At 39.1% G+C, this 72089-nt stretch overlaps 1 pseudogene; it reads left to right on the top strand.

Annotated features, from left to right (window-relative positions):
- The first annotated feature begins 28533 nt into the window (after positions 1-28533).
- Positions 28534-60699, top strand: LOC149143508 (putative alkaline/neutral invertase B; annotated as a pseudogene).
- Positions 60700-72089: the final 11390 nt, after the last annotated feature.

The raw sequence follows: 72089 nt of genomic DNA, 5'->3' as shown, positions 1-72089 counted from the left end.
AGGGTCCTTTAGTTAATGGATTGCTTACCATTCTTGATGTCAAGCACAACTTTCCATTGGGATTTTGAGAGACGGGATTTCCTCATAACCTGGGGAGCTGGGAGAGAGTCCAAAATTAGACCCCCTTCCAAAGACACATCAACCTTTAATTTTGAGTTTTCTCTATGATAAAAACCAAAAAGGGCAGGGACTGCCACACAGGACAAAGGTTCCTGAGAGGGGATAATGCAAGGGGTTGGAAGGGGATCACTTAAAACCACATATTTGTCTTTATCATTTGGAAACTTTACATTACAACACAATAACCTTAGAACCATTTGAATATTTTAAATGAGACAAAAAATAAGTCTTAAAAGGATTACGAACAAAAATGGTATTGACCATGTAATACCCCCTCCCAAGACTACCCAAAGTAACCATGCCAACCATGGTAAAGATGAGAAAGAGGTTACAATGATGAGATTTGACCTCCTATGTCACCTTAAGGAAGTGGAATCGACATAAAAAGACCTTATAGACCTCCCTTAGGTGCTTCAGGACCCCCAGGAGCTAATCCACAACTCCAGTTTCCCATCCCTTGAGTTAACCTAGTACTTCAATGAATTAGACCCAGAGTTGCTCCCATGACAAGGCATGCATGCGAATGTAAATCTATAGTTGCTCCCACAATGCCTGAAAAGGAGAGACTACAGTCTTTCTCAGCTAGTTCTATGCCAGAGACTGTGAGGTTTAAGCCACTTTTTCAGGGTTAATCTCGAAACCATTTCCTAGAACTTGATGAGACTTTCCAAGACAATAAATTACACCAAGACAAAGCCTCTAACACAGAAATTGATCAAGGGCTTGACCTAACCAAGCCTAACCATGACATACATTTTGTCAAACACTTATTAGATAAGCAAGCTACAGGTCTAGGATATAAGACAGAGCATAAATGACTGAAACCACTTATGAAACATAACCAAAAGGATCACCTCCTTATCCATTGAGCTAAAGTATCATCAGTTAGGTCTTGCATCCATTAATTTAACAGTTACAAGTAAATACATGAATTAACCATGACGTAAAACAATTATTTAACCATGCTTATAACCAACATTAAACCATGTAAATATCATAGATATGATAGCAATTAAATCCACATATAAATTAGTTCAAAAGTAAGAGAACTTAGATTTTATTAATCATAGGAAAATCCAACCATATTCGGGACTTCCACATACCACTCGACCATAGACATGGCTGAACCAACTCTCTCTTTCAATCAGTCACCCCCATGCCATATTCCGAGCATGGATGTGGGATCTCATAGAAAAACCAATCTAAGAACAGCCAAAGGAATCCAAAGATTAAACCACCTCTACCCTCATCAAACCATGATCACACCAAAACCGGTGCTTCGATCACAACCAAATATAATTTGCAATGCCATCTGGAATCCATCACCACCCTTGAGAAATTTTTCGTCTCCTTGTCTCTTAGGCTTTACCGAAATCCAAACCCAGATCACTTGGCCCTAAAATGAGAATGCTCCCTTAGGCTTTTCTATGTATCCCGCAAAAACTGGTCAAGGGATTCCTAGGCCTTTGGGAATGAACCTTGATACGACCACTGCCCCGGATTCCAAAATCCATCTAGAAAATCCAAAGCTCAAAACCGAGATCCACATCCAAACACACCATGAAATGTAGAAAAAGGAAAGGCTATGCTGAAAACCACTGTCATAACCCGGCAAAACCATGCCACCAAAAACAAGAGAACCATACACCAACATGCAAAGCCATGCATGTCCAAACAAGATAGGAAGTCACACATGCAAAAAGGTTACCTGCAAGTATTCCTACTGAAGCTACTTGATCCTGCTCTTCCTTGATCATTACCTTCCTTCCTTTCCCTTTTCTTACTTTTCCTTCCTTGATGCAAAGCTAGAGTGCTCCAAGAAAACTCTATGTGACCAACAGTAAGAGAGAGAGAGAGAGAGAGAGAATAATGAGAGAGCTCCAAACTTTCCCTGACCAAGAGCTTGCCAATTGATCCTCATAAGCCTTTTTATGAATGAGGTCTCTAATTTCTTCATTTTCAATTATTTTCCTTCAATTTCCTCCTCACATGGAACATGTGACCTTTCACCTTAATTTTCTCCTAATTTAATGTGCCAAAAATGCCTTTTTGCGTTTTAATGCCTTTTCCTTTTCCTCTTCTGATTTACTTAGCCAAAAAACACATCTAGTGATTCCCACTAGGATATCTTTACCCAACATTCTATTTGGAATAAGTGTCCATCAACCATGGACTTACTTCACCTTTATTAACTTTTATTACATGAACTTTTCACCAGGGCTATTACAGAACCCTCCCCCTTGGCGACCACCATCCTCAGTGTTAAACGACACCATGACCTCAGCAAAAGCATTGAAAAGAAAACGTACTGCCTATGGAGCTTTATAACTTAGCTCATTGTAGTATTTACAACGAATAACCTGCTAAAAAGAAAAACATTATGACAACATGATAAGATAACAACCATATCGAATACTAGACCTTTATAACATAGCTCATTACGATATTTACAATAACCACAAGTGCACATTTTCTAAGGCAGCAAATAAAAGGATATGATGCCCATATCAATCAACAAGGGAATGCGAGGATCACACTTGCACCCTCAAAGTAATACCAAGATTCACCTCCTTCCTAGGAATTCTAGAATCCATTGTCACAGTCAAAGTTGCCTCCAATGTCCAACACTAAAATCCTACACCACTTGTCCTCTCAGTGAATAGTTACCATCTCATTGTTCTAGAGCGCACTCCAAATGTGCATCTAATTCCATCTGGCAATGCTAATGACCAAAACCAATATATTTGCAACCTTCCCTTCTCTACTACACAGTCCCTTGGAAATCTGATCACCCACTTCTGTGCAGTCACTCAGCTTCCAAGTTCCCCACAATCCCCTATCCTGGGTGATCCATACCTTGGCAAGGTTTCCTCGCGTCGGAAGATACAAAACCAAGGCATATACCTGCCTCAAAACCATCATCCCAGTCATAGCATGGTCTTGGAAATTGAGGGACACTCTTAGGTACTAGAGTCCCACAATGACCCTACTCTTGAAGTGTTTTACTAGCATACTACTAAATGTTCCAATCCTTTTGTTTTTGCTACCAATTCTTGCAGTCAATTTTGGCCACTCAATTGGGCATGTTCATGCATTCTTGTTCCAAGCACACAACTTCCATTAGATTCAAATATATTGAAATAAACTCAAATCATACCTCATTGGTAGTCAATAAGGTACACTTGCACTTATGTTCACTTCCTATCACAACAAGTCAAACTAACTGTTTGATCAAAACATCATGTATAAACATATCACATCTGGTTAGCTCAAAACACAACCATCATAGACCAACATGATAAATCACATGTAACCATCATAAACAAGAATCATAGTGATCCGAATTTAAACAGAAATGCAATAAATTACAGATATAACCATAAATATAGAGATGCAGCATAAATAACACTTCCTTTGATTAATATCAAATAATGAAATATTCTTACAAACAGTATGGAAATGAGACTAGCTCGACGATGGTAGCATATCTCTGAGAAGAGATGTGGTGGTTTCATGCCACTGAACTGCATTATAATGAGGCTCAAGGGCATTTTTATTATTGAACAATAAGAGCAAGCCCTAAACAACCAACACCCTAAGCTGAGGAGATGTAACACCAAGAGTTTATGGGCCCTGTTGGGGTCAGTTGGGCAGCCAACTTCCTGGGGTTGTGACTTGGTCATATTATCTTTGTTTGATGCACATGATACCCTGCTGGAAATATCTCTCCGAGGACTATGACAAAAAAAATGACTTATTACTAGTCGTTGGCAGTAGATTTCCAAAAAAATGTCGTTTAGGGCCTTAAAACGGCTCCAAAAGTTTAGGACCCGAAAAACTACTAAAAAGAGTAAATTGTGCTACAATTAAGGAAACTGAAAAACTAAAAGAAACAATGGTAGTGGTCCAAGTGGAATTGGCGGGTGGCCACCAATATCTGCCTGGATCATTCCTACCCCCTTAGGAAGCAATGGTCCCCATTGCATTGAGTGCCTCCATGAGATGGGGAAACTTCTGCTAAACTTGGTCCCTGGTGAGCCATTTTCCCTAGAGAAGGAGTTGGCCCACTTTGACAACTCGATATATTTGGATATTCTACTCGTGAGTGTTCTTGATCTGTGTTTCCATGATTCGATCAGTTGCAGCTTGTTCCATGCAATCCAGATTTAACTCTATTGGTGTGAGTTGTTCTGCAATGTCGAATGTGTCTAGTAATGGTGGAAAGTATGCCCAAAGGTGATCCACATTAAACACTGGGTGCAGGCCAAGGAATGGGGGAATGCTCTGCTCAAAAGAATTATCTCCCACATCCTTGGTGATGGTGTATGGCCCATATCGAAGTGGGTGAATCTTGCGGTGGGGCGCAACGGGGCGCTCCTTCTGCAAATGTAGCCAAACTTTGTCACCCACCTAGAACTTGTGTGGCACTCGATTTTGAACATGCCGCTACTTGTACTTAGCATTGGTTTTTTCCAATATGTCATGGACCTATTGGAGGATGTGTTAAGTATGCTCAATAAAGCTATTTTCCTTGTTGGCTTCAGACTGGACATGAGCTGAATCTCCTTGAGTCACTGGAACTGGTATGGCCACATCAATGGGACATAGTGGCTGGAATCCCAAGCCCACCTGAAAATGGTTGTGGCCATTTGAGCTATGGAGAGCCCGGTTGTAGCTATGTTGGACATACGAGAAGCTCTCATCCCATGTGTGTGGATTCTTTGAGTTGTACATGCACAAAATGTGTACGATCATCTTGTTGACGACCTCTGTCTAGACATCAGTTTGGGGATGGAAAGTTGTGGACTTAGTGAGCTTGGTGTCCAGCATCGACTAGAGACTGGACCAAAATGTACTGAAGAACATGATATCCTAATCTGAGATGATAGACTGTGGGATCCCAAAGGGTACCCACACTCGTTCACAGAAGAGTTTAGTAGTGGCTTCTACTATAATACTCTTCTTGCAGGCCACCATAATGGCCATATTCAAGAATCAGTCGACAACAACAAAAACACAGTCATTTCCATGCTTAGTAGAAGGAAGGCCTGACATGTAATCCATGGAGATGGATTCCCAAGGTCGACTAGGAGTAGGTAGCAGAGTATAGAGACCTTGCTTCTTGATGGTCGGTTTGGCAATGGCGCATGCAGTGTAGGATCTAATGTACTTCCCTACATCTTGTCGAAGATTCAGCCAATAGAAATACTTTTGCAGTACTGCCACTATTTTTTCAACCCCGAAATGCCCAACGCCTTGACTATAGTATTCTTCCCAAATCATCTTCACATGCTCGCTTGAAGGAACACAAAGTTGTCCCATATTGCATAATATAGCATCCTGGAGGTCAAAACCTGGAAATAGCTAACCCTCCAAGATCATATGGTATGTGTGGCTGAATTTTGGGTCGCTTTTGTAGAGAAGTGGCTAATCAGAAGTCTTGTGCCTAAAAGAGTTGAGCACAGTTGTTAACACCATGATCAATGGTCTGTTGAGGCAGTCTACAACATTATTTGTGCTGCCCTTCTTGTAATTGATATTCAAATGGAATTGTTGGAGGTATGTGGACCACTTCTGATGGAAATAATTCTGCAACTTCCCTTGCATCTATATGAATTGCATGGGTTGGTGGTCTATGTTGATGACTGTTTCCTTCCCCAAAATGTAATTCTTCTGTTGTCAGAAGACCTGCACAATGGAATACATCTCTTTATCATAAGTGGGATACTTCTAGACTGTTTCTGAAAGTGTCTCATTGTGATATGCCACTAGATTCCCCTACTGAGTAAGGACTCCCCCAAGAGCATAGTTAGAGGCATATGTCTCAATCTCAAATGGTTGTTGCAAGTCTAGTAATGTGAGCACCGGTGCAAAGCAGAGATGATTTTTCAACTCTGTGAATGCCTTCTGTAGAGATTCAGACCAAAAGAATTTTTCTTTCGCTCCTCCTTTGGTGACTTGACTCAAGGGCCAAGATATGAGAGAACCCCAACACAAACTTGTGGTAGAAATTGGAAATACCCAGAAAGCTGCAGAGCTCTGTTAGAGTGGTTGGGGCTAGCCAATCCTGAATTACTTGTATCTTGGTCGGATCCACATGAACCTCCCATTCATTAATAATGTATCCCAGATACTGAACCTGGGTCATGCCAAAAGTACATTTCTCCAAATTGGCACATAGCTTGTGTTGCCGCAGTGTTTAGAGAACCTGTCGGATGTGGTGGAGGTGCTTTTCCCAACTCTGGCTAAAGATCAAGATGTCATCCAAATATACCACTACAAATGAGTTGGTGAATGGCCATAAGATGTCATCCATGAGCCTCATGAAGGTTGTAGGAGAATTCGTCAACCCAAAAGGCATGACCAACCATTCAAAAAGGCCCTCCTTGGCTTTGAACGCAGTCTTCCACACATCAGAGGGTTCGATTGGTACCTGGTGATATCCGGAATTCAAGTCGATCTTGCTGAAATATTTTTATCCCTTGAGTTGGTCTAGAAGGTCATCAGTCCGTCAGATCGGGTACCTATTCCGAATAGTGATCTTGTTCAACACCTGATAGTCAATACATAGTCTCCACGTCTGATCCTTCTTCTATACCAACATGATTAAGCTCCCATAGGGTGATGAACTCGGCTGAATGTGACCTTTCTACAGCAACTCCTAAATTTTCCTCTTGATTTCATCATTCTCCAGAATGGAGCATTGATAGATTGGTCCATTGGGTAATATCGCACATGGGGTTAGATCGATGGAGTGCTTGACTTGAGAGTACAGAGGCACCTCTGCGGGGCAGGTGAAGATGTCCTCGTACTCCTCCACAAGCTTGTCCATCTGTTACTGTCGTGTGGAGGGGCCTTGTGTGGATGTCGTGGCAACTTTCTTCTTCTTTCCTTGAGGGCGTATCATCAGGAAAACAAATTTCCTAGTTTTTCAAATTATCTTACTGCATTATTTTGTAGTAACTAGAGAGATGGCAGTAAGCGGAGCTACCTCCAGTATCCTGTACAAATTATTTCCTAATGTAACAATAACAACGCAAGGTCTTGACTCATACACAACATGTCACTTCCACAGGTATGGTTGGCCTAATAATACATCACAAACATCAAGGGGACCAACGTCACATAATACCTCATCCATGAAGTGCTTGATGTTGTATGGAAGCTGACATTGTTGACTCACGTGCAGATCCCGTCCTTGGTGAAGCCATCCGATGGTGTACGATTGTGGGTGTGTTGTGGTCTATAAGCCTAGATGCTTCATGACCTCTATTGCAATGAGGTTCTTTTGGCTCCCACTATTGACAATGAACTGTACCAGGGAACCCTTCACCTACATTTGGGAGTGGAAGAGACGCTCCTCCTCTAGATCTTTGGTTTCCTCCTTCTGGATCTTTGTGGTGGTGACAATGGAATTGGGCTCCACATTAATAATCTGCTTCCCTTTGTCATTTCCCTTGTCGGGTTCTGACTCAGAGTCGAAACATGCATCTAGTTCTAAAGCCTTCATCTCAGTCACCAGTGATTTCTTGGCATGAAACTTGCTTGTGTTGTGGGTGGAGCTCTTATGGAACTCACACTACTTTCCCATGTCCTTCTTCAGATTTGTAGTGTTTTCCTTTGCTTATGGCTTTGACAGGTTTTCTGGGGTCGTCCCTCCTTGGCCTTATCCTTTGTTCTATGGTTTAGGGGAACCTTTCCCTTGCTTCGGATTCACAAATCCAAAGTCTCGCTTCTTCTGTTTAAACTTCTTCTTGATATTAACGGTGTATCAGTACGCTGTGCTAAGTGAGAAGATGTCCAAGAACTCCATCTCATCCTGGATGTATCTATGTAGGCAACCACAGTTCTTGAGTACCAAATGTTTCTCAAAATCCTTGATGCCCATATTCGTGTGCAAGGTATGAAAAACATTGGTAAACTTCAACACATCTTGGTCCCTTCCCTGCCATAGCGTGGTCCACTTTATGTATTTGTCCTCATAGCTCCCAACAAGGTAGTAATGGTCCTTGATGGCGTCTCGGAATGAATTCCACGTGGGAGTGGCTAAAAACAATGAGTTTGTACTTTCATCCTTCTGCTCACAATAAGTTTCCCACCAGTCCTTAATGTGGGGGGCGGCTTTGAGAAGAGAAAAAATAATATTTTCTCGGCTGGAAAAATCATGAATAGAAAATTATCCTTCTAATATATTCAACCATTTATCTATGGCATCTGCATCTATTTTTCCCTCAAATATGGGAATGTTAAAGTTTACTTGTACCTTAAAAGGTGTGGAGCCTCTAGAGTGGTTGTTGGATGTGTATGCGTTGCCGGTGGGAAACCATTGAAGGATCTGGGCAAAGTTGTCCATCATCATGTTCCTTTGTTTCTCGAGGGCCTCCTCAAGCAACATTTTGATAGGATCTCCTACTCCCTCGTCTTTATTTTCTTCCTCCATGGGAGGCCGTTAGGATTTACAGGGCTGGTCTTGCAAAGGTTCAACTAGTTCGAGCCCTAACTCCTTATATTCTGACCTCGTTGGGGACATGCAAAGAAAAGAGAAAGAGCAGACTGCTTTGATACCACTAATCCGAATTTAAACAAAAACACAAAAAATTACATATATAACCATAAATACAGAGATGCAACAGAAATAACACTTCCTTCGATTAATATCATATAATGAAATATGCTTACAAACAGTATGGAAATGAGACTAGCTCAGCGATGATAGCTTATCTCTAAGAAGAGATGTGGTGGCTACATGCCTCTGACCTGCGTTACAATGAGGCTCAAGAGCCTTTTTTTATTGAACAATAAGAGCAAAACGTAAACAACCAAAACCCTAACTCAAGGAGATGTAACACCAAGAGTTTATGGACCTCGTTGGGGTTAGTTGGGCAACCAACTTCCCTAGGTTGTGACTTGGTCATATTATCTCTGTTTGACACGCATGATACTCTGTTGGAAAGATCTCTATGAGGACTACAACAAAAAAAATGTAAAAGAATTCGTTGGCAGTGGATTGCCAAAAAAAATAGTTTAGGGCCTCAAAACGTCTCCGAAAGTTTAGGACCCGAAAAAACTGCTAAAATAGTAAACTGTGCTACAATTAAGGAAACTAAAAAACTGAAAGAAACAATGGTGGTGGTCCAAGTGGAATTGGTGGGTGGCCACCAACATCCACCTGGATCACATAGATCACATATAACCATCATATACCATAGTCATAAATCACATGCATAATAAAACTGAAATAGAATATTGATTCCTTAGCTTCTACCTTTGTCTTTATTCCGTACGCGCTTTGGATTGGTGCCACACCAGAAAAACACTTATTGCCTTCTCCTAAATCATGTGCACCTACACATAGTGTGCATCACACACATACAACTACGCACATCATACAACACCATGCAATACATGCATCTACACCATTACCATATGTACCACATGTACATGGTACCACTGTACACTGCAACCACCTACACAACGTGTAGACAACATCACATGTACACGACACCACTTGCACAACATGTGCACAATGCCACATGTACACTGCAGCAATGTACAATCTGTACACAATACCAAAGGTGCACAACATGACATGCACTACATGTGCACGACACCACATGTACATAGCATCACATGCACATAGCACCACCTGTACAACATGTACATGGCACCGCATGCTCACAACACCACTTGTACAATCATGCACACAACACCATATGTACAACATGCATAAAACACCATATGTACATAGCACTGCATATCCAACATGTACATAACATCATCTACACACAACACAACATATCCAACATATGCACAACACCATATGCACACAACACTGCATATCCATCATGTAAAAAGCACCATCTATACATAGCACTTCATATGCAATATTCGCACAACACTATTTGTACCATCATTTACATAACATTGCATAAACAACATGTACACACACTATGTATAAACAACACCACATGCACACAAAATCATAGATGCAACATGTATGACATATACAACATATGCACAACAATAGTACTCACATCCAAAAGCACACTATCTCTACCAAGAAACCTTTCTCCTAGTGTCATATCTATGCTTATCCCAGCATGTCGCAGACCACACTTCTTTCATTTTGTTGATGTATCCTTCCAGATTACTTGTCATAAACATAGGCATAATACAAGTATACAATATCAATTCATATCCATATGATACTGACCTCATATATTTGTTGCGGCTACTCTTCCCACTTGATTCCTCATGAACCAAGAATCTCTTCATGCCATTCACCTACAGAAGAAATCATTCCTCCACAAGAATGATCCATAACAACCCTGTCAAACAGTGACAACATACATACATACATATAAAATCATTAGCATAAAACAATCATCATCTTACCAGACAACAACATACATACATACATGCATACATATATAAACATCAGCATAATCACAATCATGACATAATTACCAGATAACATAAGGTCTAGGTTAAAAGAACTTCCTCTATTCGTGTGGAAGATGTACAACATTGAGAACAATCATTCCCAACATAGCCAAGGCATCCAACACCTCAGATCCATTTAGTTTACCTTTTCTAGTTACCCTTCACATGTTTGTATTGCCACCATCCATTTACCACAATGGACCAACTAGTCCAACCGACTATCATAGTCTTACCTTCCACTGCGCTTACTCATGCATAGATCTTCATCCAAGTCTTACCTTACCTATTGGGTACCACATGACTCTCCGCAAGCTCCTCTAAATTTCCTCTTTCCCAACCAATTCCCAAGACTCAAAACATAAAAGGGAAACCCAAGAAACAAACAAGAAGAAGATCAGGAAAACCCATAACAACAATATGACACTACAACAAAGTGGCATAACTATGCACTAGACACACGCAATATCGCAAATCAGGTGCAACAATCGCAAAATACCAAAAGAACAAGACTAACAAAAGACACCATCACCTAATCCCCATGGTTCCTAGTGCTTCCAAAGGAAAGCTCAACCTGAGCCTTCTACAAGATTCATGCCAATCTCTCTTTCCATGAAACTACCTGCATTATACTACCATAAACACATAATGTCTGTGCCTAAATAGACATAACAATACATTAATTTCCTTATCTTGTCGTTCCAAGCTTGTTGCCTTGCAACTGAACACATCCAAGCCATCTCTCAAGGGACTCCAATTATCTTGACAGATCCACCTATAACTAGAGACTAGCTAATATACCTGCAAGTACATGTTCATGAATCTAGCACATATCCACATAATGCAAAGAACTCGTTTGTTTGGAATTAGGGTTTCCAAACCTAGCCAAAGAAATTCTTTCCCAATTCCTTTCTTTTACCTTTTTACTTGTTGCAATTGTGCCTTATTAGGTGTTGTCGCATCAACCAACTGTTATTTATATAAACACATCAACTATTACCTTTTCATGCTAATACCAAGCATGTTTCCTGAAACTGCTTACACATGTTAACCACATGTTCCACATATCATGACAATCATTTCTATCCATTCGAAATCAACCTTTACCAGGACTAACAACCATGTCATAATCCATAGTCAACTCATATTCATCAGTCATAATACATAATGCTACATCTATCACCTATCATACTCAAGTACATGTGAGCTATCTAAACTCATATGTATTATCACAATCATCTTAAAACAAGATCATTTGAACACATAATAATATTATGAAATTCGTCAAACATTGAACCAACTTGCAGCATACCATGTTAAATAAATCAACTAGACAACATAATCAAACAGTCAAGCACCAAATATACAACATAAGCAAGATCATACCTTACTGTGTCTCGGGGGAGGTTATCTTGTCTACACAATCAATCTAGTTAGCACAATATAACTTCACAACATATCAACTCAAACATAAATAAGATCATGATATCTAGACTAGTGACTAGCTAACATGTTTACATCATAACTCATACATAATTATCATTCGCACATATGCTAAGTCAATCTAGATTAGTACAGCACCATATCACAAATATGTCAGCTCATACCTGAATATCGTAACCATAACCATCTTCATAGGCCAATCCAACCTAGCATGGTACATATAACATCAAGGTATAAATGTTGTAACCCTAATCATCAAGTTAACTATCATTCTCATCAACAACATATAACCTAATCGTCAAGCTAACTGTCATATAACAACAACAAGTTAACCTATAATATACTCATTAGCAACATATAACATAATCATCACGTTATCTAATATAAAAAAATAATAACAATGCATACACCTACAGGTTACTATTGTTATTGACTATCTGAAACATGTGCATATAACTACACTAATCAACTAACATCTATCATGAATGTAACCATAACATCAAAAGACATGTACATAATCCTAATGTATATCAACCTAATGCATCTAACACTCACTGACTTACATACTTGCATGCCAAACATACAATACCTTCATGACGATCTACTCTTACCCCAAAGTCCAATTCTACAACCTCATTATGATGCTATGCATCTCCTCCTCTATCTCAGCCCACACATTAGCATCATAACATACCAATATCACCCTCATGACCTAAATTGCATACCATGACTTCACAAGGCATTTTTGACTTGCTATTTATGCATAGCTATAACCAAGACCATACATGCATGACCATAACCATTACTCCATTGTACACATTGCCTCATGCAACTATCAACTTGCATAAGCAATGCTTAATCAACTACACATACGCATAACCACATGTAGTCGAGCATAAGCGATCAATTCTTGTAATCAACCTATAAGACTGATGCATGTAATCAAATAACCAAGAATGCAACCCAACATACAAGGATGTAATCAAGCTGCATATAATCATGTAACCAATCATATACTCCTCACGATGCATTCCATAAAATCAACATCAATTTCCTCATGATAACCTTACTACCATCATGACCAATCATTATGTAATGCAACAAACACATGGAATGCAAGTGTAAGAGACACGCATGCAACTTACATGCATGCATGACCAACACTTCCACCCAAGGAGAGTGCAACCAGGCTTTAATACCAATCCATAATAGCCCCCTCCTAGGACTACCCAAAGTAACCATGCCAACCATGGTGAACATGATAAGAGAGGCTACTATGTTGAGATTCGACCTCCTATGTGACCTTAAGGAAGTGGAATCAACAAAACAAGACCTTACAGACCTCCCTCCAGTGCTTCAGGACCCCTAAGAGCTAGTCCACCACACCAGGTTCCCATCCCCAGAGTTAACCTAACATTTCAATGAATTAGACCCAGAGTCTCTCCCATGACAATCCATGCATGCCACTGTAAAGATATAATCGCTCCCACAGTGCCTGCAAGGGAGAGACTGCAATCTCTCTGAGATAGTTCTGTGCCAAAGCCTGTGATATTTAAGTAACTTTTTCAAGGCTAGTCTCCAAACTAATTCCTATAACTTAATGAGACTTTACAAGATAATAAATTAGACCAAGACAAAGCCTCTAACACAAAACTTGACCAAGGGCTTGACCTAACCATGACAAACATTTTGTCAAACACTTAGTAAATATGCAACCTACAGGTCTTGGATACAAGATGGAGCATAAATGACTGAAACCCCTTGTCAAACATAACCAGAAGGATCACCTCCTTCTCCAATGAGCTACAACATCATCAATTAGGCATTGCATCCATCCATATAACAGTTACAAGTAAATACATGAAATATCCATGACATAAACCAATCATGTAACCATGCTTATAACGAGCAATAAACCATGTAAATATTAGAGATATGGCAACCATTAAATACACATATAAATCATTGCAAAAATAAGAGAGCTTGCCTTTTATTAATCATAGGAAAATATGATCAAGTTTGGGACTTCCACGTACCACCCAACCATAGACATGGCTGAACCAAATCTCTCTTTTAGCCAGTCACCTCCGTGCCATAGTCCAAGCATGAATGTGGGATCTCATCAAATCGTGATCACACCAAAACAGTGCTCCGATCACAATCGAACGGAACTTGGAATGCCATCCGGAATCCATCACTATCCTTGAGGAATTTTCCATCTCCTTGTCTCTCAGGCTTTATCGCAATCCAAAATTGGATCACTAGGCCCTAAACCAAGACTACTCCCTCAGTATTTACCATTTATCTCACCAAAACCAGTCAAGGGATCCCTAGGCCTTTGGGAATGAAATTTGAGACCACCTCCGCCCCATAAGTCGAAATTCATTCAGCAATTCCAAAGCTCAAAACTGTTATCAACATCCCAACACACCATGGCATCTGGAAAAAGGTAAGGCTAGGATGAAAACTACTGTCATAACCCAGCAAAATCATGCAACTGATAACATGAGAACCATAGACCAACATGAAAATCCATGCATGTCCAAACCAGCTAGGAAACCACACATGCAAAAAGGTTAACTGCAAGTATTCTTGCTGAAGCTGCTTGATCATGCTCTTCCTTCCTTGATCCTTTCTTTCTTTCCTTTCACTTTTCTTTCTTTTCCTTCCTTGATCCAAATCTAGAGTGCTCCAAGAAAACTCTAAGTGACCAAGAGAGAGAGAGAAGGAATAATGAGAGAGCTCCTAACCTTCCCCGACCAAGAGCTTGCCAACTGATCCTCTGAACCCTTTTTATGAATGAGGCCTCTAATTTCTTTATTTTCCATTATTTTCCTTCAATTTCCTCCTCACATGCAATATGTAGCCTTTAACCTTACTTTTCTCCTAACTTCCTTTATTTTCATAAATAAATGTGCCAAAAATTCCCTTTTTCCTTTTAATGCCTTTACCTTTACCTTTGCCAATTTCCTTAGCCAAAAAAAACATCCAATGATGCCCACTAGGATATATTTTCCCAACATTCAGCTTGGAATAAGTGTCCCTCAACCGTGGTCTTGTTTTTCCTTTATTAACTTTTATTACATGAACTTTTCACTAGGGCTATTACATACCCCTTAACTTCAATAATAATGTTTTTTCAAGGTAAGAAAACTATAACTTCACACTGGCACTTCAATATCACCATTTTATAGCATTGTTGTAGGCGTTGGAAAATCATTTTCTAGCACCTACAACAATCATTTTCCAGATTTTTTGGATGCAATCTAGTTTAACTATATCATGTCAAAGAGTTCTACAGTGGGTTATAGTTCATTTGTGTTGCAAAATATATAGTAATTTTTGTACCTCCTCATAGTTTTTCAACCACAATATGACATGAAACAATCAACCTTAAGGTTCATGGAGGGATGGAAGGAAAAATTGGAGATGACTCACATTTAGTTGAAAAATGTTGTAGAAAGGATGAAATATTGGGTAGATCATGATAAAATGGAGGTACAGCTTTTAGTTGGGGACTTGGTCTTCTTTAAGTTGGGTAGTGAGCACCTCAAGACACTAAGTGACATGTCAAGTGACTTAGTGACTGTTGATTAATGTTTCAGTTCCCTCAATGCATGCTAGTGAGTGATTTGTTCACAATACTCTGAAATCTGTGTTTATAGGGTAGACAGTTGAGATATTTTTCATCATTCAAGCACATTCTAGAGTTGTTCCAAGGCCCATCATTCAAATATACATGAGATTTATTTATGAATACATTCCCAAACAAATTTAGAGCTTAGAGAAATTTCTATGTCCATTATGCAGAGTTCTCTTATTCCATACATTCTAGCAAATAGAGAAGAGTCATCTCCCCTTTGTGCTATTTCTTTGCAAGCCAAAGTGCGATATTTTGAACATGATGTGAGGGAGTTGGGTTCATTGAATTTTTTACTTGTAAATGTTCATTGGGACAATAGGTTTCCTAATATGTTTCCTTATTTTTTGTAGATTGTGAGACAAAATGGCAAAGAAATGGAAGGCTATAATGGGCCTTGAGGTGCAAGACCCTAAAGAGAAAATCATATTTTCTGGTAAAGATTTAGTTTGGTCTAAAATATCTAAGGCCAACATGACTATTGATCAAGTTGCAAAAATTCCTCTACATAGATTCGATGAATTCATTAAAGGAGAGGAAATGAATCCAGAGGCTCCATGTACCTTTTCCTGACGAAATACCAAAGCTTCAAGATCCAAGCTTAAGGGATAGTGTTTCCTTGCAATGTGAACTGTAATTATTTTAGAAATGCTTTCTTTAGATGTTGGTATTAATAGTGATTTAGTAATTTTCATATGTTTTTATGTCTTAAAATTTGTTATGTAGTTATTCTTGCTCATATGGTATAGAGGACAATAGAGAAAAAGGTACAACCAAATCAAAGAAGTCATTTTTCAAGAGGAGGGGATTCTAGTGCCATTTTATTGTAAAGGTTACGGTCAAATCCCCTGAGATAGAAATAATAACATACAACATGTATGATCATGAAGATGGGAAAGGATGGCCCTATCATGGAAAAAATGGCATTTCTGGTAATGCTAGGTCTCTACATCAGCCAAGGCTTTTAAGGGAAATGGTTTCTTATGTCGAAAGTTGTTTTCTTCTACAAGTGTCAATTGACTCAATTTGTAAAACTCATATTAAAAAATATGTTGACGTAGATGCCACAGATCGGGATAGGGATTTTTTCCTATGAAAAAGATATGTCGCAAACATATATAATCGTCTGATGAAAGGAAATTACCAACTTCATAAAAAATATGAAATGAGTGTGAATCTTTGGTATGAGAAACACTAAAATGATTTCTTATTTTACCAAAAGTTGAATGGTGAAAATTTCCCTTTTATAGCTGGAATACAAACAAAATGGATGTTGGACACTATGGTTAAACTATCCCATAATAGTTTAATAGGCATGGATTCAACATTCAACACAAATAAAGATGGGGTTCGTATTTTTGCAATGATTCGTTTTGTGAAATCATTTTTATTGTAATGATTGAATATGGCTAATGGCATAAAATTAACTTCGAATTTTTTTAGTATCAATTGTACACACGCGTGGTGTTTGATGAGGAAAAAAAGCGGGGTTCCTGTTGCATGGGTGCTGATGTCACGTAGTACATCATGGGATATGTCGTTGTGGTTGGAGCACCTAATGCATAGGTGTTATTAGCTTTCTCATAATTGGAAGGTCAATGCTTTTATGGTTGATGATGCATTGGCTGAAATTATTTCTTTGAGATAGCCTCAATATTCTTTTTTTTACATTGCAACTTGTATTCAATCTAAATGTTTCTCACTTAAAATGAATTAAATATGGCAGGAGCATCACCATGTATGAAGTACTTTTATGTGTTTGGCATGTAAGGAGGACATGGCTCAAAAATGTTAATAGGTTAGCCAGTAGACCAAAAAAAGGAAAAGATATGTTCAATGAACTAGTCCATATCATGAAAAATTGTTCGAATGATGAAGTGACTACTACAATAAATGGTTTTTCACCAAATTTGCAATTGAGGTGAAGTTTTTGGACTATTTAGAAAATAATTGGATTGTCGGTGATAAGTTTAGTAAGTGCACATACTATTTCTTCTATTTATACCTTTTTTGTTTCAGAAAGATAATATATATTTACTAATTGATTTTGTACATTTAGGGATGTGGGTAAAAGGCTATCAAGATTTTCCTCATGTAAATTAGGAGACAAATAACATTGTGGAATCATACCATTGTTATCTCAGGACTGCCTTTCTATTTGATCGTAGAAATAAATGTTCTCACAGTATGGATTGGCTATTTTATACTCTCCTCACAAATGTTAAACCATGTTAGCGATTCAAGGAAATTTTGAAAAAAATAAGGATATTTGAACAACCACAAGAAAGAGAAGCAACTTGAATCATCAATTGAAAAAGCTAGAAGAATTCTAGATAATGATTGCATCCCTAATGAGAGCATATTTCATGCTTATTGGGTGAGGATTCAAAGTACAACTGATATTCGATATCTTATCACTTGGAATTGCACAAAGGTTTTCACCTGTGATTGTCGATAGTCTATTTGTGGAAACATTTGCAAGCATGCCATAAAGGTAGGTTTGTTGTATTCCTGTAAAATGAATTCAAATTATTTATTGGATCATGATACCACACCCAATAAATTTTATGCCCCTCCTAATATATCTTTGGAGGATCCAAACCTCAATACAGATGTCGAGAAAGTTATCATGGTTGATAAAACTGTAGATCCAGATGTTGAAGAACTTTAATTGAATAAAGAGGAGTTGTTTGTCTACATAGACCTATTGAGGAATAGCCCTCCTGCTACTCCAATCAAGACAAAATAGTTGATAGATTTGTTTACAAAAATGTTGGATGATGCCAATGATCTTCATATTATGGACTATGACTTCACCCTTGGGTTGCATCTTATGAATCATGTTTTAAGAGAAATACTAGTTTCCTTATCCCTAAAAAGAAAAGGAGAAGAGGAAAAAAAAGTGGCGGCTTGGAAATTGATTTGAAGGTCCCTACAACCAATTATGAACCGTTTCAGTTTCAACATCTCAATAAGAGAGGTCATCCTTGTTCCAAAAATTCATCCTCTATTGACCTGGGTAAGTTCCATAAAATGACGATATCGACACGATTAGACTATTTTATATAAACATTACCATTTCTTAATGAAGTAGTGTGACAATGTTAGCAATGGTGCAACATCCCACTTGTGTGTTTGCTCCTATGGATCATCCTCCACTAAAGCATGCTTCATTGGTGGAAAACTATCCAATTGGTGATTTGTTAGGTTTGTTTTCATATCTTCCCTCTTTTTTCTCTTAAATGTGTGTATTAGATGTTATTGATGTTGTTAATGTAGTGTCTGAATGTTTGTAGAGGTGTTTGTCTGTATTAATTTACATGCCTACAATAGATTTAAGTTTCATGTGATTCCAAATTCTCACATTGGGAGCATTGTTCCTAGTATAATATCGAAATGCATATATTGAAAAATTGTGACATGTGTTGGGCGCGGGATCCCCTAAGGGAAGTTTTGGGGCTTATAGCCCAGATTTTGGTCAAAGATTGTAATTCTAATGTAAAGACTCCGCATTTTGTGGGAGCGGAGCACGTAGTTTGTAAAAGATTCATAGGGTTGTCTGCCATTAATTTTTTTATTGTAATGTCGGCTATACAGATCTACCCATGGTCTGCGGACCATGGGATTGTATGAATAGAGCAAGGCTCTAAGTAGTTAAGACATCAAGGAATCGAAGAATCAATGATGTATGCGAGATAGATCTGAGGAGAAAAGTCTAGTTTTGGGTCATAAAGTAGGAGAAGATCTACAGCTGAGTGCATAGAGGCCTAGTAGTTCGCAGCTAAGTGCGTGGACCCCTGCAACTGAGTGCGCAGGGTGAGTTGAGTCTGTAACAGTTGGAAGTATTAATAAAGAGAAATTTTCCTATCATTTATGTTATTTATTTCCTATTTTATGCATCTGTTATCTTGGGTATGAAATTCACTTCTAATACTTATATGCTGCGCAAATGTGTATAATTGTATTGATTAAGTGAATGCAAGATAGAATATCTTTTTACTCGAAGTTAACTAAGATCTGTCAAGACGATAAGTAAGATACGCAGTGTAGTTTGGGGAAATAGCACAAGTCACTGCCATAAGAAACACGAAAGCATCTCAGCCCCTAGTCAGGGCTATGCGAAAGACGATTATAACAGATCGTGAAGATATTGAAGGTTAGAACAGTGCACGAAACGACCTGCATGAAGGCAGACATGGTTGGACTAAACCAACATCACAAACATCTCAAGGGTGCAGAAACTTGGTTCCAGCATCCCCCCATACTGCTTCGGGTGAGACTTCAATCCACGCTACACGGGATGATGCCAAAAGGGCCAGTAGTGTAGGGATTTGTTTGGCTAAATAACTTTGAACCTGGGTCAAGCCCCATAAGCCAACAAATGGTTCTGTTGTCGGGACCGGAATCTGCATAGAGATGTATGATGTCGTATTATTGGAATCAAATAAAGAAAGATATTAAAGGCTAGTTGGACAGAAGAATTCATGAGTTCGCGGCACAAGAGAACAAGAACCTGCGACTGTCAAAAGAAGAGTGGTTAGACTGCTACCTGTACATGAAGATCCACAAAATATTCTTCACGTCCTTCCCTATTGAGCTATAAGAGAGGCTTGCGAAGCTACAAGATAGCCAAGGAAGGTGGAAGCTTGACGGTCCTATTGTGTGGACCCTAGAGTTAGTGCGAAGGTTGGAAGCATCGAAGGATAAGATCGTGCGAGCCATTGATAATTGGCTCGATCGTATTATAGGAGGATTTGTTACTGAGTTGGCGATTGACACCTCAGTCAGCTACAACGAGGCAGAGCGACGCTTTCTTAAAGGATCGCGAGGTAAGTACGTAAAGTCTTTGAATACTTGGATTAAAATGCTATTGTGTGAAAAGAAGGTTATGCAGTTACCTTGATGTTCGGGGCTACGCAGAGTGGAAAATCTTACAGGAACAAAGGAAATAAGGTACCAGAAACTAGCCCCCTAATTTCACCCCCGCAAGGGGATGAGGAAGAGGTCGTGAAGGTCTCACCGTGAAGTGTGATCCACATGATAAGACAAATAATTCCACGAATATCACCTCCACCAACGGTGCCACCAACTTCACCACCATCACCTCCATCTTCACCTATACCAGCTCCACCACCACCGCGATTCAATATGGCAACCACAGTGAAGTTTCCTGCATTCAAAGGTTTGGGAAATGAGGATCCGGATCAATTTTTGTTTGTGATAAGGGCTGTATGGGAAGCCAAGGAGTTAAAGATGACAATATAAAGAAAGCTACATTGGTTAGTGCCCTGCAGGACCGCGTGCTAACTTGGTATATTAAGAACTCCAATGATAATCCAAATGCGGGAATTGCAGATATCCAAGTAGCGCTAAATAGAGAATTTAGCAAGCCGAAGTCTAAATCATAGTCGATCATTAGATTCAAAGAGATCACGATGCTACTAGGCGAGACTCCTTGGGAGCTGGATTAGAGGCTAAAATGTACGATTCGCGAAGCTAATATGAATCTGATGGATGGAAAGCATCACGAGTGGTTTGTAGCTTCGCTAATGCCACATTTAAGGAGTGCGCTATCGGAGCAGAAGATAACAACTTAGGGAGAAGCCTTGGATATTGCTATGAGGCTACATGAGAACCCGATGCAGGATCCTAACCTAGGAATTCAGAAGATCCATGTTCAGTTGAAGAATTTATGCCGTGAGATGCAGAGGATGAAACAGGACAGGATAGCTTAACAAAAAGTGCGCGAAGAGGTATGTGCGTAAAATGCAAGGGTCAAGGTCATGACAAGGACCACTGCCCAGTTTTCACAAAATACCTCACAGAAGGGGGACCGATGCCCTTAAGGCTGGAAGCGCAAGTAGGACCTAGCGCGGCACCTGCTTTGTGGTGAGTGATTTTTAAAATAGCAGGAAAACATGCCAAGGACAGTTGTCACTTGTTACAAAAGTATATTCAAAATTCGCAACAGTTGTTCTACAATTTTTGTAGGTTAATGGGACATGACGAGCGCACTTGCAGAAGCTATGAGTTGATGATGGATAGAACTCCCACCTATCGAGTTCAGGGTGAAACACAGCCCCTTGACCAAAATGCTGGAATGGTGCGAATAGGATTTCAAGGGCACGGACAAGGCCAAGGTGGAGTAGGACTTGAAAGAGGTCACGGAGATTTGATATGCTACAATTGTGGAGGGCCAGGACATTATGCCTGCAATTGCATGAATCCAAGGTGTCGTCATGTTTGTATTGCACCTTGTTTGATCATGAGATAGAAGATTGTCCTATGATGATAGCTAGGATACACGACAAAGGAGCACTACCGCCTCCCTTGACTCAGAACTGGCAGATGATAGAGCCACGCGAGGAAGATCCGAATGTGAAAATTGTGCTCTGAAGTTGAATCATGAAGGGAGATGACAAAGGCAAACATCCAGAAGATAGTACTTGGGTTCGCAAAGCTCTAACACAAGAAGAGGAGTTTGATTTGGAGCGCACTCGAGAAAATTTCATGGAAGCTAAGAAGAGCTTCGTTGGTGCCTCCACTTCAGGAAGCAAAGATAAAGAGAGTCGGAGATGGACCCATTTATGCTCATAATGTTCTTGGAAACATGTATGAAGTTACTACGCAATAGTAAGGCTGTAAAAGGGTTACAGCAACTCATCAACAAATGTGCTGGGACCGCACCAGGAGAACTACACGTAGTTCGGAAGATCAGAAAGCATAAGACAAGACATGAAGAGAGATGAGACTGACCACGCAGATCGGAGAACATGAGATGGACCAGGTAATTATAGATTTGGGATCAGATGCAACTGTTCTGCCGAAGCAGACATGGGAGCGAATGGGGTGACCTACGCTGCAGTGGTCTCTAATTCAGCTAAGGATGGCAAATCAGCAAAAAATAATACCCATGGGGCGATTGCAGGGAATAATTGTGGATATTGAGGGAGCGAGCACGCTAGTGGATTTTGAAGTGATAGAGACTGTTGATGATAGCAATCCCTACCCTGCGCTCTTAGGAATTGACTGGGCCACTGACATGAACGGGGTAATCAATTTGAAGAAGTAAAAGAATATTTTTGAAAAGAATTCAGTGCGCATAATTGTACCCCTGGACCCTACTAAAGGATCGGGCTATACGGAGCCAGTGTGTGACTATGAAAGTGATGATGATTTGGATTGCATCTATAAGATAACAGCGTGAGAACAAGACTAGGTAAATCCCACCACGAATGGGTAGATTTCATGGGAGCGCGAGAGATCCTATACTTAGGACTCAGATGAGGAAACAGAGTGATGGAAGAATTGGTTACATGAGGTAACTACACTAAATTGTAATATGGTGACAAGGTCACTGCACTACGTATCGACAGAAGTAAGATACCTACCTAGTTATGATGGTTTAAGTAAGGTAGGTACCTTCTTGGATAAATTTCAAAGAGAAGTGCCCAAAAAGAAACGATTCCAGGCCTTGGACTGGGAACTGTGCACTATGCCCGCGGGATGGTGGGGTACGCACAAAGGGAGCTTTGATGACTAGCGCGAATTTAGGAGAATGATGCACAAATGATTTGGGAAGCCTAGGGTGTGACTGACAAATAAGCACAATGGGCAGGATGATCCACACGCGCATCTGGCCAAGTGGATGTAGGCCTATGGAGAAAAGCCACAACCTGAGTGGGTGCACCTATTATGTCATACCCTAGATGTTATACCAATGAACTGGTATATAGAAACAGAGCTACGACATGGGACAGGTGAATGGGATATCCTGCGCGAAGGGTTTGTGATGACCTTCAGTTTTGAGGATGGGTGGGACAGTATTGATGAAGCACTACAATAGGTAAAAGTAGCCATATTTAGGATACCAGAGGAGCTGGTAGAATTGATTCAGCCTAAATGGGCTACTCAGCTGAGTTGCACGCTGGAATGTTATAATGTAACTGCTAAAGAGGAGGATGAGGATCCACGGAATATGAACATTCCAGAAACAGAAGGCCACCGTGAGGTTCACGGACCACAAATTTGGAACCCTGATATAACTGCACCGATGGAAACTCAGCAAGTAAAGATTGGTATGGAGGCAAAACCTAAATTCGCGAAGATTGGAGACTACTGGGATGACGTGACGGTGGATAAGGTCACTGAATTACTTCGCAAATATCAGGACTTATTCCCGACCAAGTTTACGAATTTGAAGGGAATAATCAGAGATTTAAGGGTAATGAAGATCATGTTAAAACCTGATGTGAAGGCAGTTAAGTAGAGGCCGTATCACTTAAACCAAAAATACAAGAAGAAGGTTCACATAGAACTAGACAAGATGCTCACAACAGGCGTCATTGATTCTATGGAGGAATCCGATTGGGTAAGCCCGATGGTGGTACAAGAGGAGAATTAGAAGGACAAAATAAGAATATGTGTGGATCTCAGAAAATTGAATGACGCGTGTGTACATGATCCATTCCCAACTCCGTTCACGGATGAGGTGTTGGACAATGTAGGCAATCAGGAAGCATATTCTTTCACTGATGGGTTCTCAGGGTACCACCAAATCAAAATCGCGCTAGAGGATAGGAGCAAGATAACCTTCGCGACTGAGTGGGGTTGCTTTCAATATACTGTCATGCTGTTTGGATTGAAGAATGCCCCTGCTATCTTTTCATGCATGGTTGTTGTGGCATTCAGGGAATATATTCATAAGTTCTTGGAGGTTTATTTTGATGACTGGACTATATTTGGGCTGGTTAGGTGCCATGTAGTGAACTTACACTTGACGCTGGATACCTGCTGAAGATACCAAATCACACTCAACCTCAAGAAGTGTTTGTTCCTCGTTCCTTTTGGGAAACTATTGGGGCATGTGGTTTGTAAACAAGGGTTGATGGTAGACCCCTCGAAGATCATCGTGATTCTGAATTTGGAAGCGCTGCGAAGTGCAAAACAGCTGCGCACTACTTTGGGACATACGGGGTACTACAAAAAGTTTATCAAAGGCTATGCCCAAATCACTATGCCGATGGAAAAGATGTTGAAAAATGATTTTGCCTTTTGCTGGAATGATGACTGTAAGAAAAGCCTGGATGTATTGAAAGAAAAGATGGTTACTACGTTGATTCTTGTCTTTCCGAACAGGAAGAAAGAGTTTCATGTTAATGTTGACGCATCATGTATAGCGCTGGGGGCAAAACTAACACAGGACGATGGAGAAGGCTTGGATCACCCTATCAAGTTCATGAGTTTCAGATTATCTAAATAAGAGAAGAACTATTCCACCACTAAGCGCGAGGGACTAGCTATGGTGTATGCGCTCTAGAAGTATTGACACTACTTGCTAGGAGGACACTTTAAGATGTATACAGATCATTCCACACTGAAGTACTTGGTCAATAAGCCTATGTTGGGTAAGCGCATATGCAGATGGCTTTTATTGTTCCAAGAATATGATTTTGAAGTTGTTGTGAAGCTTGGATGATTGAATGCAGGACCAGATCACTTGTCGCGCATTGAGACAGGGGAGGAACCTACTAGTCTGGAGGAAGGATTACCCAACGCACAACGTTTTGTTGTGCGCATAGCGGATGGAAATTTTGAAGATATAATTCACTTATTAACAACTAGAACTGCACCAGAAGGATACTCTATCCAACAGAAGAAGGAATTAGAGGTACATGTGGAAGATTTCTCTGTCATTGCAAGGCATCTATACAAGATGGGGAATGATGAGATATTGCAAAGGTATGTACCTAAGTTTGAACAAAGCAGCATCCTTGCGGATGCTCATGGGGGCACTGTGGGAGGACATTATGCAGGGAGAGCAACCGCACAGAAGATTCTCTGCGTAGGGTTATGGTGGCCAACCCTTCATTAGGATTCAAAAGCATGCGATGTATGTCAAAGAACAGGTAAGCCATTGCAGAGGGATGAAATGCCTTTGAACCCACAAATGACGTTATAGCCTTTCAAAAAATGGGCAATAGAATTTGTAGGACCTATCAAACCTCAAGGAAAAATAAGCGCGAGATATACTATCAATGCAACAGAGTACCTGACTCGTTGGGTAGAAGCTTAGCTGGTGAAGGATTTCACGACCGCAACTGCCGCAAAGTTTTTGTTTGAACATGTACTAACATGATTTGGATGTCCGAAGATCTTAATGAGCAATCATGGTTCACACTTCCTAAACGAAACGATCAGTACGCTAATCGAAGAGTTTCAGGTGTATCATTAGAAGACCACACAATATCACCCACAGGCTAATGGAATAGTAGAAGCATTCAACAAAGTACTAGAGACCATGCTAACCAAGTTATGCAATATGCAGCGAAGTGATTGGGACCTGCGCGTAACTGTAGTATTATGGGCTTATAGGATGACATGCAAAAAACTGACAGGACAAACACCTTTTAGGCTTTTCTATGGAGTGGAAGCCATAATTCCCATGGAATACATCATGCCTATTCTATGCATAGCAGCACTCACAAGTATCATGGATCGCGGAGCCCTGGAGGAGAAACTCGAGTAGTTGGAGGAGCTCGAGGAAGAACGATTTTTGGCTAGATTTCACTAGCAGGTCCAAAAGCAGCGGGAAAAGGCTTGACACGATCAACATATTAAGTTGCACACATTCAAGGTGAATGATTTGGTGTTGTTGTATGATAATAAGTTTGATAAATTCCCAGGGAAGCTTAGAATGCATTGGCTGGGACCGTATGTTATTAAGGAGATCACAGATGGTGGCGCAATGAAGTTGGTAAATTTAAATGGAGAACTCTTCCTAGGAAAAGTAAATGGCAGTCATTTGAAGCCATACACAGGGGCCTTGGCCATCTGACTAGCTGACAGAAGTACAATATTAGTGCTCTAGGTAGGTGAAAGGAGGCGCGAGACTATAAACTACTTTGCCAGGGAGTTATGCGATGTCAAGACTGCGCGCAGTAGCAAAGTGTCACAGGGTCCGCGACAATGCGAGGATAGCTGTGCTACCACGTGGGTCGGCTGGAAAGTGACCATTACAATCACTATTCATGACGTGATGCTTGGTTTGAGACAAATGGAATGGATGGCAAGCATTTCAGGCGAACTTTATGGGCTAGATTCTTGAAAATCTGCCACCAATCGGGCATTAATGGACCAAATGTGGGGGGAACAGTCGAATTCAAATTCAAAAGGTGCTGTAAATTACAAAGGGTTGTCCAACAAACAACACTTGGAAATTTGAGAACTCAATTGTTACACACTCAGGCATTCATGAATCCAAAATTGTTTGATCTTCTGAAGGTGAATTCGTTGCTTGAGAAATTACCCGAGACATTGAGAGAATTGGGAATCGCACTATGGTAGCACCTGAAGAAGCCATGGTTACCAAAGTAATGACCTTCGAGGAAGCCGCGCAGGCCATTATAGAAGTGGAAGCCCCAGAAAGTGTTTGGATAGTCGCAGAAATCCCTAAATCGCCGCACATGCCGAGACCCAAGAAAGACAAGCAGGCCATGGTATCGGTGCGCGTATCACCTACAAATCCACTGAGGACTGGGCTCACCCTGGAAGAAAAGGGGGAGGCTATCAATTTGGAGGTCAATGAGGAGGAAGAATTTGAAGAAATCTTGGTAGAGGAGGAGGATGTAGAAATGGAGGTTGAAACCCAAGGTGCATACCCTCTTACCAGGCTGTCTGCATATGTTCCTCCACGGAAGGGTAAAGCAAAGGTGCCCAAAGATATAGATGAGTGCAAGATCTCTTTGCAGACTTCATTACTCCCTGATGACATTATTTTTGAAGGAGCACACTTGGGACAAGTGCCCATGCTAATGTTTGAGGATTGGGATCTCGCGAACCATGAGAAGTTCCCACATCTAGCAATTGCGCAGCTAATGCCCCAGAAGATAGACGCATAGGCTGGAATGATAGAGTTGGAGCTGCTTAAATGGCTGAGAGGAGTTGAGAAAGCAGGGTTTCTAAGCCTGCTCTGGGTTCCGCATTACCATCGTGCCCCAGTGACCATTTTTGTCATCAGGTAACTGCTCTACTTGGTGCATGATGGGTGCTTGTGGCTAGAGGAGCCCATCACCATCATAAACCATTTGATTCACAGAATTACCTGGCTCCCTTGCAAAGGGGAGGACCCAGCAAACATCTCGGAGGGAAAGAGTGATGATTTGGCCATTGCAAAGGCCATGAAGAAGAAGTTTAAGCTAGAGAAGAAGAAGAGAGGGTACGCCATTTCCAGCATCAACAACCCTGCAGTTAAAGTCATGACACAAATATTGGCAGGGAAGGTTATGCGGAAGTTCTACGTGAATGAGGTGCCCGCATTGGTGGTTGCACTAGCAGCACAATGCATAGAAGGGGTCCAGTTCATCTAGGCAAACTATTTATGTGAAGAGTTCCTTAAGAACTGCCGTGAGGCACAAGAGCAAGGAAAAACTTTTAACTATGCGTGGCTTTTTTTGTCAATAGTACTGGTGGCCTAGGAATTGCTCGAACATACCCAGTTCCCAACAATCGCGTAGGACCTTCCAAAGGCAGCAAAGTACACTTTGTTGTGGTGAATTAGAGATGCACAAAGGATAAGGGACAAAAAAATATTTTGGGTATTCATGGAGATGAACATCATAATGGGGATTAATTGCAAGCCGCAATTATTGCCCACGATCTACAACAGTCTGAAGAGCTTCGTGGAGTTCAAGGCATATTTCCACCATGTCTACATCAGGGTGCGGAAGGACTCCGCAAAGCCATGGCGTGAGCTACCCTATCTGGTGACAGATGATGTCATCTTTGCGGTCCTTAAGTCCTGGCCGCCAAAGTGGTGCACTCCAGTTGGCTCCACGGTGGAAGCAGAGAAGTCTGCCATGCAGCGGAAGAAGGAAGAGGCGAAACTGTAGATGGTGCAGTTGGCAAAAAAACATGGGAAGGAAGAAGCAACGGCTAAGGCCCAGGTGGTGCACGACGCTGTGAATTTGGCAGAAGAGCAGCAAAAGATAGTAGAAGAAGAGCGCAAAGGACAGAAGTCGCCTTCACCTGAGCAGGAGACTGATATAGAGCAAGGTGGAGCGGAACCACAAACAGCATCCACCCAGCTAAAATGTCTGTGCCCAAGAGAGCAGGTAGGGCTGCGAAAGAAGTCAAAGGCTTCAAAGACTTCATTTGACCTGATCACCCTCACTGAGGGGGATCTGCATGATATTGGTGAGACGGTGAGGGATGTCACCGCGGAGGCCCTCCAGCAGTTTGAGGAGCAACACCAGATGGTGTTGGGGGCTCTCCAGATGTAGATACAGGAGTTGCAGGTGCGCACTCCACATGCTTGCACTGTGTCAACTAGCCTCGCAGTAGGTATATCCGCGGCCAAGGAAATGTTGCACGCCCAGATGACTAACACAATAGTGCTGCCAAATGGTGCACTCATTACAAAAAATGAGGCCGACAGGCCTATGGTCAGCAGGTTGAAGGGAATCATATTAAACGTGGTTGCGCTCCCTTGGGAGACACTCTATATTTTGCAGGATGGAGTCACTGCAGAACTATGAGCCAGGGAGGGTCACGCGCTCCAAGTAATGAGAAAGTAGCACATCAACATTAAATAGTTGAGCATGTAGCACGATGAGGTAGTGGCACAAAACAAACAAATAGTGCAGGTGGTAGAGGAATCCTGACATATGGTCCCAGAGTTGGCCATCAAAAGAACCAGTGGAGGCGCACATTCAAATATTAGCAGTAGGGGTGCATGAGGAAAAGGAAGAAATGGCTAGGATTCAGCTGGAGCCGAACCTTCAGATAGCAGAGCTGCATTTTAAGGCACATCCTTCAATTTCACCAGAGGTTAGGGAACTGCGCACCACCGTGATCACCACATCAATGGCAGTAGTCAACAGCGCAGTGATAGAGTGCACAAAGTTGTTCTAGCAGTCGTTCAGGGTCCTCACCACCCTGCAGGAGGACCCGAACATATAACGCCTAGAGATAGAGGCGTGCAAGCTACAGTAGAGATACAATGAAGTAAAAGGGACTCTGCAGATGATTTACCTCACATAGAGGCTCATTAGGATGCAATAGGATAAAGCGCTCAAGGAGCAGGTGGATGCTTCTTAGCATAAGGATGCAATTTTGAAGGCGCGCCTACAGCCGCAGATTGATGAGGCGTATACCATTACAACCTCCATTGAAGCTAAGATCACACAGCTGCAAGCAACACAGGAATGGATTCAGGGCAGAAATTCAGGCACATCAGTCACTAAACACCGCATCAAGGAAGTACAATAGGCAGCCGCTCAGTGCGCTGCCAAACTTGCAGCAATCCAGTCAGAGTTGGGAGGTCTTCACACAAAGATCTCCACACCGATAAAGTGACATGAGGGAAAGTCACGATGTTTTTGTTGGGGGTCTATTGGGCATAGGATCCCACAAGGGCATTTTTGGGGCTTAGAGCCCAAATTTTGGTCAAATATTGTAATTCTGATGTAAATACTCCGCATTTTGTGGGCATGGAGCATGTAGTTTGTAAAAGAATCATAGGGTTGTCCACCCTTAATTTTGTTATTGTAATGTCGATTGTAGAGATCTACCCATGGTCTGCTAACCATGGGATTGTATAAATAGAGCGAGGCTCTAAGTAGTTAAGACATCAAGGAATGGAAGAATCAATGATGTATGCGACATAGATTTGAGGAGAAAAGTCTAGTTTTGGATCATAGAGTAGGAGAAGGCTCTGTAGCTGAGTGCGCAGAGGCTTAGTCATTTGTAGCTGAGTGCACAGACCCCTGCAGCTAAGCGTTCAGGGCGAGTCGAGTCTGTAACAGTTGGAAGCAAGGAAAATTTTAAGGATAGAAAATTTTCTTGAAGTTTAAAAACATTGGCGAATCTCACTAATCCCTAATATGCAAACTATAAAATTTTTAATGATATATTTGCAAAATTATTCAAATTTATAATGATTTTATATATAGTCTCTATATAATGTTGGTGATTTTTAAGATAAAATAATTTTATATTCTAAAATTTAGGCGAATCATCTTTTATAAAAATTGGAAATTGGCGAATCATTTTTTGGAAAATTCATGGAAAATTAGCTCACTGGGCGAACATTAGCCCCTAAAATTTTCCATGGTTGGAAGTATTAATAAAGAGAAGTTTCCTATTATTTCTATGTATTTATTTACTATTTTATGCATCTATTATCTTGGGTATGAAAATTACTTCTAATAATTATATGTTGCGCGAATGTGTATAATTGAATTGATTAAGTGAATGCAAGATAGAATATATGTTTATGTGAAGTTAACTAAGATTTGTTAAGAAGATAAGTAATATATGCAGTGTAGTTTGGGGAAATAGCATAGGTCACTGCCATAAGCAGGGCCAAATCATCTCATCCCCTAGTTAGGGCTGCACGAAAGATGATTATAACAGATCGCGAAGGTATTGAAAGTTAGAACAATGCATGAAATGACCTATGCGAAGGTAGACATAGTTGGACAAAACCGATATCACAGAAATCCCAAGGGTGTGGAAACTTGGTTCCAGGGTCCCCCCATACCGCTTTGGGTGAGACTTCAGTTTGCGCTCCGCGGGCTGATGCTGAAAGGGCTAGTAGTCTAGGGATTTATTTGGCTAAATAACTCCGAACTTGGGTCAGGCCCCCATAAGCCAACAACGTATCTCAACTGTTGGTTATGTTGTGCGGGTCATTTGCCTGACAGACAAACAACATGCCAAAGAGAAAGGTTTGGAAATCAAAACAAATGATTTAGAGCCAACTTGTATAAAAGCATTCATGCACTCTGATTCCCAGTTCGAGAACTTGGCATGGAATACACCTAATTTTGTCAATAGGGATAGACTTTGTTTAGAAAATTGTATCATAAAAAGGTTGTATATTTTATTTTTTCTTTCCTCGATATTATGCATCTTAAAGTTTTGTACATATTGATATATAATGTATGAAAAAAAAAGGACAAAGATTTCAAAACTCTTCGGGAAAAAACCTATGTGTAATGTGGGCTTTTCAAGATCAATATAGTTTCCACTCTACACCAGTTTGAAAGGTTTCAAAGATTCATGTGTTACTGGTTTTTTGTCTATCCTTCTTCTACAATTTTTCCAACCTTGAAATTCCCAAAACTATCAATTTTGTTGAATTCTAATTGTGTGGGATATGAAATTCTACTTTTTCCATATAAATTCTAACCAGGTTAGAACCTCCCAAACTTCCCAAAGTAATAAATGGTAATGCTAAAAAATTAAGTAAAAGTTGACAAACTTCTCATAGCTCAATCCCCTATGTATAGTGTGCCTTAAAGGGTCATTGGCATGGATTGGACATTATTTTCCCATGGGTCCAAGACTGCTCATGGGAAATTCTGTTGGCTCAGAAAATTTCCAAATAAGTGCTAGAAATGTGACTGGAAATGGTTGAAATGCCTTGGAATCACCTCTTTGTCTCAAAGAACATTTTCTGATTTGGAACTATTGTATGGTATTATGGATGGGTTTTTGTAACTGTTTCAACATTTTAGAGGTTTTGGGTATAGGACATGGCAAAACTAGGTGTTTCTTGCAACTTAGGGTTTCACACTTTGGTTTACCTTTGAAAGATGGATTTAAAAATTGATATCACATTAGTCGTATTTCAATATTAACCAATTCAAAGTTAGTAGAACTAAATCCATATGGGAATTAGAATCCCAAATTATGAACTTAATTGAAATTGGCCAAAAAATGATATAAAAATTGGTGGAACGAAAAAGTACATTAAATTTTCAGTGAATGCTTAAAATGTAAATCCAAAGCCTTAGACAACAAACAAGGATAATTTTAGGGGCGAATGTTCGCCCTTTGGCGAAATTAAGGGGTTTTAAATTTTTAGTGGGCGAATATTTTGTATCATAGTACATTTTTACAAATCACCTCAAATAGCCCACCTTATTTTAAGGAAGAGGGTAAAAAAGGTAAATTTAGCCCTTGAAATTAGGACTTACAACCTTCCATTCGCCCATTTTCAAGAATAGGTTTTATTTAAGTGAATCCATTCGCCCATTTTCAAGAATAGGTTTTACTTAAGTGAATCCTATGGGCCAAATACCATATTTATAAAAGAGGTATGGTAAATTAATAAAAATATAAATAAATGAGAGGTATGGTAAATAAATAAAACATTTTTTATATTTACTCCATAAGTCACCTTATATACATGTAAGGGTGTAAACAAATAAAAATATAAGTAAAGTGGAGGTATGGTAAATAAATAAAACGTCTTTTTATACTTACTCAAAAGGTATGGTAAATAAATAAAAATATAAATAAACTAGATGTATCGTAAATAAATAAAACCTCTTTTTATATTTAGTCCATAACCCTCGTTCTATTTATGAAGGCTCAAGAAAGAGGTTTTATTTAAGTGAATCCTATGGGCCAAATACCATATTTGTAAAAGAGGTATGGTAAATTAATAAAAATATAAATAAACTAGAGGTATGGTAAACAAATAAAACATTTTTTTATATTTACTCCATAAGTCACCTTATATTTACGAACACTCAACAAATGGGTTATGTTTAGGTGAAACCTATGGCCAAAATACTATGGGACAAATACCATGGACTAGATTGTTATTAATACCATGCAAAAAACCATTATTAACCCTAATATTAGAATTAATAAAAATAAAAATGGCACATGGTATTGACCCATGGTATTCACCAAAATGGCACATGGTATTGACCCATGGTATTCACGTGGAATGTATCCTATTTAAATGGGGGAATTAAACCAACATGTATCCTATGCTAACATTCACTAGGACTTTACAAAGTTTTATTATTTAGTGAAAGACTCGCCAAGATCTTACAAGATTTTATAATTGAGTAAAATATTCGCCATGCCTGGTGAGAGATTCGCCAAAAAATTATATATACATATTATATTATTGATAAAATCGCCTTCCATTTTTCCTATATACCATGGAGATTCGCCCATTTATTATATTTATAAATTTAGGGGGGGTTCTTAAAATTTTCCCTGACAACAAATATACAAAGTCTGCTCCCGTAAGGCTAAAAATAGCAAGATGACACTGAAACATAATTTTTTAAAACACATATAATTAAAGTTTTGAAACATTGAGGTTCTGAGTGACCTCTAGAATCCACAATAAGTATACTATAATAAAACATAATAATTCGAGTCTCTCATATTGCGGCCATGCATTCGATGTAGTTGCATAGTCCATCTTTCACCTCTCCATTTTCTTTAAAGTCTTTTGTGTAATGTTACCTTTAGGCGTAGTTATTACTTAGCTCCATGTATAGTTTGATGGACTTCCTTGTTCCATATTTCATCTGTGATTCACTAAGCAAGGATATAAATTTTTTTTTGTATACTTTTATATCTCTATATGTTACCTTTATTTTTCCTTTGCTCATAAACAATTGGCCAAGTGATTTTGAAAATATAATTTTCTATAATCCAAAAAGGGATCTCATGAACTTTTCCATAGATATCTTTCCCTTCAAGGCTTGAAGGTTGAGGATTTGAATTACAAATCTTTAAAGCTTGGGGCAATGGGAACCATATTTTTTCCATCAATAAGTCGCCATGTAGTATACCTAGTGGGGATATTATGGGGTACTTAACGAGGTACCCAAGCGAATAATGTAATAATGTGATGGGCCATAGTTAATAAATAAAGTGGTTAACCCGCATCATGTAAGGGACCACAAGTAATTAGCAATAATGTGATAAGCCCATTGTATTAGAAGCATGGTATTGAGAGACCCATGGTATTGTATATATTAAGCCTATATAAAGAGGCTAGAGACTCCCCATTGAGATGTGAAAGATTATTGTATTGGCAAGCATATGGCTTGTGGAGTGTTCTCCTTCCCTAAGGAGTGATTGTATGGTGTTACCCTACCTCAAGGGTTTGATATTAATAAAGACGAATTTCATATTATATTATTAGATTGATCTTTTTATTTCTGGTCATATTTATATTCTCATATATTTGCAGGTGAGATATATTACAAGTGGTATTAAAGCACTTTCTTGGGCAAAGCGGGAAGATTTGTTTTTTTTTTTTTTTTTTTACGAATTTTTTGGGGCAACGAGTTTGGAGATAAGATCTAAAACTTCTAGGGAAAAATTTTCAGATCTGGATTCTTTGTGAAAAAATAACCAAATTCAAAAAAAAAAAATCAACCGAGTCAGAGTCTCAATGTGGGAGATATTGCTGATTTAAAATCAATTTGTCTGACGAAAATTCGTGGATGGCGAATCTCCAATCATTTTTTTGCGGTTTTTATGGGGAATTTTGAAAAACTAATTGCATATCTAAGATCCACTTGAAAAATTACCCAGTTTAAAGAAATAAAACGGTCAAATCGGAGTCCAGGTGAGGGAGATATCACTGATTTAAAATCAACACTTTTTTTCAGAACTTTTTGTGATGACAGGACAGTTGGAACACAAATCTGAAATTCTAGAGTGCCTAGATCGGGATTTCTATCACATGGGGAGATGCAGAAGGGTCGTTCGATTTCCAAAAACAGGTTATAATAAGGATTATGAGCATTATTGATTGAGTTGTGTCCATTTTAAATTTTCGCCAAGTAAGTGATTTTTTTTCAAAACCCTCTTCATGGCTTCTAGCAAGAATTTTTTTACAGGGAAAGATAATGGTCCTACTATTGAAGAATTCATAAAAAAACAAAATTCATTATGGCCAAAACATTGGAAAATTTTCATAGGGGATAATTTTAAAGATGAGGTAGCCACATGGTGGGAATCACTTAACAGAAAGAAGTGGTTAAACCTGCCCGATGAAGAATTTGAAAAATTCCTTTTAGACAAATGGTCTCATGCTATAAAACAAGTTAATGAGAAACATGTGGGGTTATTTTCTACTGGTATCTCCTTGTTACAGGTTCATGGATGTATTCAGAAGGAGAAGATCATTGTGTCTATAAATCCTAGTTGCAAGCAAAATCTTATAAATGTTAATTTGGCAAACAAATTGCAATCTCTAGAAAAACACATTGAAAATGAACAGATTGAAAATGAGGATGTTCAAGTTTATAAAGATTTGAAGATTTATATGGACAAGTATGTATTTGATTCTGATTTTTATGCTTTAGATATGGATAATGTGGATGTTGTTTTTGGATACCCTTGGATGGAATCTGTTGGTACTATCAATATTAATGTGCATAAGAAATTCCTAAAACTCTGGTATAAAAAGAAGAAAAATACATTACAGGATATTTCCATCAATAAATAGGTAGAGTCCAAGGAGGTTGAAGTAGAAGATGTTGCAGGTACTGACACATCAGATGAGGAATCTGTGGTTGAAGTAATACTGGAAGATAAGCAACAACCGCAGGCACCACAACATGTACTAGATACCAATCAAGATCCATTAGGTGGTGAATTAAATAAAGATACACCATTGGTTAAAACTTTAGCATATCACCACCCACATCACCCAACAAGGAAACAACCAACAAGATGGCCACGAAGTAGCAACAATGAAAACAACCCCTACATGATAGATAAAGAGGTGTGATAATCCACCTACAGCACATCAACACAGAGGAACTACCAAGATCAACTCCCATCTCAAGCGAGCGAGGCACCAACTAGATCGAGTAATCACCTATCTCTGGGATGGCTAGATGCACATGTATGGTACCAATGGACTACTCTTTTGAGTAGATCTTATTATTTGTGTTCTTCTTATGTTTCAAGGAGGAAACATATTTAAGGGGGGTGGAATGTAGTATACCTAGGGGGGCTATTATGGGGTATAAAGGGAGGTACCCAAGGGAATAACGTAATAATGTGATGGGCCACAGTTAATAAATAAAGTGGTTAACCTACATCATGTAAGGGACCACAAGTATTTAGCAATAATGTGATAAGCCCATTGTATTAGAAGTATGGTATTGAGAGACCCATGGTAATGACCCATGGTATTGTATGTATTAAGCATATATAAAGAGGCTAGAGACTCCCCATTGAGATGTGAAGGATTATTGTATTTGCACGTGTATGGCTTATGAAGTGTTCTCCTTCCTTAAGGAGTGATTGTATAGTGTTACCCTACCTCAAGGGTTTGATGTTAATAAAGAAGCATTTCATATTATATTATTGGACCGATCTTGTTATTTCTGGGCATATTTCTATTCTCATATATTTGCAGGTCAAATCTATTACACACCATAAGAAAAAGGTTAGAATGGTAAATAATACATTAGAAAATTATAATTTTTAAATTCTAGAATCAAGAATAATGAAATCCTTAACTTCAAAACTTAAAATACTTCTTTAGGTGGCTTTTGTCTCTTTGTCAAATAACCATGTCTTTACGAAAAGTACCGACATTTTCATTGTGATATTGATTTTTTATGATTAGGGACCATGCGCTCTATGAAATTTATTAATCCATCCTTGACCCTGTGACCTAAAATTATACTAAATTATTTTTGCATAATGATACTTTGGGTTTAAGAAATGCCCAATTGCATGCAGATATTGATGGAGTTGCTTGTTCCATCTATTCTCAATAATTTTACAAACAAGAATATAATTGTTCTTTTACTCATGGATAATACTTATTGCCTTTTTGGCATGATCCATGACCTTATAAATTTAAGTTTATAACTCATAATTTCATGTTTATCCCCATCCACCATTTGCAAGAAACAATAGGACACTAACTGGCCTTGATGATCTCTTCTACTTTAGTCCAAAATTCAATTTCAAAAGCTATGTGGGACATCTCAAGCCCTTTAGGCTTGCAAGTCCAATAAGATGCATCCCATTCATCGCCACAACACTATTTCTTAAGTTTTCCATTTCTACAATAAGAGGTTGCAACACAAGGAAGTTTATTGCAAAGCGAGTAATACTTGGTTGAACAAGCTCCTTGCTCTTGTTTCTTTTCCTCATTAAGATTAAGGACCACATGTGATTATATATAAGTTTTGTTATGGTTTTGGCTTGATCCATGTGATTTTAAACCATCTTTCCTGCAATGTGCAAATTGAGACTAAACTTGGATTGTGAGGCTCAACATGTACTTCATACATAAAATTTCTAGATTGAAAAATTGAAGGTAAGACTACTGCTATACCCTATGGATAAAATTTTGGATTTTCAACCTGAAGGTGAGTATAAGCCTGCATTTGATAGATAAAATTATGGTTTGTAGAATGCAATAGTTGTGCAAAATTTAAAAAGAAGGTTTAAATTTATAGAGTAATCCCAACATTCTGTTCAATTTTATGGATTTGAAAGTCATTGGATTTTTTTTTTTTTAATATTGTTCTCTTGCTTATAATTTAAGTGTAATTTTCTAATTCCAATAAAGAAACATGAAAGAGGGTGATGGAGGTTGCCAGGTGTTTTGTTTTAACTCAAAAAAATAAAACTTGTCCACATTAATGTTAACATTTTTAGGTGCCTTGACTAATTTAAAATTTAAATCTAGACATAATTACATCAATGCATTAGAAAATCCAAATCACTAACACGGTAAAATAGCACAAAAGACAATATTTATAACCTCAACAACATTCAATTATTTATTCACGAACCATGCAGATATTACATTTCTCCATATAAATGGAATATATCACATTTGTCCATATACTTGTCACCCACACAAGAAAACCCAATCTTTGCAGGTTAGGGGGGAAAATACATTAGCAGGTTCTTCTTTAATGGAAGAACCATGCCATGAGCGTGCCCACAAAAATGACAACAAACACGCATTCCCACAATGGCGACCTATCTTGCTATTGCTCAATGACTTCTGGTTTAATAGCTGATGATCCTATGTCATCATCACAACTCCACATAGTGGTTGAGTGGACATTCGTTGTATATCTGCATGGTATTTTATGTTAAAAGGTTGAAATTTATAACTCTAGTTTTTGCTTCCTTGTAAAGCGGTTTGAGATTTTCCTTTCGAACTTGCTATGTGCTTTTCATCCGGTTGCAGATTAACTCTGAATTTGTGAGTATGGTGATATCATTGACACCAATATATGTTGCCTCTTTTAGCCCTTCCACAAGGGAAATGTAGTATGCCTCATTGTTTGTAGTCTTTCCCTGAACTTTTTTCTTTCTATGCAACACATGTTTGGTTGCACTATTGTAAAGAACAAATTGAATGACTGCTCATCCTGGATTAGGATAACAGGAGACCTCAATCCACATGATCCACTTTTGAACCATTTTTATGATTACAATAGCTGAAAAGAAAGATAACAATAACATGATATTAGAATTAGGCATTTAAATTTTAACATTAAACAACATGTAGTGCCAATAATAAACGAGGATACAAAAGAGAATAATATACAATAAAGTTACTAGTCACTCAAAAGTGGAACTAAGGCTAGGGTAATAACATAAGAAAAGTTGTAATGGTAATTGATCATGCATAAAATAATACAGACACAATCCAAAAAATGTAAGTTATATGATAGATGCAAATCTTTTGGTTCAATGGATGTTATGTAAAGTAGGGAAATAGATGTTTTTCCTTTTCCAAACAATGAAAGAAACTTTACACTTTCTCAATCGAGTGGGATATTGTAGGGAAGGGAAGGAACATGTTCATCAGCTTAGAATACACCTCATTCAACACAAGCTTCCTCTAAGCCTCATCCTATGATCATGGATGCTTGGGAGGCTTTACAAATATCACTTGTTTACTTTCAAGGAAAGCGTGTCAAAACTATTTCTACTTTGGACCCTATAGAGGATGCACTAAACTATAATAAGGTATCATTCTTATTTAAATCCATTATATTCCATCCCTTGATATCCATTATATTCCATCCATTATTGTATTTCAGTTCTAGCCTAGAAGAATAAAATATTTCATGACTTAGTCTACCACAGAGGTTCTTTGTAAAAAGGCATGGATAGGCAGAGTTGCTCCTGTAGATTCTAGATTTTGGTGGATTATTCTGTTGTGTGCCTATACAAAGTCTACTGGAGATCATTTTTTAGCAGACATGCCTGACTGCCAGCGTGGAATGAGGATTATTTTGACATTGTGCCTCTCTGAAGGCTTTGACACTTTTCCCACTCTCCTCTATGCAGATGGATGTTGTATGGTTGATCGCAGAATGGTTAAATTCTTCTCACCTTCAATATATTGGAGTTATCTTGTGAAATGTAGAATTTTCATTGGAAACTAGGGATGATTATATGCCACTCCTTTGTGAAATTTAAAACTAATATTGACAACCAACAGTGATGATTAGTCATTTCTTTTGTTTTGGCATTCAATTCTCCGTCACACTATTTTCCTTAAAGAATAGTCCTTTCTAGATTACTAGCTGCTAGTTGTTATCTTTTGTTAACTATACTACTTGGTTTTGAGTGCTTTCGTCTGCAGGTTCAATATGATCCCTTTAACATCCATAATTGTTGTTATATAGCTTTTGGAAAGAAACTTCATTGAGCATTTCTGTTATCTCACAAAATAATCTTGACCTTCAAATATTGCAGTTTCTATTATGCCTCCTTTGCAAATGAATTTTGGTAAATAGTTCTGCTAAATTCACGAAATATCACATTATTTGCGGGGAATTTATGGTTAGCCCATTAAAATTCAAGACTTGTTCTTCATGGCACTAAAGTGTGTCTGAATACTCCCTAAACCAGAAGGTGGGGGAAAAGAGTTCATAGAGAGAATTGATAAAAGGTTGCATGCATTAATTTATCACATGCTTAATTATTTCTTGTTATACTTTGAGCAGTTGAACAACATATATCGATACAAGACCGAGGAATATTCTCACACTATTGTAAATAAATTCAATGTTATTCATGATTCCATTATAGATTTGGTATTTGGTTTCATGCCAATGAAAGGAGGTTATTTTATTAGAAATTTTAGCCTAGCTAGGATGGACTTTTGGTGGTATTGTTTGGGTAATTGTATTGCAATTTTTTCATCCTTGGAAACACCTAAACATTATACAAGAATAATTGATCTTATTGAAGAGTGGTGGGAAGATCTAGTTGGAGAGATGCCTCTCAATGTTTCATACTGATGAGCGCCAGTATTGTAGTAAGGATGCTACAACTCCTAAGCTACCAACTTTACTTATCAAACCGAGGTTCGTACAAACTTGGAGGTGATAGTGCTATATGCACAAGTAGAAGTGAAGGTCATGCCTGTTGTCACTTGTTCATCTAGTAAGAGACCCCAGGGGTTCCAAGCCAGACTTCTATAGAGTCAGAAGAAGCTTGATTCTTTGATGGAAGAAGAGAAAATCTATTCTAAGAGAGCTACTCTACTGCGGTAATGAAGAAAACAACATGTAATGCTAAATCACACCATATCCTAATTAACCATTTAAACAGCTAAAATAAGTAGAATTGCTAAATCAACACTAACCTAATGCTACTATCTAAGTTACAGAAGTAAAGAGCATCAAACCAAACTAATGTGTAAGCAAGGAAACTAAACTAAGTCTGTTTTCGCGTTTTTGGTGTTTTGGTAAAATCAAGCATGCAAGGAGTCAAGCGGAAGAGCAAGCGAAGATCGAAATCAGTGAAAGGAGGACGTAACGAAGCATAAGTGCATAGGAACTATTGGATTGATCGAGAACAGTATTAACGGGAGATGAGCGACGAAGATCTTATCGCAAAAGATTACGTGAATAGATGGAAAAACAGGGTGAATGAAAGATGAGTGGCGAAGATCTTGTCGCAAATATTAAGTGAATAGATCAATGAACAAAATGAATGAATGATGAGTGGAGGAGAACTTATCATGGGGGATTAGGTGAATAGATGGACGAATAGGACTAACGGAAGATGAATGGCGAATATCTTATCGCAGGAGGTTAAGCGAATAGAAGGACAAACAAAACTAATCAGAAGATGAACAGTGGAGATCTTATCGATGGAGGTTAAGCGAATAGATGGACGAACAGGACTATGCGAAAGATGAATGGTAGAGATCTTATCGTGGGAGGTTGAGCGAATAGATGGACGAACAAGACAAATCAGAAGATGAATGGCAGAGATCTTATCGTGGGAGGTTAAGTCAAGAGATGGATGAACAAGAATAATTGGAAGATGGGCAACGGAGATCTTATCGCGTGAGATTGAGTGAATATATGGACGAACAAGATTGACAGAGGATGAGAGGCAAAGATCTTATCGCGGGAAAAATGTGTGGAATGATGGAGCAGGTTTTCGTAGGTAGTAAACAGTTTCTTGCGCGCCCTCAAGGCTGTAACCGGAATTCCAAAATTTTACGCGATTAGCCTAACTGGGTGACACGTAGCATGAGAAAAAAACCTTTCTCACGTGCTCTCAGGTGGATATCGACCGTGCAAGAATTCACACAAGATTGCGCGATAGCCGTCAGATCATGTGGGTTTGATCAACGGTGGAGATTGGGAGCGCATAAAGTATCAAGACGACAAGATAGCCATTGGATTGAGGGCATGACAGATCAACGGTGGAGATTTGGAGAACATAAAGTAGGTGGAAGAATTCACAATATCCATTGGATCAAGCTAGACAGATCGACAGTGGAGATCTAGAGCGCATAAAGTCAAGTGTTGAAATGAATCAGACGGTGATTGGTCAGGTTTATTGTGGATCGGACGGTACGGAGATCTATGGATATAATCCTTACTAACCTACTAACTTAAGATAAAGGCACAAATAGAAGAAAACTAAAACACAACCTATCTACGCTACACTGCTGTAATGGAGATGTAGCTACTTAAGCAAATGAAAGATTAAACCATGAATTTGTGCACTATACTGTTGTAATGGAAATGCAGCGACTTAAGCAAATGAATGATTAAACCATGAATCTACACAAACATACATGTACAATACAGAGGAGCCTTAGCTGCTAGGGTTGGGCCCTAACCCAACAACTTTAGCCCTCTAAGTTAACTCAGTGCCAGCTCAAAACAAAACTCATTATTATTATCAAAACAATGGACTACATCAAAAACTATCACAAGTCTTGCAGATCGAAAATAAAGTAGAGTTTTACAATCAAAAGGTAAAATCCTACTGAGGTCCTAGGCCTCTCTACTTATGAATCTGAAGTATTCAATGACTTCCTTAAAATTAGGGAGGCTCGGCTCCCGAACTAGAGATAAAATGGTGCTTTGACTTCCACTTGCTCGGTTGCCTTCTAGTCCTCATGATTTGGTTGGTTGCACTCTGAGATGATGGAGGAATATTCGAATGGAGGGTGTTAGGGTCCCACCCTAACCCCCTTATTTATGTAGTAGGATCGAGTCATAGTTATACTTAAGTAAAGAGTCAATAAAGCCCATATTAATAATTGTAAGTGGTTAACCCGCATTTAATGACAGGACCACAGTTAGTTGCAAATGGACCATGGTATTAGATAGATGGTATTAATAAGAACCATGGTATTGCATGTATGAGTCATATATAAAGGATAGAGACTCCCCGCGAGGAGAATCGTGTCTTATTTTGTAATCGAGCTTTGCTCTATTGGAGGTTGCCCTCTCGAAGAGGCAAGTGAACATTGCTTTCTGACTAATAAAATACCTGTTGTTATTTCTCATTGTTCTATGTTCTGGGTATATTTCTGCGCATATTTGGTATTCTTGTATCATCTTACAGGTTAAGAGCATAACAAGTGGTATCAGAGCACTTTCCAAGGCCGGTGGGATCTCCATTTTTTAGCAATTTTTTTTTTTGGCTAGAGACGTGCTCCGACATCTTTAAACCGTGGGATCTATCATTGAGCGCATAAACCTACGAATTTGGGGAGGCTTGAACATAGGAAATACAAGAGGTGGTCATGCTTTTTGGACTCCCTTGTAACCCCTGTGGGTACCCTTTCGAGTAGTAGTGCATTAGACAAAACTACGCATGGACTGTCTTCCAATTACCCTGTGGTATATCGGAAGCCCCCTAGCTCCCTTGAAAACTCACCATAGATAAACCGTCAACCGTCTTGCTGCTACAGTACACTGAGAACAGCACTCAGAGAGATTACATGCCCGTATGATAGGGTAGTCATGTTGTACGGCTAAGGGTACGGTTGATCCTCCTTGGTCAGTGCCCTAAAAAATTGGGCCAAGTACTAATGTCATACCCTTATGTATATTGTGATCTATAGCACCTGACACTCCTCGAGACCATAGTTCCCTTTTCTATCTCTGGATCACGCATAATATCTTCCAGATCAGATCTCGCAAGTGGGGTTTTGCAGCAGCAGCAGAAATCAGTCCCGCAGTTCATATTTAACAGAACAACCATTCAGATCTATTAGATCCATCAGATCTGCAGCAGCAATTTGTTCCGTCGCTCAGATCTATCTGATCAGCCATTCAGATCTCTTAGATCCACCAGATCCGCCATCCAGATCTGAGTAGTTGTGTGGGTTCCTATACCAGGGCATGATTTTTGCAGGACTTTTGGCAGCATTGACATTTCGGGGATTCGGCTACTACAGTATTCCTAAACAAGGAGTAAAACTACGTTAGGAGTTTTCAGGGAAAAAAAAAAGTCTGAGACCCCCCGGGGCGCTTATTGGTGACCTAGCCCATAAGAATCAGGACGACGAGCTGAGCAAGGTGGTACCATTCAATTGTTAGTGCCAAAAAAAATTTAGGCGGTCCCAAATTTCAAGTACATCGGATCGGTGCATGGTAGAAACTAGAGCTCAAGCTATGGCCAATTAGAAGATTGACAAACTTGAACAATCCTTGAAAGACATCGAAGGCTAGCTAGCAACAATAACTAACACACTCTCTAAGGGCAAGGCGGAAGCCCATGAGGAGGCGTATATTGGAAATGAACACAGTGAGGGTGAGTCTAGCCACTCTCTTCACCTCTGGGGCACCCACCAACAATCCTGTCCGTGACCACCCAAGCTAGATATGCATAAATTTGATGGTTCTCACCTGGCAACATGGATAGCACAAATGGAGCAATATTTCAATCTGAATTACATCTTGGATAATGAAACTCAGCTTATGGTGGGGAGCATGTACTTGGACAATGAAAGATGGCAATGTTGGCAATGGCATCAATGTTGCAATGGAAGGCCCTTGACTTGGGACACATTCAAAAAAGCTCTTATGGAGTGCTTTGACGATGACTCTGCTTTTTTGGGTCGTTTCACTAAGCTCTGATAGACTGGCAGAGTGGATGAATATATTACAACCTATGAAGCCTTAGCTTTCCATACTATGGGTCTCCAAGATGAGTTCTACACGAAATGTTTTATCAGTGGTCTTAAAGAGGCCATACAATCTCACGTCTGACTGCAACACCCTCCCACATGGTCGGGAGGCTTGCAAGGTAGCTCGTAAAGTTGAACGTACATTAGCGGCCCAGTCCAATCGCCCAAATTTCACCTCCAAGGGTCGCCCCCAATAGGCTCACAACACTACCCAAACCCTTAAGGTTCAAAAGGTGTCACTTGCAAAAATGGCAGAAAGAAGAAAGCAAGGATTATGTTACTACTGTGATGAAAAATACTCCCCCAGTCTTAAATGCAAGGTGCCCAAAATTTTCAAATTGATGCTATTGATCACAGCTCATCGGAGGAAGCCCCACCACTTTAGGAACCTGAGGAGGAGGAAGAGGACAACCAGAGGGACAATGTCCCTGATGAACCAGTTATTTCGCTGCATGCTTTAGCAAGGATTTCTTCACCTCAAACTCTCAAAATCAGAGGTTTTAATAAGCATCTCCTAGTAGTAGTCTTGATTGATAGTGGAAGTACACATAATTTTATCCATCAAAGAGTTGCGGAAGCAGTGCATTGTTTTGTACAAGTAGTTTCTAACTTCCAAGTCCAAATTGCGGATGGGGGAACAATGAAATGTGATGGCCGCTGTGAAAATGTCAAACTTCAAATTGGGGATTATCAGTTGAAGACCCACATGTTTGCCACACACATGGGAGGGTGCGACATTGTCCTCGGTGCTGAATGGCTTCGCACACTTGGGCCAATCACAATGGATTTCCAAGAGTTATATATGAGCTTTAAGCAGAACAACTACACACATACCCTTTTCGGACTCCAGGTGGGAGCTCCCTCTATCATCAGCTCACATAGGATGAAAAAATTGTTAAAAAGGACCATCATGGAGTTATAGCTCAATTTAATGCCATCCAGGCCATCGAACCCAATTCTCTTTTGATTCATCCCGAGATGAAATAGATTTTAAATAACCATCTGCCAGTCTTTGACAAGCCTCATGAGCTTCCACCCTCGAGAGGGGAAAATTATCATAGCATCACTTTAGTCCCAGGGGCCCAACCACCAAATTTGTGCCCCTGTAGATATCAGTTCGCCCAAAAGAATGAAATAGAAAAAATAATCAAGGAACTTTTGGAAGCAGGCGTCATTCGTCCTAGCATTAGTCCTTATTCATCACCGATGGTCATGGTGCTCAAGAAAGATGGGGAATGCTGTATGTGTCCAGACTTCCATGCCCTCAATAAGTTGACAGTCTAAGATAAATTTCCCATCCCGGTTGTTGATGATTTTCAGAATGAACTAAATGGGGATCAATTCTTCACTAGGTTGGATCTTCGCTGAAGCTACCACCAAATTCACATGAAAGAAGTCGACATTCCAAAGACTACTTTCAGAACTCATGAAGGCCATTATGAGTTCCTGGTCATGCCATTCAGTCTTTGTAATGCCCCATCTACTTTTAAGAGCCTTATGAACCACCTCCTCAAACCATATCTTAGAAAATTTGTCCTTGTTTTCTTCGATGACGTCCTCATCTACAATCGCACTTGGGCGACACATCTTCAACATGTAGATTTGCTCTTGCAACTGGTCCGCAAGCATAAATTATTTGTTAAGATGTCCAAGTGTTCTTTTGGCATGGAAGAAGTTGAGTATTTGGGCCACATTGTGGGGCGTGAAGGTGTCAGGGTGGACCCCAAAAAGATCCAGGCAATGCAGGATTGGCCTCAACCTAAGACCTTGAAGAGCCTGAGAGGATTTTTGGGTCTCATGGGTTACTATCGCAAATTTGTCCACAATTATGGTTGCATTGTGAAGCCCCTCACTCAAATCCTCAAGAAAAATTCATTCCTCTAGAATGATGAAGAACAACACACCTTTACAGCTCTCAAAAATGCCATGTGTTCCACTCCAGTCTTAGCACTACCCGACTTCACCAAATCTTTTGTCATTGAATGTGATGCTTCGGGTATGGGTATTTGGGTGGTCTTAATGCAGGAATGTTGACCCTTGGCCTTCACAAGCCAACAAATAAGTGGGAAGAATCTGGGACAATCTACCTATGAGAAGGAAATGATGGCCATATTACATGCAGTAGATACCTAGTGACCTTACTTATTGGGGCGACGTTTCCAAATCTGCATAGACCATCACAGCCTTAAATATTTTTTTGAGCAACGCCTATCCTCACCACAACAAAATAAATTGCTCGCCAAAATGCTGGGATATGATTATGAGATCATTTACAAGAAAGGGCATGAAAATATTTTAGCAGATGCATTATCTTGCCAATTTGAGGAGGAAAGTACCCTGCTCGCAATTTCCCTTCCCATTCCAGAATGGATTGAAGAGGCTCCCAAGGAATGTTTTTCACATCCCTGGCTCTCCCAACTCATTACTCAATTGCAGGCGGATCCAAATTCCACCAAGGGCTACTCATGGCAGGATGAGATTCTTCGCTACAAGGACCGAGTTGTAATATCACCAACATCCACCCTCAAAAGCTGCATTTTGGCAGAGTTGCACTCATCCCCCACTGCAGGACATTCAGGGTTTCAGAAGACGTATGCTCAAACTAGAAGATCATTTTTCTGGATAGGCATGAAAAAGGACATTCTTACTTTTGTAGCGGAATGCGATGTCTGTCAATGCCACAAAGGGGAGACAGTCAAAGCACTAGGCAAATTACAACCATTGCCCATCTCAGCATCAATATGGATGGAGGTTTCTATGGATTTCATTACAGGTCTTCCAAAGTCAGGAAACAAGTCAGTCATCATGGTGGTTGTGGACTGAATTTCTAAGTATGCTCATTTTTGCACCCTACCCCACCCTTTTATAGCGACTTTGGTTGCTCAATCTTTCATGGATCAGATCTTCGAATTGCATGGCATGCCCACTTCTATTGTGTTTGATCGTGACCCGATCTTCACTAGTAATTTTTGGTAGGAACTCTTCAGGCTACAAGGTACCCAACTAAAACTCAGTACTTCCTATCATCCACAAACGGATGGTCAAACTGAAGCAATCAACAAATGTCTGGAAACCTACCTTAGGTGTTTCACTTCAGAAAAGCAACATCTTTGGGTACAGTGGTTACCTCTAGCTGAATGGTGGTATAACACCAACTATCATGCCACCACCAAAGTGACTCCCTATGAAGCAGTTTATGGTCAACCCCCTCCTTCCCCTACTTCTTCTATCAAAGGGTGCTCAAAGGTACAAGCAGTGGATCAACTCCTATAGAACCGCACAACCATGCTTGCCCATCTTAGAGAGAATCTTCATCAAGCTCAAAACCGCATGAAGCAATAGGTAGATTAGCATTGCTCAGAACACCAATTTCAAGAAGGGGATCAGGTATTTTTGAGGCTGCAACCATATAAGCAAACATCACTCGAAGATAAGGGTTATCAGACACTATCTCCAAAATTATACGAACCATATCAAGTAATTTAGTGCATTGGAGAAGTGGCCTACAGGCTAGCTTTGCCACCCACTGCAAAAATCCATCCAGTTTTCCATGTCTCATGCCTCAAGAAAGTGATTGGGAAAAATTGCAGAATTCAAACCAGTCTACCTGAATTGAATGAAGAAGGGTCAATCTCGCTCCAACTTGAACATGTCCTAGACACACGAGAACGGCACCTACGTAGCCGCATGATCAAGGAAGTCCTCATCAAGTGGAAAGACGCCTCTCTGGAAGATACAACCTAGGAACTAGCCACGATTCTTCAGCAGTTTCCGCAGCTTCAGCCTTGAGGACAAGGCTAATCTTATGGGGGAGAGCATGTGAGGTCCCACCCTAACCCCCTTATTTATGTAGTAGGATCGAGTAATAGTTATAGTTAAGTAAAGAGTCAATAAAGCCAATATTAATAATTGTAAGTGGTTAACCCGCATTTAATGACGGGACCACAGTTAGTTGCAAATGGGCCATGGTATTAGATAGATGGTATTAATAAGAACCATGGTATTGCGCCGTGGTATTGCAGGTATGAGTCATATATAAAGGATAGAGACTCCCTGCAAGGAGCATCATGTCTTATCTTGTAATCGAGCTCTGCTCTATTGGAGGTTGCCCCATCGAAGAGGCAAGTGAACATTGCTTTCTGAATAATAAAATACCTGCTATTATTTCTCACCGTTCTATGTTATGGGTATATTTCTGCGCATATTTGGTAATCTTGTATCGTGTTGCAGGTTAAGAGCATAACAGAAGGGTAGTAAATGAGGAGGATTTCCCTCCTATAATTCCTCTCCCTTGTCCCATTTGAGTTTTACCAAGGTCTTTGCTAAAATTCCTTTATTTTATCCTTTAATCCTACATTACATGCACATTAGACCACAAAGAAAAATATCCAACTCTAACTCATATCATAAACAAAATATAATCAAAAGTATGAAATAAGTTGTGAGAATAGTTGGTTTGACTAAGCTAGGAGGTGATTTAAGGCCCATATAATTTATTACCCAATGATGAGGCTCATCATCACCCCACTACTGAAATTTTTGCTCATCCTCTGAGCAACTTAGTCAATGTCCATGTCCTTCATGGCTCTGGTAGCCTCTTTGACATCCCATGCTTCTGTTGTGGTCTCTTCTTCTTGTTCATAGAAGTCTGCTTTCCTTTCTACTTCTTCCCACTGCCTCTATTCCTCTTCTTCTTTGCTACCTTCTAGCATCCCTAGGAGTAGTGGTGGACTAAGTTTTAGGCCTATCCAATTGACATTCAACCTTTGCATTGATTGCTTATACATAGGTGTCATGTTGAGTGCCTCTCTCAACCTTTAAGGGGAGTGATATTCTCTGATCTTCAACCTGTGTGGTAGTGTGTTCCATCTCCTAGAGCAGGCATGTATACTATCATCTCCTAGCAGCCTAAACATATCCTCAAAATGTGAATTTGCATGCTCTTGGGCGGCGAGATATCTAAGTGTTAGCCGAGGATCATTTACAATTAGATTATGGTTGCTGATTAGGGCCATGGGATTTGATTGTTCAACTTTGATGAAAAGAGGTTCATTTTTCTCTCTGGCCAATATTCTTTTCATCTCTACAGCCCTTGACTCCTCATGGTTCATCCATGATGCCAAAGCCATTAATTGTAGATCTCCTAGCTCGGCATTAGGATCCCAAACATTCATGTCTATGAGGGCCTTGCTGTGCAAGTAAAACTCAGCCATTTTTGCCTGATCCTCTGGTGTACTTTGATCACAAAGATCAATAAACTACATGTAGTCCTGAAATGACATGTTGCCCCTTTTTGCTAGTGTTTTAATCTGAAATTGCAACCATTTTTCTTTGCGGTAAAGAGCATAGGATTTAGTTGGCATCCTACACTGGATGGCCTCCAAGGAGAGGTTAGCCATACATGCTATCTGGTTTTCCCTTTCCCGCAGCTATCCTTTCAGCCTTGAATTTTCCCTCTCAAGTTGATCTCTCATTATTGCTTCTCTATCCCTTAAGCCACTTAGCTCTTTATTTTCGTTATCTTCTTCCTCTTGTTGTTCTTCCTCATCTCCATCAGTTTCTTCCTTCATTTCCTCCTCTGTTTCAGCGTCATCCTCCTTCTCTTCTCCTTCATCATGTTCTTCTGCATTAGTTTCTTCTTCATCCATCTCATCCCCATCTAGCTCTATATCTTCTTCTTTTTGTTTTTCCTCCTCCTCACGGACAAAAGGACTAACATCATAGGTGAGGGTTTTGATGTCATCATTTTCTAGTAAGTCTCTGAAGACTAACCATGTTATATGGATCCTGAGGTTTTGGAGGGAATCCCCAATGAGGATCCTGATCAACCCATGGTGAAACGTTTGTTGGGAATTCCGTTCCTTTACTTTGCTGCTGGAGTCTATGAGTGATTGCATCAAGAAATAGGGTATGTTGAGTCTTTGGTGAACTGTTGTTTCTACCCCAAATCTTAATTCTTCAAGCATCCTAAAATGGTAGCGATAAACAACATTGTATCTACCCTCACATGAGATATATTTGATGAGTTGGTAACCTACCTCACTCCATGGATATGGAAAACTGTCTCTCCTTACTCCATTTTTATCCTTTGTGGGTTCTTCACCTTCTAAAAAGAATTTCCTTTTTGCCACCTGACTGTCTGCTTTGTCTTCTTTTCTCCATGGAATTCTTAGGGAAGTGTGGTGACCCTACTGATGAGATCTGGGGTAAGATCTATAGTGAGCCCTCTAACTATAATAGTGGCATGGATTCTGTTGTGTGGAGTGAGGGAATGAGAAAATTCTTGAGCCACCTCATCATCATACCCTGTGAATTTTTCGAAAAACCCCATCCATTGGTGTCTTATAAAGATTTCAAGCACTTGGGGGTGTTGTTGTATCCTCACAGTATTTGTGGGTTCTCTCCTATTAAACCCTCATGTCATCTTGCTTGTGAGGCTTGAGGAGGAAATGAGAGGGTTGACATAAGACTTTTAAATTCAGGAGAAAATAGAGTTTCCTGTGTATGTAATTCACCTCTCACAGTTGTTATATCCACTAGCTTTTAGAGAATTTCTAGTTCATTTGCTTGTAAATGGGGATAGATTTTTAGATCCTACCTCTTTAGAATGGTGGCAGTGGATAGTTCTCATGATATTCCTTCTTGAACCCCTCTCTTCCTATCTTGTAGACTACCTTTGTGTATCTTGTAGACTGTTCCTATAGGAACTCCTATGCATGCTCTTGTAGAAATTCTTTTGCAAAACGAAGGATCCTTGCTTCCGGTGCGTGGCTAGAGTTATAGGAGAGACTTGAGTGAGGGAGTTTCGAGGAGGTGGATGTGTGAATGCATGCAAACGATTTTTTGTTTCCCACTCCTTGTAATCAGCTCCCACCTCGTAGATCCGTAGTTAACCACTTCTTGTCCTACTCCTCCTCTGTCTTTGAGTTTACTGTGGCCACGTGTGAGAGGACACTCGATTTTGTATGTGATGATTGAATGAAGGTGGCCAAGTTAACTGGCCACATTTTCACTTAAAAACCAACTACCTCATAACCTTTACAACTTTTGATAAAATTATGCATATGAGTGAGTGAGCGGGATACTTACCTCTGGTCTCGATGCCATGCTGCAGTTGTCGAAGATCAGATGTTCTGCGTTTTTTATTTGTTGCATGGTCATTCTTCTTCCTCCTCTTCTCGTTGTTGTCTATTGTCTGCTATCTATTGTCTGGATCATCTTAGTGAAGATCTATAGCTAATGATTGATATTCTATTGGATAGGTTGCTACAGGACCTAACCAACCTACCATTCACCCTCGAATTGCTTCATGTAGGTTTTCAGGATATCCTGTAGGAATACATGGGATCTTGTAGAAAACACAACCTTCACCTAAATTGAAACAATGAAGTGAAAAAACAATGGCATGGATGGAGCGATGCATGGTAAGGAGTGGAGGAGATGAATATATGTGAGGCAGGGTTCCCTTTGGATCTTCTCTTTGCTCCTTGATTGTCTTTCTCGCATACCTGCAAATAACAATTATGTCTTTTTTCTTTTTTCTTTTTGTTTTCTTTTTTCTTTTTTGAAAAACACCTAGGCTGCCTTAGAGAGGTTTTCACCCTAGATGTTTTCCTTGGCTGCCTCAAGGAATGTTTTCACCGAGCGATCTTCTTATTCTTTTTTAATTTTTTTTTTTATCATTGGGGCGCCTCACGAGGTTTTCAACCCAAACATGGGACTCAGGCGCCTCATGGAGGTTTTCCCCTGAATCCTTATTCTTTTTTCTTTTTTTCAGTGACCTGATGAGGGAGGAGTTGGAACTTGCTCCACTATCATCATTGTCCTATTGATATTGTTAATGAACTATTGTTTTTCTAAAGGCCTCTTGTACATTTTCAATCGGTGTCCATTAACAAGCAATGGAATGGCTTCTTCATCTATAGTTCTGATTTGCACTGAACCAATATCATGGAATCTTTCCACCACATAAGGTCCGAGCCATCTTGTCCTTAGCTTGCCCTTGAAGTCTTTATACCTAGAATCATATAACAATGCCCAATTGCCCTCTTGAAATTTCTTCTCCTTAATATATTTATCATTCCATATCTTCGTCTGAAGCTGAACTATCTCTGTATGTACGAGGGCATGCATTCTGAATTCATCCAAGCCATCCAAATGGAACAATATTTCTTTTTGTGCATGACTGAGATCCAAATCTAGTTGTGCTTCCATCCTCAATGTGTTATATTCAAACTCAATGGACAGCAAATCCTTTTTCCCATAGACCAGCTCATAGGGTGTAAATGTAGTGGTGGACTTCCATGTTGTGTTATAGGCCCAAGTGGCCTCAACTAGTCTCTCTACCAAATCCTTCCTACTGTTGCTCACTACCTTGGTTAAGATGCTCTCAAGTGCCCTGTTGGTCACCTCCACTTGCCCACTAGCTTGTGGATGATAAGGAGTGGAGGTCCTATGCTTGATTTGTGATGGATATGCAGTTCTTTAATCATGTTGGAGGTAAACTGGTTACCTTGGTCTGTGACTAAATCTCTAGGGTACCCAAATTTGTAGAATACATTCTCCCTTAGGAACTCAGCCACCTTAATCGCCTTGGTTTCAGCCCACTTGGTCAAATAATCAGTGCACACAATTATGTATTTTTTTTTCTTTAAAGGAGGGTTGATAGGCCCAATGAACTCCATGCCCCACTTTTCAAATGGCTCGAAAGTCACTTGAGGTTGTAGGGGCATTTCATCTCTTAGAGTAGGCTTTCCCATCCTCTAGCACTAATCACACTAACTAGTGTACCATTTCACATCCTGATGAAGAGTGGACCAATAATAGCTCTCTTGTAAAACTTTGAATGTTGTCCTCTTTGCTGCAAAGTGACCTCCACAAGGCCCATCATGAAAGGTCAGAAGGATTTCCAAAACTTCCTCTTCCCTTACACACCTTCTCAAGATTTGATCCGGGTCAAGTTTGAAAATGTTTCCCCCAATCCAGGTGAAGGGGGCACTTTTCCTGACTTCTTGCTCTTTTCTTTGGAGGGAAAGTTTAGTGGGAACTGTGATGATACCAAATAGTTTTCTATATCAGCAAACCATGGGAAGAGAACCGAAATAGAAACAAATGCACATCTGGTAAATGTTCATCCACCATTCCTTCTTCACCTACAGGCATATTCATCCTATATGGAAAGTCTGCAACAACATTTTCCTTACCAGGCATATCAACAATATTTAGATCAAACTGTTGTAATAAAAGCAGCCATCTTATAATTCTAGCATTCACATCTGGTTTGTTCATTAAATATTTGATTGCAGCATGGTCAGTATGCACAAATGTTTGATAGCCTGTAATTTAATGCCTAAATTTGTTTAATCAATGAACAATAGCAAGGAGTTCCTTTTCGGTCATAGTATAATTTAGCTCAGCCTTTTACAGGTTCTTACTAACAAAATAGATAGCATATGGCAATTTCTTCTCTACCTAACCTAAGGCTACTCCTATGGCTTTGTGTGAGGCATCAGCATGAATATGAAAACGGAGGGCCCAGTTTGGGCCTTGAATAATTGGTGTAGTGGTTAACTTACCCTTTAAAATGTCTAAGGTCTCTTGACAGCTCTTTGACCATATAAACTCATAATCTTTGGCCAACAACCCAAATAAATGAGAGGCCAACTTGCTGAAGTCCTTTATGGACATTTGGTAGTATCCAGCTAACCGCAAGAAACACCTGACATCCCTCTGCTTTTGAGAAGGTGGGACCCTTTGGATGATTCCTATTTTGTTTGGGTCCACCTGCAGTCCTTGTTGAGATACTGAATGACCTAGCATGGTCCCTTCAGTCATTAAGAATTCACATTTTTCTATACTAAGAGACAGGTTCATTTCAATGCACTTGTGCAATATTTTGCCTAGGTTAGTCAAGGATTCTTGAAAATCACAGCCATAAGGGGTAAAGTCATCCTTATAAATTTCCACCGCATCATGTACTAATTCAGCAAAAATACTCAAGAATTCTCTCTGGAAAGTGGCAGGAGCATTGCATAGGCCAAAAGGAAGGACCCTATAAGCAAAAGTACCCCAAGGACAGGTGAATGTGGCCTTATCCTAGTCTTCTAGGTAGATTTGGAGTTGGTTGTACCCACTAAATCCATATAGGAAAGAAAAAAACTTCTTCCCTACCAAGCCATCTAGCACTTGATCAATGAAGGGTAGGGGAAAATGATACTTCTTTGTGGCTTTGTTGAACTCCCTGCAATCAACACAAATCCTCCACTTACCATTTTTCTTAGGAACTAACACTAAAGGAGAGACCCATTCACTGTCAGGGATAGGGTAAACGAATCCTGCATCTAGCAGTTTTTGCTATTCTTCTTTGACTATATCTTTAAGAGATGGATTCATCCTCCTTTGTGGTTGCTAGACTGGCTTGTAGCCTTCTTTGATGTATATGTGGTGAGTACACATTGAGGGGTGTACTCCTTCATTTCCTTATAATTCTAACGAAGGCTTCTAGTTTTTCTCTCAACATGTTGCATAGCTTCTCCTCTTCAAGAGCAGAAAGAGATGGATTAATTTTCAAAGTTTTCTCTAGGCCAAATTCTATGGTTTTAACATGGAGTGGGTTGGAATTGGCCAAGCATAAGTCAATTGGATGATTGTTTTGGGTTTCCCTTACTTCTTCTTCTAATGGTAATGAACTAGGAGTTGGACTTTGGAGCAGGTGTTCAATTAAGTCATCCTCATCTTGCTATCCTCCTCCTATGGTTGCTTCCAATGCATAAAGTTGAGCTGAATAAGCCTCATCTTCTTCCTCCTCTTCCAACCATAAAGGTAAATCATGCTCTAGAGAAGGTTAAGCACAAGGGTATAAGACTAACTTCTTGGAAATAAGCCCATTCCTGATGGTCATATTCCCAACTCTGCAGTTAATGTAAGCATTAGTTGTGGCCAACCATGGCCTACCAAGGATGAGAGGGTAACCAGTAAGATTAGCCTTAGGTTGGAGAACTAGGAAATCTGCAGGTTACTCCCAGGAGTAAATATAGACTATCACATCCTTCACAATTCCCTGAAGGGTGATTGTGGAATGGTCTGCAAGTTGTAGAACTATTGTGGTCTTCCTCAATGCCCCTTGGAGGTTGAGCTTGAGCATGGTTTCCATGGTCATCACATTAATGGTAGCCCCCAGATCAATCAGAGTGTGTGGGACAATGGTGCCATTGATGTGCACATTTACTACAGGGCTTCTAGGGCTTAAGTCAGACAGCTGCCCAATGACATTAATGGTAGGGGCATCCATTTTTCTTCTTCCTGGATGCTTGAATCATTTCTCCTTAACCAACTTATTGTAAATGGGAACATATTTGATTGCTTGGAGAAGGGGGATCTTTACACATAGATTTTTCAATTCTCCCATAAGTTCAAGTTCTTCTGGGGTAGGATGGAGTGGTTGGGCTAATCTCTCAGGAAAGGGTGGATTTACATTAATGTTGCTTTCCTCTCTTTCTTCCTCAACCTCCCTATGTGGAGAGGGATGTTGGTTATCTGGGAGAATTCTCCGAGATCTTAGGTTGATCTCCTAGATTTCTACAGTATAAGCTGGGTATGATATCTCTCCACTGTATACCTGTTGAGCTTGGCTATTGTTTGTGTTTGGATTTGGTTGGGTAGGAATTTGGGGTTACTTGGGTGGAGCAGAGTGTAGGAGTTGTGGTTGGGTAGGTGGTGGAGGCAATAGAGCTGGAGCATTGTTGTATTGGGGCCTCCACCCCTAGTGTGGGGTATTCCACTAAGGTTGTGGAAGAGCATAAGGTTGAAATGACTGGTTGGTTGGCTGGGAATGATACTGAGATGTATAGGACCAAGGAGGGGGTGTATACCATGAAGGATGAACAGGGGGTCCCCAAGAAGGTATAGTTGTGGTTTGGTTGGGGTTGTAATATGCATGGGATGACCCTTGCATACCCTACTAGTATGGTCTAGGCCCAGGAGGTCTCCTTTGGTTGATGTAACAAAGCTACTAAGTGACCCCTTTAGCTCCTTTATATATAGCTTTGGGTCCAGGTAAAGAAGGGCACTTGTCTGTGGAGTGGTTTTCTTCACAGATCCAGCAAATGTCAATGCAGTTCAATGGACATTCGTTCCTAGGATGCATCCTGGTGCATCTAGGACAAAAGATGTCCAAGGCTCTCTCTGCTTCCTCTTGCTTCATTTTGATATTCACGGTGTCCAATTGCGAGTAAATGGTTTGCAGCATCTCACTTTTGAAATATTCCAGCATATTTCCAATTTCACCCTTGATGGATGATTTGGAAGATGATGTACTAGCCATAGGTTGACTACTCCTACCCTTTTTCCTGGCTGCCCTAAAATGGTTTCTAAAGACATTCTTGATATCCTCATAGGTTAATTGGTAGATATCTTCTCTTGCTAATAGATGTAAGGTATCCAGAAGATCTTCCTTTACTCCTCTGAGTAGGACCAACTTTAGTGACTTGGGGTCAAGTGTGCACCTGACCCTTTTGTAACTAAGCTAGAATCTTTCTTCATAATCTTCTAAGGATTCATACTAGCCCATGGTCATCTTAAAAATATCTTCTTTAGTATCCTTTGACCTATAGTATTCCCTATATTTGTTGTTAAAATCCTGCTACACATGAGTCCAAATTGTGATGCTATCTCCAAGTAAACCCATGAACCAGTACAATGCTGCATCCTTAAGGGTAGATGGAAACAATTTTAGAATTTTCTAATCATCTGTATAGTAATAGCTTTGGCATATAACAACAAACTCAAATAGGAAAGTGTCAGGGTCCTCTGTGGCCAGGCCATGGAAATGAGGTAGAGCAAAGTGGCTTAATTCTTCATCTTAGTGTCCCCATTGGTTTCATTGATGGGGAAGGCACCCTCAACTCTCTCTCTATTTCCTCTGTCATTTCGGTTTTCAACCATTTTTTCAGTAGGGATGGGTTCTTCTTCTTATTCTTCCCCTATAGGTTCTTCAAATATTTCAGGTTTCTCACTTAAGGGTTCCTCCAGTTCACATCCACCGAAGAAGAGAGAAGGTTGGCTATTGGATGCAGTGGGGCTATTTGGCAAGGATTTTCCTAAATTTTCCCTACTCCTACGAGGCATGAAAGAAAATGTTTTTGGTTTGGCTTTTATAAGATTTTTTTAAGCTGGAAAGTACTTTGCATAGATGAAATTGTTGATTGAATGAAAGCTATTGACATAAAGAAAAGTTACTAGCTAAATTGAAATTCTACTTGCAGAATGGAAAGGAAAGCAGATAATGAAAAATGAAAGAAAGTAATCTACTAGATTACTTTAGCAGAAATAAACTTATGGAAGAAAGTTGAAGACTAGAAATAGAAGAAAAGAAAGCAGTAATCACATTCTACTCTGACACCTCCCCAACAATGATGCCAAAAAGTGATGAGTGCCAGTATTGCAACAAGGATGGTGCAACTCCTGGGCTACCAACATTACTTATCAACCCGAGGTTCATAAAAACTTGGAGGTGACAGTGTTATATGCACAAGTATAATTGAAGGTCCTGCCTGTTGTCACTTGTTCATCTGGAAAGAGACCCTAGGGTTTCCAAGCCAGACTTCTATAGAGTCAGAAGAAGCTTGATTCTTTGATGGAAGAAGAGAAAATCAATTCTAAGAGAGCTACTCCACTGGCAGTAATGAAGAAACAACATGTAATGCTAAATCACACCATATCCTAATTAACCTTTTAAATAGCTAAACTAAGCAGAATTGTTAAATCAACACTAACATAATGCTGTTATCTAAGTGACAAAAGTAAAGATCATCAAAACAAAATAATGTGTAAGCAAGGAAACTAAACTAAGTCTGTTTTCGGATTTTTGGTGTTTTGATAAAATCAAGCATGCCAGGAGTCAAGCGGAAGAGCAAACGAAGATCTATATTAGTGAAAGGAGGACGTAATGAAGTAAAAAGTGCATAGGAACCATTGGATCGATTGAGAACAATATTAACGGGAGATGAGCGGCGAAGATATTATCGCAGAAGATTACATGAATAGATGGACGAACAAGGTTAACGAAAGATGAGCAGCGGAGATCTTATTGTGGAGATTAATTGAATATATCAATGAACAGAATGAATGAACGATGAGAAACAGAGATATTATCATGGGGGATTAGGTGAATAGATGGATGAATAGGACTAATTAAAGATGAATGGCAAAGATCTTATCGCCGGAGGTTAAGTGAATAGATGGACGAACAAGACTAATCGGAAGATTAACGGTGGAGATCTTATCGCGGGAGTTTAAGTGAATAGATGGACGAACAAGACTAATCGGAAGATTAACGGTGGAGATCTTATCACGGGAGGTTAAGCGAATAGATGGACGAACATGACTAATCGGAAGATGAATGGAAAAGATCTTATAGCAGGAGGTTGAGTGAATAGAAGGACAAGCATGACTAATCAAAAGATGAATGGCGAAGATCTTATCGCGAGAGGTTAAGTCAAGAGATGGACGAACACGACTAATTGGAAGATGAGCGACAGAGATCTTATCGCATGAGATTGAGTGAATATATGGACAAATAAGATTGATGAAGGATGATCGGTAGAGATCTTATAGCGGGAAAGACATGTGGAATGATGGAGTGGGTTTCGTAGGCAGTAAAAAATTTCTCACATGCCCTCAAGGCTGTAAGCGGAATTCTAAAATTTTACGTGATTAGCCTCACTGGATGACACGTAGCATGAGAAAACCACTTTTCTTGCATGCTCTCGAGCGGATATCGACCATGCAAGAATTCGCGCGAGATCGCGCCATAGCCATCAGATCATGCGGGTTTGATCGACGGTGGATATTGGGAGCGCATAAAGTATCAAGACAACACGATAGACGTTTGATCGAGGGTGCAACAGATCGATGGTGGAGATTTGGAGCACATAAATTAGGTGGAAGAATTCACGATAGTCATTGGATCAAGCCAGATAGATCAACAGTGGAGATCTAGAGTGCATAAAGTCAAGCATTGAAATGAATCAGATGGTGATTGGTGAGGTTTATTGTGGATCAGACAGTAAGGAGATCTATGGGTATAATCCTTGCTAACCTACTAACTGAAGAAAAAGGCACAAACGGAAGAAAACTAAAACAAAACCTATCTACGTTACACTGTTGTAATGGAAATGCAACTACTTAAGCAAATGAAAGATTAAATCATGAATCTATGCGCTATACTGTTGTAAAGTAGAGTTTTACAAACAAAAGTCTGAATCCTACTGAGGTACTAGGCCTCTCTACTTATGCATATTAAGTCTCCAATGACTTCCTTAAAATTAGGTAGGCTCGGCTCCCAAACTAGAGATAAACTGGTGCTTTGACTTCCACTTGCCCGACTGCCTTCTAGTCCTCATGATTTCGCTGGTTGCACTCCGAGTTGATGGAGGAATATTCAAATGGAGGGGTAGTAAATGAGGAGGATTTCCCTCCTATAATTCCTCTCCCTTGTCCCATTCAAGTTTTGACCAAGGTCTTTTCTAAAATTCCTTGCTTTTATCATTTAATCCTGCATTACATGCACATTAGACCACAAAGCAAAATATCCAACTCTAACTCATCTCATAAAAATATATAATCAAAAGTATGCAATAAGTGTTGAGAATAGTTGGTTTGACTAAGATAGGAGGTGATTTAAGGCCCATATAATTACCCAATGATGAAGCTCATCACATACCCTGCCTTAAAGAGTCATGAATGGCGAATATTAATAGGTTATGATCCAACGAACACCAAATGGAGCTACAACAATGGAGGACCTTGGCCATGTGAGAATATTCTAGACCATTGAATTTTTTTAGTGAGATTAGATTACGGTTTTACTGCACTTGCAACAACACATGCAGGGGAAGATCTACAAATAAAATCCAAACTGCATGGTATTACTACATGAAGAAATCTTAAAGTGGAAAAGTGGAAAAATGACAACAAAAGTGACAGGTCAAGGAATATTACCAGTTTTGAGCACAGGGAGTTGTCGGAGAGTAGGGGAGCTAGGGAGTTGTCGGAGAGTAGGGGAGATAGGGTGTTGTCGTAGAGAAATTCTACGTGGAGTTGGAGCTCTTCCATTTGTCTATTGATAATGAAGGAGTGGAATGGAGTAGGTCTGATTGGGGAAAGGTTAAGGAGCTCCATCCCCTACGTCAGAAAATTCTGAACCGTGACATTTTCAAACAGGGGAGGCGAAAATTAATGCAGAACAGGGTAGGGGAGTGGGGAAGAGGGGGTGGTCAGGTGAGGAGGGTGGCTGAGGGTGGTCGAGGAGGAGAAGGGGGCGTGGAGTGGGGCCCATCGGGTGACGAGATGAGGATGGGTCACCAAGATTAGAAGGGTCACTAGCGCTGGGGAGTTGTTATGTCAACCCTCGTTCCTTCCCTACAATATCCCACTCCTTAAAAAAAATACTTTGCCCACATGATGTTGACCCTTTGTTCGTTTGTCATATGCTCACTTTTCAAGGATCACCATAGCTTAGACCAACTACCCAAAATACTTGAGGCTATGGTGGCGCAAGTGGTGTGACTCTTTCTAATTAGCGATCGAACTATTATGTGGTCAGCTCCTCTCACTCATACTGGAAACAGTTGGGGTTTTGCACAACTAACAGGTTTACAGATACTCAACAGACTCTCCTTACATTGTCTGTGGACCAAATGACCTCAACTACTACAACTCCTTGTGTCTAAAAATTAATGGTCTAGTCCAGTGCTACAAAGATATTTCTACTGACTACTACACATTATGTTTGTCGAGCATAATTTGTAAAATAATGACAAACTTTTTTGGACGTTGAGGAGGTGAGGGATTGTTGGGAAGCTGCAAAGTTCATTATGAAACATATAGTTTCTTTGATTCAACTATGCATCCACCCTCCTCTGATGATATATCCAGAAACATGACAAATATCAAAATCCTTAGTGCACACACAACATTAACAGAGTGTACCAACGTGTAAAGAAATGGTTATAATTATTCACTCTTCTGCTTGGCTCTCATATACTTAGAACAACTGTTCAATGACAACTCGGATGGCAGAGTAGCTAATTCAGGTAGCGGTGGATTTGGCTTATGACAGAGATTGTTAGGTAAAATGAGTGGGGCATTAGCTCAGTAAGAATAAAAATAGTTTATGGACAACATATTTTTCAGATTACTAGGATTGGATACTAGTTTGAAAGACATACATTGAAAGATATATACATAGGATTAAGAATATGCGACTTTTCAATGGATAAAAGAAGCATTAAAAAAATAATTTATGTATTCAACGTACAAAAAATTTGTGACATAAATTTCCAGATCAAGTCCGTGACATGGGACTAGAAAGCTTTGGAAGCCATTAAACATGAAAAAATATTGTAAATTTCTAAGAAATAAAAATCTAAGAGTCTCTCATATTCTCTAGTTTAAAGCAGAGAAAGAGTCAAACATAGTGGAGTTTATGCAGCCAAAGAGCACCAGGGATGAAGTTTCAGGAATACAATCCTCTTTCAAGGTTAAATGGTTTTCTCAATAATGTAAACCTTGGAGAATGCAATTGAAATATTGGAGAATAGGTAAAGAAACTATTGTGCTCACAGAAAACCAAACACAAACACTCAACTCCAGACACCCCTTTTACTTAACCCTCACAACCGTGCATCAGATAACAATTAAATGGAAGAGCACACTGCTCTGATACTAATGAAAGTATGTGAGTACACAGCAGAGACACGACTATGATTGTTGCAATAAACGAAATAAAAACCACGAACTTATAGAGCATTAACCAGCTACAACTGCGTACAATTTAGACTCTGCATCCCAACTATGCATCCTCCTATGCCTGATCATCTACTTTTATACACAAAACTAAGATGGTTATTTTCCCTTTCCATGTTGAATAGGTTAAGGTGGCGGTGCTGCTTCAAGTCTGAGAAAGTCGTGACGATGATGGTCAGGCGGTGCTCACTGGTGATTTGACATGCGATAATTATTTCCAACAAAATGTAGCTTTTGTTGAAATATAATTTCAACTGCAGCAAACCGTTTTTCTTTACCTTTGTGATGCGATGAGATCGAATATCGCAAATCGCATGCATGCTTGGATCCTCCGTCTGTTCACTTGCGATGTTGCGATTGCGATGGTGCGATGTGATCCAATCGCATATCGCAGATCGCACCAATATGTGTGTGCATGCTCCATTTTTTTTCCCTTCCGCCAAATGCGATTTCATGATGCGATCAAATCGCAAATCGAATGTTTCAATGGTTGAAGTACAGACCTACAGCATGAATTTTACGTGAAGTGAAAGTTGCATTTTTGACCGCCGTTTTTGTCAGTAAAACAGTAAAAATTAATTTACTGTGGGTTGGTAAGTTTTGGTGAAGATTTTAATTTTATCAGTGGGAGTATGGGCACAAGTAAAAGTTGGTAAAACCATTTAATTTTATTGTTTCTTTTACGAAAGCATGGCAAGTGAAAACGGATGTAAGTTTTTTTTTGTTTTGTTGTCATATATAAGTAATGTTTTTTTTGTGTTGACTATGAAATTGTAATGCACAGCAGTGCGAAGTAAAAATAGAACGCAGCAACGTGAGAAAAATCTATGTGTAATTTCCACATAGCAGTGTGTTGATCTCTTTAGCAGAGACAGAAGTTTTTTTTTGTAATGCAGCAGCGTGATTGAAACAAGAGGATTTTATTTTTCTGAAGAGACAGAGTAAAGTTAAAAACTGTATCTGAAACAGTTCTAGTGGTGAAATCCCTCTGTGAGAGAGGAAGACTCTTTTGTAACAACAGTTTTATTAATGAATAGAAATCTGTTGGTGTGTGAAAACTCTGTCCTCTGCAAATAAATTTTTAGCCTTCTGCTGTGTTAAGATCCTGTGTGGAAAAACAGAGCATTGTTCTCTGTTCTGTGATTTTGTTTTTGGAATTTTAACAGAAAAATTCCCAACAGTGGTATCGGAGCTTTCCAGGCTCTTTGAAGGTGTCAAAGAAGCTGAAGGAAGCTTTCTTGTTGCAGCAGCTTCTCCAGCAAACTGAAGACTCAGTCAAAAATCCAAAGTATTCCTCAAGCCAGTTATTTAAATACCTGATTGCATATTTGAAGCATAGTTTAGAGTGCAAGAATGGCTAGCACCAATACCAGCACTAGCATGGGTATTTTTAATACTCAGCTCCCACAGTTTAATGGAAAAAACTATGACTATTGGGCAATAACCATGAGAGCCCTGTTTGCCTCACAATACTTATGGGAAATAGTTGAAGATGGTTTTAAAGAACCAGCATATGAAAATGAGTTTAATAATCTAACTCAGGCAGAGAAAGATCTGTTGAAGAGCTACAAGAAGAAGGATTCAAAAGCCCTTGTATTTTTGTATCAAGCAGTGCATGAGAGTGTTTTTCCAAGGATAGCAGCAGCCAGGACATCCAAAGAATCATGGCAAACTCTCAAGACAGCCTATCAAGGCATGGAAAAAGTGAAGACAGCGAAACTACAGTTGCTGAGGAGAGATTTTGAGAATCTGCGCATGAAGGAGTCAGACAATATTGACTCACTCTTCACACATGTGATTGGTCTAGTCACACAGATAAGGTCTCGTGGAGAAATTATTGAAGAAAGGAGGATTGTGGAGAAACTGTTGAGAATCTTACCCTCAAAGTTTGATGTGATTGTCACCACCATAGAAGAGACAAAGGATCTCTCAAACTTTTCAGTTGATGAACTTCATGCATCACTGATAACACATGAGCAGAGATTGAGTAGAAATGAAAACTCATCTCTAAAGCAAGCCTTCAAGACCCAAATGTCTTTTGGAAGAGGAAGAGGTCAAGGCAGAGGAAACAAGACAGGAAGAGGCATAATCCAAAACAGAGGTGGAAGGAACAGTCCAGCAAATGCTCAAGGAAGAGGCAGCAATCAAAATCAGAACCAAGGCCAAGGTAGCAACCAACAAAGTTGACAACATCATACTCAAGGACAAAGGTATGAAAAATCCAATGTTCAATGTTATTACTGTAAAAATATGGGCATTATGCCAATGAATGTAGGAAAAAGTAGCATGATATGAATAATAGATCTAGTGCAAATATCACTAGAGAAAATATCAGCCAAGATAATGTCCTTTTAGCTTGTAACATGGCTGAAACAAACAATGAAGATATATGGTTTCTAGACTCCGGTTGCAGCAACCATATGACAAGAAACATAGCTTTGTTTTCTGCTTTAGATCAAAGTGTGCACTCACAAGTCACACTTGGGACTGATAGTAAAGTTTCTGTTATGAGTAAAGGAGAAGTTAAAATATTTACAAAGAAATGTGAAAAGAAAACCATAGCAGATGTCTATTATGTTCCAGGAATGAGGTGTAACCTCTTAAGTATTGGACAACTTGTTCAAAAGGGTTACAATGTCTTCTTTGAGAATGATGTATGCACCATCATGGATAGAGCACCCAGCAAACGATGCATTGTTGAAGTGAAGATGACGAGGAACAGGATGTTCACTCTCAGAATAAGGGCAGATTTGAAACATAAAGAAATTGCAGCAGTTACCCAAGAGGCTTTCCAAAGCCAACCAAAGGATGAAAATTGGTTGTGGCACTTGAGATTTGGACATCTCAACTTTGGAGGTCTTAACTTGCTGAGCAGAAAAGGAATGGTAAGAGGATTACCATTGATAGAGAAACCGGATAGCCTTTGTGAAGGTTGGATCTTGGGAAAACAACACAGAGAAAGTTTTCCATCAGGGAAAAGCATAAGGGCAAAAGAACCCTTAGAAATTGTCCACTCAGACTTATGTGGACCGATGCAAACTCCATCACTAGCAGGCAGCCAATACTTTCTAACATTCATTGATGATTTACTAGAAAAACTTGGGTTTATTTCCTAAAGAACAAAAGTGAAGTGCTTGAAAAATTTCAAAGCACTTGTAGAAAATCAAAGTGGATTGCGTATCGAAGTTTTGAGAACTGACAGAGGAGGTGAGTATATCTCCAAAGAATTTTTATGTTTTTGTAGAGAAAATGGAATACACAAGCAATTTATAGCAAGGTACACTCTACAGTAAAATGGAGTTGCTGAAAGGAAGAACAAGACCATCATCGATATGGCGAGGAGCATGTTGAAGGCAAAGCATCTGCCAAATGATTATTAGGCTAAAGTTGTACATTGTGCAGTATATATTTTGAATAGATTCCCAAAAAAAACAGTGATGAACAAAGTGCCGGAAGAAGCATGGAGTGGGGGAAAGCAAGGAGTCACCCACATGAAGGATTTTGGATGTATGGCCTATGCACACATTCCAGATCAGCTAAGGAAGAAGTTGGACAGCAAAGGGGAGAAATGTGTTTTCATTAGATACAGTGAGGAATCCAAAGCTTACAGATTGTATATCCCATCCACCAAGAAGTTTTTTGTGAGCAGAGATGTTCAATTCATTGAGGAGGAAGCTTGGGATGGAAGCATAGAGAAAACAGTGAATTTTAAAAATTGTTTGTCTCATGATGAAGATGATGAGGAGATGGTTGAAATACATCCCCAAATAGTAGTGCCAACACAAGGACAACAGTGGACACCCTTGAGGAGAAGTGCGAGTGCTTCTCCAAGCACACCACAAGAAGGAAATTCAAATGCGTCTTCAAGCACTTGCACACCAAATGAAAGAGGTAAGAAATTCAGAAATTTAAGTGATATTTATGATGAAGGAATGAATTCCTTGTTTGCTTTGTATTGTCATGTTGATGACCCTATTCATTTCGAAGATGCAATTAAAGATAAGAAATGGATAGAAGTTATGGATGAGGAGATGAATGCCATAGAAAGAAACAAGACATGGGATTTGGTTGAGCTACCAAAAGGTAAAGAGGTCATTGGAGTTAAATGGGTCTATAAGACCAAAAGTAATGCTGAAGGCAGGATAGAAAGGCACAAGGCAAGACTTGTTGTCGAGGGATACAAGCAGCAGTATGGAAGAGATTATGAGGAGACTTTCGCACCAGTTGCTAGAATGGAAATCGTGAGAGCAGTGTTGTCCATAGCAGCACAAAACAAGTGGAAAGTTTACCAAATGGACGTGAAGTCAACATTCCTAAATGGAGTGTTAAAGGAAGAGGTTTAAATTGAACAACCTCCAGGCTATGAGAAGAAAGGCCAAGAGCACAATGTGTGCAGATTGAAGAAAGCTCTTTATGGGTTGAAGCAAGCACCAAGAGCATGGTACAGTAGGATAGATTTCTATCTACTGGAAAATGAATTTGCAAAGTGTGAGGGAGAACCCACCGTTTACATCAAAGCAAAGGATGGTAAAATTTTAATTGTAGTGTTGTATGTTGATGATGTGATTTTTACAAGTAATGATGACTACCTCATTAAAAATTTCAAATCAGTCATGAAGGAAGAATTTGAGATGACTGACATGGGTTTGCTGAAATACTTCTTAGGGATAGAAGTAGATCAAAATGAAAATGGAATTTTTATTTCGCAGGAAAAATATGTAAATGAAGTGTTGGGCAGATTTAACATGCAGGACAGTAAGGCAACAATCACTCCCACGGTGATGGGATTAAAACTCAACAAAGAGGACAACAACAAGGATTTTGATCCTAGCGTGTACAAGAGCATAGTTGGCAGCGTTATGTATTTAACTGCAACTAGGCCGGACATAATGTTTGCTGTTAGTTTAATTTCCAGATTCATGGAGAGGCCAAAAGAAGCACATTGGCAGGAAGCAAAAAGAATTCTGAGGTATGTCAAAGGTACAAAAGGATTTGGCATCTTATATACTTTTTCAGAAAGTTTAGACTTAGTTGGATACACTGATAGCGATTGGGCTAGAAGTGTGGATGATCGGAAAAGCACATCTGGTTATCTCTTTCACATGGGTTCAGGAGCAATTTCATGGGCTTCTAAGAAATAGCCCATTGTGGCGTTGTCTACAGCAGAAGTAGAGTACGTGGCAGCTATAGCAGCAGCGTGTCAAGTGGTTTGGATGAGAAGGATGCTAAGGAGCCTATGCCAAGAGCAAGCAAAAGAAATGGTTATTTTTTGTGACAATATCTCAGCTATAACATTGTCCAAGAATTCTGTGTTTCACAAGCGAAAAAAACACATTGATACAAAGTTCCATTACATCAGAGAATTGGTGAACAATGGAGAAATTGTTTTACAACATTGCAGCACTCAGGAACAGGTTGCGGACATTCTGACCAAGCCATTGGACCAGAAAAGTTTTTAGTTTCTAAGGAAACGTCTAGGTATGATTGATAACACAACAGTTGAAATTAAAGGGGAGTGTTGAAATATAATTTCAACTGCAGCAAACCATTTTTCTTTACCTTTGCGATGCGATGAGATCTCATATCGCAAATCGCATGCATGCTTGGAGTCTCTGTCTGTGCACTTGCGATGTTGCGATTGCGATGGTGCGATGCGATCCGATCGCATATCGCAAATCGCACCAATATGTGTGTGCTCCATTTTTTTCCCTTCCGCCAAATGCGATTTCGCGATGCGATCAAATCACAGATCGTAAATCGCATATTTCAATGATTGAAGTACAGGCCTGCAGCATGAATTTTACGTGAAGTGAAATTTACATTTTTGACCGCCGTTTTTGTCAGTAAAACAGTAAATGTAATTTACTGTGGGTTGGTAAGTTTTGGTGAAGATTTTAATTTTATGAGCGGGAGTATGGGCACAAGTAAAAGTTGGTAAAACCATTTAATTTTATTGTGTCTTTTACGGAAGCATGGCAAGTGAAAACGGATGTAAGTTTTTTTTTGTTTTGTTGTCATATATATGTAATGTTTTTTTTGTGTTGACTATGAAATTGTAATGCACAGCAGTGCGAAGTAAAAATAGAACGTAGCAGCATGAGAAAAATCTGTGTAATTTCCACACAGCAGTGTGTTGATCTCTTTAGCAGAGACGGAAGTTATTTTATTTTTCTGAAGAGACAAAGTTAAAAACTGTATCTGAAACAGTTCTAGTGGTGAAATCCCTCTGTGAGAGAGGAAGACTCTTTTGTAACAGCAGTTTTATTAATGAATAGAAATCTGTTGGTGTGTGAAAACTCTATCCTCTGCAAATAAATTTTTAGCCTTCTGCTATGTTAAGATCCTATGTGGAAAAACAGAGCATTGTTCTCGGTTCTGTGATTTTGTTTTTGGTATTTTAACAGAAAAATTCCCAACAGCTTCACGAACAAAAAACATAGAGCATTGACAAAGTCATTAAATAGATCTTTATCATAAAATCACCAACAATTAATACAGATATGGCAATGACTAGCAACGTCTGAGGCATATCTTCCTCTTGTTCTCTGTCGACAATGGAAATAAAAAAAAAATTCCACACATACAGTCAAATCTGCAAATCTGCAGGCTGATGGAATGTATAACATCAAGAATCGATTGCAATGGTCGACAGAATATACCGTGCCTTGCACGGACACAACCTCGCTTGAGAGAGTTGGAAATTAAATGAATAAATAAGTCAATGTGTGGATTCTGTATGTTTTATTCTCTTATTATCAATACAAGTATGACGCAGAATGCCTTCAAAATTACACATAATCTGAAGTTATTGTCACGATTTCATTGCAGGTAAATAGAACAAGATGGCCATGTTGCCGCAAAGTGGAGGTCAGAGAAATCTTAGCAAGAGACTTCACTTTTACAAGATTATTAATGCATTTCCAATGGCATATCATCATAAATCAACGATCCAACTCTTAATATGCTTGAAATGAGTGAAAAATGAGTTGGAAAATAATGGGTATTGGCTGAATCGCAATAAATTATAGGTTTCATGAAAACCTATGTAACAAAATGGTGTAGTTCTCCACGATGCTTCTATGTGTCAAAAAACACAATCTAATTGTATAAGCAATGATTTGAGGCGAGATCGATGGTCCACACGCCATCAAGGGTTCTGCAGATCTACGGATCTCCAAAGAAATTTTGAGACCTCCCTAAACGAGAAACTATATGTAGATCATAAAACAAAATTACAAAAATCCAAAAAAATTACGCAGAGTAGGAATCGCGTGCTCTAATGCCATGTAAGAGCATTCTATTACTTATATGGTTGTGTGAAAGTATATAGAATACCTCCATCCTATAGCAATAGAGGAAGTCTAATGTTAGTTAAGGATAATGCAGACAATTACATAAATGCAAATTTTTATGTGAGCTTACAATTAATTATATTTAGCTCATAAAAAATAAAGCTTTGGAAAAATCAACTCTTACAATATCTAATTGTATTAACACTTTCTAAATCATATATCATAATATCTTTAACTCAAAATTATTTTTATTTTTCATAAGTTTAATTCTTTACTTAATTTAAATTAATTTATGATGGAAGTATTAGAAGGTTCCTGTGATTGAAGGGTAATCTATCCTTGTAGCAAAAATTTTTATGATTTACTAAAAAAACTAATAAGGAAAGCATTGATTAAAAATTCCAATAGAAGATTATATAGCTCCAAAATAAGATCTTGAAATAATAAAAAGGAAATTTGCAACAAAAACACGCGAGGGAAGGTGTTCCCTGCTTACTTGGAAATATTATATAATACAATATGGAAGGCGTTCGAAAAATTTAATGGAAGGTGGACTAAGGGTGAAAAGCATAAAATAATGTAAGGTAAACCAAGAATGAAAATCATATTTAATGATACATCAATGAACATCTTATCGAGATAATTTAGATTTTAACATGTTTTAATATATATTAGAAAATCAAAATCATTTTTAATGATGCATGTGAACATTTTATCTAAATAATTTAAATTTTAACATATTTAAATATATATCAGAAAATCAAATTTACATTGTCTGTTTATTATTTTTCAAATTGCAAAAAAAAATTAGAGACAAAGGCACAATAAGTTCACATAACCATTTCAACTTAAATATATTACAACACTTTTCTACAATATCTATTATACTGAAATATCTTTTTTTTTTAATAATTACAGTACTAAAAAATAAAAAATTACTTAATAATATTTTGAGTAATTACTAAAAATTACTATCATTAATATATCGAAAAAATTAATAAAATTATTATCAAAGTTATGCTTGATGACGAACTAAACTTTTCAGATTACAAAGTAGGAAGTAGACACAATGCTACGACAAAACTAAAACCTAACATGTCACGTCGTAGCAGTAGAGAAGTCAAAGTCGAGTACATACATATACATCCTTATTTTTAAATCTTTTAAATTCAATTTATTGAATTTATATTTATTTAACGCATATATATTCTCAATCTTGTCATTCATTTATAATTATTATTATCTTTTATTTCATAAATTCTTATATTTTATTGATTATTATTTTTTTTAATTGCATCATTTCATATTTTTATGTAATGGTATCACTTTCCTTAAAATTATTTTAAATCTCGAACAAGAATTTGGGAAGAAAGATATTATAAAAATATAATTGTGTTTTAATAAGTTATCAAAGTAAAGAAAACTACTAAATTTAAAAGATTAAGGTTTACATTATTGGTACATTTTAACCATGTATAATAGGAAAAAAAAAATCCAATATTCAGCTTTGATATGTTCTAATCATAGAATTCATAAAAGAATGTAATATACATTATTAAGTATTTACATTGATTTTAACATTTATATAACATAAAACAATAATACTCATTGATATGAAAAATAATATTAAAAAAAAAATATTCAAAGCAATTACAAAATATAATTAATTTTATAATGATAAAATGCATATGCGTTAGGTATTTATATTAATTTTAGCAATGGTGTAACACAAAATAGTTGGTGCACGTGTTTCAAACATGGCACAATGAACAATGTTCCTGAGAGATTAATTCCATTGATTTTAATAATGACATAACTTAAAAGAATCCAATGGATTCATACAATGAAAAATGGTTTAAAATAATCAAATTATATTGATTTTAACAATAATATAGTATTATTTGATTAGGGTGAGGAATGATGTGGCAATGGAGATTGGGTGGGAGGTGGAGAGCACCAACCACGCTGTTGCCTCTCACAACACTGAGGAGGTGGGGTGGTGTGGCTAGCCCGCCCCATGCATAACACATGTGAAACTTTATTCCTCATTCTCTATGATGGTCAACTTCGCTATATTAGTTTGTTCAATGAACCAAAACTTAATATGGGCATAGAAATTATTATTGTA

Source organism: Pinus tabuliformis, chromosome X (assembly GCF_031772625.1).
Source record: "Pinus tabuliformis cultivar Carrire ecotype Pingquan chromosome X, CPIR1, whole genome shotgun sequence".
Classification (NCBI taxonomy): Eukaryota; Viridiplantae; Streptophyta; class Pinopsida; order Pinales; family Pinaceae; genus Pinus; species Pinus tabuliformis.
The sequence above is the reverse complement of the archived record's forward strand: the minus strand, read 5'-3'. Positions and strand labels throughout refer to the sequence as shown.